Below are 55,191 nucleotides of genomic sequence, written 5' to 3' on the forward strand. Positions count from 1 at the left end.
GCTCAATTGTGATTACATCACGCTCCTTTGAGGTGACATCGCAGGGCTTTGACATAACAGTAATAACTGTTCATGATTCGCAGACCGCTGCGATAACACAAAATCTTGAAAAATTCAACACAATTATAAAATGCAAGTTGTAAAAGATGAAATTTTAATGACTTGTAATGACTTTAGTCACTTTTCTACAAACATTTGATGACTTTTCCGGGAATTTCATGACCACAATGAAATTTAATGTCCGCTACGAACTCTGCAACTTAATGATATTAGTCAGAAGTCACAAGAGTCAGTTTCATAATATTACTGTGAAGCGCATCGAGATGTGCTATGTGATGCGCTATATAAGAAATGTGTTATCATTATTATTATCCGCTTGGGGAGGGACAAGAGATGGCATGCTTTTAAACAGCAGAGTGTCCCACTGGTGTGCACATGAGTTCGTGAATGCTTGACGCGGGATGCGCTTAGAGTGTGACCAACTTATCATGGAATGTAGAGTCTTTACGTGTGTGCCAAGCTCATTTGAAACCTTCCCACCAGCTGGTGTCTTCTTTGCCAGTGAGTAGGGTGCTTCTAGTCACAGCAGGTAGGTTTCTAAAGGAATTCTGTACTATGGCAATCAATAGGAGCAGTCAGGATGCCAAACTGAGCAATACATGCCAACAAAGCACTCAGTCGGCGCTTCCTAAATGCCGAACCAAAAACAAAATTGATGACAAAATACCCTGGGAGTCATTCTTGGGATCCGGTCAGTCACAAATGACTTACACGGTGGATGATTTCCAAACAGGAAAATTGACAGAATGAACATCTGCTTTTAAGATGGAATGCAGCTTTAATTACAACCCGTAGTGCAAAATGCAGAACTTCCCACAAGACGATTTCATTTCCGATACCTCTTTATTCAAAGCATTATGAAATAATCGCTTGTACCAGATTGTCATTCTTTGCATTCTCCGGTCGAATTTTTAAATAAAAGTGAACTGTTAAACAAAAAAGTTCCGAGATGTGCACAGCGCTGTAACAGATTTGGAACGCTCTACGTCAGGAAACATACCCTGGAAAACCTTGGAGAGATCTCTCAGGTTGAAGGTGTAGTGGCTCTTGGCCGGGGTAGGCAGCAGCTGGGGTGGTTGATGGTCCTCGTAAACGTTGATGGTGGTATCCACGATTTTGGCGCAGTGGTCAGGACACTGACGGAGTTTGCGCTGTGAGACAAACCATAAAGTACCATTAGAAATATACTCAAGGGCAGATGGGAAGGGAGGGCAATGGGGGGACCAGGTCCCCCTCCAAACAAGGGTGCAATTTTGTTTGTAGTTGTTAATAAAATAACAACAGGAAAGGTAATTACGGGGGCTACTTCATTTTCTTTCTTTCCAAAATATGTAAAGAATTTCTCATACATTTGGGGCCCTTCGTAATGAAACATTGGTTCTGGATTCACAATTGCTTATATCTCAAATACATTTATAAAAGTGCAAAAGCAATTTGTTGTGAGAAAATTCGATCGGTGGAGTTCTCCAGAGCTGAAATATGTTCAACTCTTCTTTCAATCTGCAACTGACAAATTTGTCGAGATATTTCAAATGCGTAATCAACTTCACTGCCTAGGCAACCATAAACTAGCCCTGCACATTCCTCATCCAACCAACAAAGCTGGACTGCTCCCTATTACAGTTCTCCAAGTCCATTGTAAATCCAATGAAGGGAGAGGGCGGACGAAGGAAGGACAGAGAGCAGACTCTCCCCCCCCCCAGGTAATCTTACCCAGCCAGCTGTCCAGGATAGTGGCAAAGATGCGATGTTTGCTGCTGTGTTCCAGCTCACAGAAGGACAGCACGTTGAAGTGTCTCATGAGCCTGGCTGTGACAGGATTACGACCCCCACCGGGTGGACCCATGGCGCAGACAAAGTTAATGTCCACTAACTCCCGGAATGCACCTGGTGAACACGTCAAATACAACTCACATGTTTATATTATTATTTATTGGACCTCACCGACACAAACACGGGGAAACAAGACAAATGGGGAAGACCAGAAATACAAAATGTCAAAACGTAAAACACTTCACAAATTACAGACACGGCTAATCACGTAAACACTGAAGACAATTTACTCGTTTTGTGTTTAAGTTAGGACAAAGATACCATTTGATTAGTTCCATTACTTTAGTTCATGTTATTACAATCGAACAAGAATTAAAAAGAAAAATTATTTTTCCAATTTGCAACTGTGCATGCATAGATAAAAATCCTACAGAGATGGTTAACAAGAGCTTTATTACTTACTAAAACGGCAACAACGTATAAAAGAACCAAAATGGATAAAAGAACAACTTATAAGATTACAACCAAAACAATACAAACAACTATTCTGAATCCCAGTTTATACAATAATAAAATTGTGAAAAATAGAAAATTATCTGATAACAGTACTACTATAAAGATGAACGGTACCTATTCAATAATGAAAAATGTCTCTTAGTAGTCCTTTGATAATCCTTATACTCACCAATCTGCTTCCTGTCATACCATCCTCTGTGGTCCATCCACTGCCTAATCAGCTCTATCGGGGGTTGGGCTCCATACACCTCCAGGGCTGGCATGTTCAAATCATCGATGAAGAAGATGATGTACTTGCCCAGCGAGGACCAAACACACCTTTACGTCTGTTTGGAAAAAAACCCAGATTTTTATAAAGAGAAAGCTTCTTGCCAGGAATGTGGAAGTATGCCACAATCAAGCATTTTCCATGTGGTTGGGAAAAGAAACTTGGAAACTAGGCATTTGCTAATATTCTCACCATATGGGGCGGCGCGGACCATCCGGGATTCTCGCAAAATGACAGGTGCCTGTGCCAGTGAAAACAATAACCTTGGCGACGTACGCACACACCAACCAGTCCGAGGATCGGGTATATTACAATCTTTTCTTTGGTCTGTACGTATGCGCGCTCGTTGCAGTTGTTATTCACCGGCTGCGGTGTAGTTGCTACCATATTTTTTGTGAAACTCCCGGGATGTCCGCGTTGCCCCATATGGAAAATACGAGTCCACCTTTAAATTGTAGATTAAAAGGTACAAATCACAACACAAAAATTATTCATTATCATTAACAAACTTCAAAGATTTACTTAAAAACACTGCTGATTAAAACTGAGTGTTCAACTATTTAATGACGAGAAAAGAGTGGGTCACAGACGCTACACTAATTATTGACAAATCACTAGAGGTTTAAGAAAATTAAGACTAATTAAAACTGGCTCTACTGCCTGACAATTTGGCGTTTACGGAGCTAACAGGTTTTTTCTTCTTTTTCCACATAATAATTTAGTACGTTCTCACAGACGTTGCATTAAAATAGGTCATTGAAGCACCTTTCAAATTTACTAATATTTTAATTCACAAACGGCTGGTCAAAATTAACAACGTAGGGGTCCGAACCCGTAGGAGTGGGAATTGCCACTGACTTTGTGCCCCAGGAGAAGGGAGGGGGCCGAGTTAGGGACGGTAGAGGAGGTAGGAGGGGAGATCTGATGTAGCAGGAGGAGAGGAAGACGCTACCTCTTGTCCAGTTTACTGTCCAACAGGTCCTGGGTCTGGTTGGCGCTGGTGCGGGCCGAGAAGCTGATGAAGTTGGAGATGTAGTCTTTGGGCATGCTCTTCAGGAGCTTGTCCGAGATGGTCAGGGTCTTGCCCGTGCCTGTGTCCCCAACAGTCAGGACCTGTTAAAGGAGAAACCAGTTTCCAATTTAACCCTAACCGCGCTGAACCCAACAAGGTTAGGCAGGGATTTCGATGGGTCCCTAGCGGGGTTAGGGTTAATTATTTTTTCTCCTGTTTATCACGGTCATTTCTAATTCACAAGATTTTTGGGTTGGAGGGGAAAAAAAATTAAGTTTCTCTTAAAACTTACAGGGGAGTGCATGTGAAGAAGACATGGAGACTGCTCGAACTAAAAGTTAGGAGTACATTTCAGTATGTGAGTTATCTGTTAAAATAAGCTGTGAGGATTAGAATTGATGAATTCCTTGGAAAATGTTGGGTTATAATTTATTCCCTTCCACTGAAATTTGTCATATGGTCAATACTTACATTAACCACTGAACTTTGGACAGTTGGGTAGAAAATCTACAGATGCTTTTGAAATATAATACCGAGGAGCAAATGGTGTGTAAGGTTATACAGTGGCTGAACTGTGCAGTTCTGGCTTTGTGAAAATACTGCATTAGCGCCTTTGAATTTTCAAGCACATTTATGCAAGTTGAAGAGAAGCACACAAGTTTGTAGCTCTGTTAGAACCTCTTCTTGAGGCTTCAAGACCAGGGTTGTCTTGCTAAAGTGGGCCCATATTTTCAAGCTGTAAACACGCTCTTTACCCGTTTCTTGTTAGTCAACAGCATCTCCAACAGGTGTGCCCCACGCACTGTGTCTGCTGTCGGTACGATAATGTCCGAGTAACGCATTTCTGGGTTAATCTTACGCTCCCCCATTCCATGCATCCAGTCCAACCAATGCACCTATAATTGAAGTAAAATTGAAAAAACTACGGTCATGATCATGGTTAATAACCACAATATTCATTGTCTTAAAAATATTTGGGTCATTGTGTGATTCATGTGAACCAGAAGACACGTGAAATATATTTTCAACATCATAAATGTAAATATCAGGAAATTACTGAAGAAAAACAACGTCAAATTAAAACTTCAACCAAAAACTGTGATTAAAGTACATACCTACATAAATTAGTTAAAACTGTTAGACTAAAAAACTGAAATCATGAAAAATTTATATAATGAAATAAAAACAGAAATTGATAAATCAAACACGAATAAGCATGCCATTACTCGTGACCTTCATAACTATTAGATGAAAAATTACACAATCATTAATTTGAAATAAACTGCAACAAACACTAATTTCTTTTGAAAAATTATTCTGTAAAGGAATCTTTCAGTTCAGTTAAAACCTCAATTACCAGAGGGCATTTGCAAATAAATAGAACAAGGGACTGACAACTGTTTTGTATAATGCAGAAACCTGAATTATGAGCAACCAAAGTTGTAATCATAAGCAAATGTAGCTAGTATAAACCAAAACTCAATTGTTAATAGGAATCAAGAATTAAGAATCCTGACAAATTGTAAGAAACAAAACTTCAACAAAATATCTGTCATCTACAGAGACAGACATTCATTTTCTTGCCCACTTTTATTCTACCTCTGTGAAAACCTCAATTGATGCAGCTGTATGTGAGCCAGTACTTAACAGTGCCTGAAATGAAGAGGGAGTTATTACAGCATAGAAAAAAACTGACGAGATACCTGGTGAGAAACTGAACTCAGCACAAGTCTTACATCCTATCACCATAAATATGCCTGTCCAAGTTGCAAGTACGCCCCCATTTACAAGTAAGCTTGTACCCTTTCTCTCACTGATTCCACAGATAGAAATGGAAGATGCTTTACTATGAAGCTCCCCTCAAACTAAATGGAGACCAAAGAGGATGCTGGTTGCCAACCCTACCATCCAAACTGTTTTTCTGAGCACAGGCCTACGTGGAGGACATCTCTTCGACAGAAGCGGGAGAGATCATCCTAATGATCAAACCTATCTAACTGTTCATTATTAGAAGCAGACGCATCCCTTCCCCTTCAGGCATCTCCAAAATAACTGCCAGAGCTACATTCCTGTCTCTCAATTGTGTGGCTAGGTAACAACAATCTGACATTGATTTAGTAGAACTGGTATACGGTACATTCCAATTTTAATGAAATCTTCACCGGCTGATTTTAAACCATTCTTTTTCTTTGCTTAATATGAGGCAGGCTAAGCCAAACAGAAGTGCCGGGTTCAAGCGTACAAAACAGTTTCTTGCTCCAATTCAGTCTCTGAATGAATATGTTTCCATGGGAAAATCCTAAGCTTAGAAATTCGCTAACCAAAAAATAATACTCGCTTTACGGCGAAAAGTGGTTACTGGCAAAAAAACCACGGTCTGTGTACCACTTGTAACTGGTACTCCGCTAATTTTGGCTTATTGTGTAAAATTTGGTAAGCAAGATTTTCAGTTGTAGCGATCACCTCTTTGCGTTTGCCTGCCTCCTCCTCTTCTTCATCATCCTTGGATGGACGCTTGCTGATGCCGCCATCGTCCAGTTTGTAGTCATAAACGGTGTTGTCCGGTGGGAATGGAAGGGCAATCTGTACACAAAATTGAAAGACACAGTGCAATGATACTTTGTCCAAAACATTCTTTCAAAGGCATAGGAAAGGATCCATCTATCATGAAAATAGTTCAAACTTTGGCTCTTTGATGAGTTTGGGCTCACGTTCTCTTTCTGCATCTTTTCGCGTAGGTATGTGCTGAACTTGCGCCGTCCGTCAAAGTCCACCGTGGCTCCGACTGTCCAGACCAGCGAGAAGATAAACCAGGGCTCGATGAGTTCAGCTACTCGCTCAAGCCGCTCTTCTGAGATGGGTGGATCACCCTGCGAGTTTAGAACGATGACTGTTACTCAAAAAAGGGGAAAGGTTTACTCATTGTAATTAATTTAAGTGATCACTTTAATGAATTCGGGAAATTTTCTTGACACTGTGGAAAGAGATTTGAAAAGTTTTGTTATGAAATTCTGAACAATGTCGGAAGAACATCATTTTTGGGTGGCTGTAAGAGATAAATGGTATTTGTGTATGCCTACATGAGCTTCCCTGTCAATCACAGCCTGTTGAGGTTTAATCGTGGCTGTCAAAAAAATTCCCGTGAAAGTAGTGTGGGTTGAGTCACAGCTGAATTTGACAAGTGACTCCACGAATTCTGATGATTTAGATGCAAAACATATGCATTAAGTCCACAACAAGCCAGGAAGAAATTGTTTGCCTGGGGGTCGCTACTGGTGCAAGGTTAGGGTATGGAATAGGATATATAATAAGTTAGTACAGGTGAATTTGCACACAGCAAAGTATTTCAGAATGGATCCTTCAATCTTGAGTCCCTCACTTTCTTTAACATTCCAAACAAGTAGTTTATATATTAGGGGAGGGACATAAATCTAGCACAGCATTCTGGTGACAGAAAAAAGTCATGATTTTTGGGCTACTTTGCCCCTTGACGTCATGGAAACCAAGAAAAGTGCAAATACCTTCACATTTTTCGTGAGGCAGTTCGACAGCAGTAATAATTGTAATGTTTTGTCAGAGTAAGGAACACTTTAGTAAAAGTTTCAAACAATGGAAGGAAAGGTTCTCTGTCGAAACTTTCACTGCAATCACTTCTACCCCAAAGTCCACATCAACCTAAGGGTGCTGGTACTGTCAGCTTTTGAGTTCAGTGATGGGAAAACCGTGAGATGGGTCACATATTAGTCACAGTACTCATTAGGATGCTGAAAATTGGATGCAAGACTTACAGCCTACGCAGTGGCATCAGCAAGATGAAAAAGAAGCGAAGCAAAAAACAGCAAAAATGTTCAGCAGCAGTAAGCATAAATAAAATGAAAATTTAGGAAAGAGAGCAAAAAGATAACAAAATCAAAAGTCTAAGCTCAAAGTAGCTACAATGTATGAAAGTTGTTGACTGTATCAAAAACAAACAAGTTAAATTTTTAGGACAGTACTATTTGTAAGAAAGATTTATTATTTATTATTTGTAGTTTAGACATTCCAAGTTGTACCAAAGAAATATTTCCACATTAAAGCAACAGAAAATACAAAGATTATCTTCAATGATCCAATGCGAGATTCTTAAAATATCTCCCAAAAAAAGCACCCCCTAAAAGCATTTTAATGTGTTAAACAGTTGATAATCAAAGCCGTTAAATAATTGAATTCAAAGCTGGTAAACTACTATTAGATCAAAAAGAGCAAGATAAGAGCAAGCAGCCTTCTTCCAACAGAATCTACCATATAAATACAGAATAAAAAAAGTAATGTAATAAGTGACATTTCTCCAGCTAAACTGAAAAAAATTCAGAAATGTTGAGGAACAGAAGGGAAAGATATAACCTGCATGAAGCCAGGAATTAAAATTCTGATCCAATGCTTCTGCCAAGATATTTCCATGGTCCCTCTATTTAGACATCTATTTGACCCCTTTAAACTCAATGCACTACTCCATCCAAACCCCTTGTGTCAGTGCTAATGCGGACTGTACTATTTACCTCCTGGGGGATGAATGGGGTGAAGAAGCAGTCCATAAGCTTGAGCATGCTGAGGGTGAGGTTACTGTCCATGGTGGCGACAATCTCCTTGCAGTTGGTGCGGACAAACTCTATGGATTCCTGAGAAATGGGGGGAAAAATTGGAAGAAAGACAAGACAATTTCACATAAAAGCCTGTGAATACATCAGTTACATTCACCGGTATACACACCCCAAAACGCATACATAAACTGCAGTTGTTACTGAGGTCTGATGGATGTATTTTTTTTTCTTTCTGAACCAAAGACCTGACAAAATTGTCTTAATCTCATTTCCTTAAAATAACCAAGCAGTTTATTATAAAGTCCATTTACACAAGGTAAAGTTAATGTCACAAATGGTCACTGCTTTTATAAAGTGACAAACATTTTATGCTAATGCTTGATACCTTTTGTTATCACACACACACTCCAACATTTGCAATTTGCAAGATTTTGCAAGATCTAGGTGGCGTATCTTGAAAAGCATCCGAATATTGTGAGATAAAAACATTACATCACGCTTCAACCAACATAGCAAAAATACTGGTCAGTGGTAACTGTCCCCCAAAATATTGATTTATAAGCATTGCCAGGCAACGAAGAACTCCCTTTTGTTCACACATAGAGCCCCAATGGAACGAAATAGTGTGCCACCCAACCACTTTTAAAGTCTTCAAATCATCATCACTACTCAGAAAGGTTTGTCCCTCCCTAAGCTCAAGCTAAGATGTCTCTGAATATCTAGGAGATTTAGGAAGTTATTTAAAAGATTCAGGAAGGTAGCCTGTGGTCACTATAACTTTACCCGGGGCTTAACAGTCCTTGTTATTCAAAGGGAATGTGCCACTGGTTTCCTCCGTGGTCGAGGATCTTTGGAGGATTTGAGGATGCTTCCTAGAAAAACAATGCCTAGGATGTGAGGGCCTATCTTACCACCAGGAAGTGGTCAAAGAGTGACTGCAGCTGATCCTTGTAGGGGTAGATGTTCTCCGGGATGCGTTTGAGCCAGCAGGTGACGAAAGGCTCCAGGCCCAGGATGCTCGGCTCCAGGTAGACCATGCCACACCGGCTGACCGTGGCTGGAGAGGCTACGGCCAGGTCGGCCACCTCAAAGATCATCCTCATGTACTAGAATTGGAAGTAGAAAAATACAAGAGAAATAGATACACTCCACAAATGAGAATCATCAACTATTCAGTTTGAGATTGAGTGATGTTAGAAATCTCCCTTCCTGTTTAAATTCACGACACAGAAGACAAGTAAAGTGAACACAAAATAACCGAGGCCAAATCTGGATAAGATGCTGAGTATTTGGCATTTCAACGAGTGGTGAACTTTATATGAAGTCCAGGGCACACAAGTCATGATTCTACTTTCTGTGTGTAAGAGGACTAAATTTTTGTGTAATCTTTGGTCTGTTGAAATACTTGCAAGTCAGAGCATTTTCCTAACGGTGAACCTTTAACATTTGGCCTTTCAACTAGTTCCTTTACGCCCTGTTGGCATTGGTATCTCCGTACCTCAGTGAGCTTGATGATCTCTCCACTGCTTAGGCATAGCTTCTTGTTGTCATCCAGCACCGTGTTCATGTTCTCGATCCACACGGCATCCACGGGCCCATCAAAGACGTACCAGCGGTTGTCCATTTCCATCGAAGAGGACCCGATACGAATTAAGGAGGAAAGGATGCCATCCGTCCTATCAAACCAAAGCCAAAATGACTCCGCCATCTTAAAAATGCTTTTTTTTTTATCATGTAGAAAGTATGACGCATGAAGTTGGTGAAAATCTGATTGGAAGGAAAGACCCAAAACTTGAAAGGTGTTGTAAATTAAGACCAGTCCTCAAGTGAAGTCCTCATTTCAATTACCATAGCACTGGAGGAACTAAGACACAATGGAGAAAAATCAAGAGCAGTAAGTATACTATTGAAAATATCTAAGAACCAGACAGGTTATTTGTTAATGCTGACAAATTGATGCTGTGAAAGACCACAAATATTCACCATTCGTGGGTCAGTAGGTCAAACTCTCCGTACAGCTGGCCCATCGTGATGGACTTTGGGTTGAGGACGTAGGTGATGATGTTCTCATAGGTGCCTCCACCGACTGCCACCTCTCCCTTCAGTGAAGTCAGCGCCCTCTTCAGGACCTCGTAACACTGGTATGGATCAGACCAAAATTATTGAGTGCAGGCTTTTCTGACAGAGACAGGCTTTCCCTTCTGAATAAGAGGAACCACCTTGAGCCGCATCACTGCAGCGTTAGCAGAGAAGAACGGTTCCGACTACTTTGTAATAAAAACTTCTGGTTTCTTCTTTCTCTTTTCTGATTTGTTCAAAGGTTTGGAATGGCCATCCATATTCTACAACTTTTCATTTTATTTCCTTTCCTTTTTTAACACATAAAATAGCTAGTGTTGTAGCCAAAACCACTTCAGATCTTCAAAGGACCACACAAGACCAGCAAAAAACCTCCAATCTGAATTCAAGTCACAAGCTGTTCAAATGAACTGCAACAAAAGCATTCCTTTGTCTTTGTTCACCCTGTTACTTATGACTGGTATTTTGCATGGTCTTGTGTCTAGTCTTATGATGGTCTCGACTACAACACTGAAAAAAGCTTTCAGTTTGGGGGAGGATTAGTTACGCCAAACAAAAGGTACTTTCACTTCCAAATACCACTTCTTAAGGAGACCGTAACAGATAAGAATTTCACACAATTGAAACGGAAAAAGAAACCACCCTCGTAAGTTCAAACTTTTTCTGAGGTCTTTTCTCCTTACCTTGGTTTTTCCCGAGCCAGCTGGTCCAACGATCATCAGGCCATGCCTGACCACAGTGGTCTCGTACAGCTGGATGCACTTGCCGACAAAACCGTCCACGTCCTTCAGCCCCAGCTTGCCGCTCATGGTGCGAATGGACTGTTCCAAGGTACCGTAGTCAATGGGCTCCTCCCTGGAGTGAGGGGAATCAAGACTGAAGTGAGAAACGTAAACAACAGCAACAACAGACACAATGACCTTCAGCGGAAGAGGAAAGGTTGGGAAGGGAACTGTTTTTAATCATATGCGGATGGGACCGATATTGCAAATGACTGAGAGTTACTGAAGGTTTCCACATGAGGTCAGCATGGCATCTCAATCACTAATTCAAACTCACTAATGCTGCTTAACGTCTCGGACAGGAAACTTGGACAGGGCAAATGTGATGTCAATTTATGCAATCATCAATACAGATAAATTTTTATGCTAGTTAATTTATACTATTTTTTTGATTGAAGCAAAGTTCAATCAATGACCATCAGTCAACCAAGGATTGACTTTGCTTGGTAACCCATGTACAACACACATCCTGGGTACCAGATAAATCGACCGATGGACGACAAACGGCCTTTATTCAAACTTGGCCCAAGTCCAGCCTTAACTCCTTTGGCTTTCTTACAGTAAGGCTTCCCCTATCAGCCACAGCGTCAACTTGGCAGTGAAGTGATGACACATTCTCTGTGGACTGCCCAGTCTCCGCTGCCCCCAAGAACTAAATTCACTCTCTGCAGGGTCAAAAACTTGATAGTCTGCAGTAACATCTGTCTGGACCGTGCAAGGCATTGTCAAAATAGTCTTCTTGAGCTGAAAAACAACAGCTCTTACTTGATCTTAGGGAAGAGATCGGACACAATGCCGTTGAACAGCTTCAGGTCGTCCTGCAAAAACTTGGGCACGTTGACGTCCCGGATGGCCCGGAGTACTATCAGTTCCTGCAAAAAGAAGGGTTCCCCAGAAACTTGTCACGAAGTGATCACATGTTATTGCAGCACCAACTTCTGTATTTGAAGATATTACGTAGATCAATATCCAAGCACCTAAGAGGATGAAGAAACAAACCCCACATTCAAGTTGTGGGCAAAAAAAAATCACCACTTTTTTTCCGGAGGAATTTATTACCTCCATCAGGACAGACGACAACCCCTTGAGTACTTAGACTCCAACAACGAAGGATTTGAAACAGGGTCCTCACAGGACACAAGCAAGAAAAGCAAGAACTCCACAGATACAAACATAACTCCTACATGTCCTCTTCCAAAAATTTCTTTCTTCTTAAATCTTACTCATTTCTGGGTGTTCTATAATAACCCTGTGTTGTGATCAAGGCCATCATAAGTCCTCACGTAAGTTCTTTTCACAAGACCAAAGGTTCCAGGGGAAACAATTGAAGGCTATTCACTGTGATTAGTCTTCGTCTTTATACCCCGATTTTTGAAAGTGGAATTCTATTTATTACATGCCTAACCCTGGGCTGTGTACGATGCACAAGAGGAGATCTAACTTTTGTACATTTGGAATAGCAGTTGTTAATTTATGCATCACTGGTCAGTACAGTGTTTTAGCATGTTAGATTGCTTGTTGAAACATTCCGCTGGTGAAAATCCTTATGAGCACATCCATCTTTAACACCTACAATTATCATTTCTTACTGCACATGAAGTGCATGTATTAGGCCAGTGTGTGGTTACATTAGATTATTACATGCGTGGATAAAACGACCACCCATTAGAAGGCTACACACTTTACGACTGACCGTGTTGGCTGGGACCAGGGCCAAGCACTTGAAGGAAAGCAAGTTTATTAACAAAGAGGTATTTAATCTTCTCTCTATCACCCACTCCCCCTCCCCTGCTCTCTCACTCTCTTTCGCTCTCTCTCTTTTCCTTACCTCGCTCATCTCAGGGTTCTCCCGCTTCAGGTTCCCGGCGGCTGAGATGACCGTCTTGACCGCCCGCATGCCAAAGTCGTAGTGGTCCTGTGAGCTGAGCTGCTCCGAGGACAGCTTGAAGGTAGTGGTGATCTTCTTGGACAGGAGCTTGGCGTCACTGAACCCGAAGGAGTAGAGCGAGATTTCGGCGATCATGGCATAGTCTGGTACCATCATGGCCACCGGGCGGAACAGAGCCTGCCAAATATTTCAGTACAGAATCATCTCATAAATGTATGCACACCTTACACGATCCAAAATATGATGATGAACTGGGATAACCATACAAAAGAGTCAAGTGAAATTTGTATTAGAAGATAGAAGTTGACACTGTGATTGACTTTTAGTGCCTGGAATACTTTTTCATGACAGTTCCCAGACCTATATTTACACAATGATAGCTCTGTACATAAGACATCAGATCACAGAATAATCCAATAGCCATCTCAACTACAAATGTAACTGAAAATATTCTGTTCTTAAAAACTGAAAAATTCATGATGCAAGACTTACTATCAGTAAATTTAAAGATTAAATGAACTGGAAATATACTGCAAGACTTGCATCACGTGTACTCCACAGGGTCATTTAATATACAGATTCACTTTATAAACTCCTTCCAAATATGAACATTTTGAAAAGTGAAAAAGAAAATTTACGTAATAACTGTGCTACCTGGTTTTACTCGGGGAGACAATCATGACGTTTAGGGCTATGATGTATTACCAAACACATTTCTCACGTGTGAGGTGCCAGTTCGCCAGGTCAATACAGTACCGAAGTGAATACGTCACGCGCACAATTAGTGTGTAAAAGGCATTAGTGCGAGAACAAGCGCGTGAACCAACACACGCGCTGTACTCCATTCGTTTGCACTGCACTTTCTGGTTCACAGTGACGTCACACTTTGGTACTCTATTGGTATTGTTTTAAATTGATTGCTTCATTACATACCTTCAGGTTGTCAGGCAGCTCTGTTCTTCCAGCGTAACCAGGGTTCATGGTGATGAAAACAGCACAGGAGATTTTCAGTGCGATCTCCACACCTTCAAACATGAATCTGTCAACCTAAGAGAAGATAACAGACCATTTTGTGACGGATGAATTGTTTTTTTTTTCTTGTTTAGCTCATATGTCAGGCAAACTATCAAACACCCAAGCACAGAGTACACATTTCTCGCGAGCGGTTCTCACTTTCTGCTGCTGGGCTTTCTGGATGGTACTGATCTGTTGAGCCACCACTGACAGCACCTCAATGTCGATGCGGTTGAACTCGTCGAAGCAGGCCCAAGCCCCCGAGCTGGCCAGCCCCTTCAGGAACTTGCCCATGGCCATGAAGTCCAGCTGGTCTGAGCAGTTGAAGACAACCGTCTGGATGGCCAGGGCCTTGCCCAAATCCTTATGGGTAAGAAAGAAGATGACGGTGATAAAATTTAATGGATTTTGATAGGATTTCCAAGACCTTGATGGTATTTAACAGAATTCGATAGATTTGATGGGATTGGATCAGTCATCTTTTACTAAAGGCTTTTGGAATTATCTGTGTTATAGACCCATCCAGAATCCACCTTCTGATTACCAAAATTTTAACTTCCCATTCAAACTGACCAAGAAATTCCACAAAAAAATTTGATGCTTAGCACTAACAAAAATGATCATCCTTAATATGAATTGATAGAAGATTCATGAAATGCAGGGCTCCAATGGCTTATAGTGAATTTATGCGGACTGCAATGGACTAACATGTTTTATTAAGGAAATAAATGCTTGGGCGGTCTTTAACATGCGTTTTAGACCAGCAACCCATGTGCACACAGTCTATTGACCAATCAGAATCAATTAAACTGTCTGGTATCCAGGTGCCAGCATGTGATTTACGCAGCAGGCATTATCACTTCTCAGTAGGAATTATGAAATGTCAATACACAGTCAAGTTGCATGTTGTTGAATAGGGAGACAGTCTGAGGTATTTCTGAATTATGGTTAAGGAAAATGCTAGCCCTGGTCTACCAGACAGTAAACTAAGATTGGTTTAACCAGCAATGTTGTGCCTTCTTTTTACTTCATTTTTCTCTTTGTTTTTTTAACGACGTCATGAAGTACTTGTTAATGTCACTAATTTCATCTGAACTCTGACAAAATTCTGTTGGCGGACTGATGTCCAAAATATTATTTTGCTATTCAAGCATCTCCCTTCATCAGGAATGCACTACAAGAACTTTTCCCTCAGGGACAACTGCTTACTCACCTTTGTCGTTTCAGTTTTTCCTGTACCAGCGGGTCCGGCCGGTGCCCCACCAAACTTGAGATGCAGGGCGCCGGTGAGAGTGAGATAGCATCGATCCGTCAGTGGGGTGATGACGAGTCGGCCGGAGTTACCCAGGTACTCATAGCCATAAGGGAACTCGGCGTTTACAGCACGCACGTACATGTTATCATTCACAAAGTAGTACCTGTGAAAAAAAAATGTATTTTTGTCACTTGCTGGGAAATACTGACACGGAATCTACGCATGGTGATGCTTTTTCAAAATATAGCAACAGATTTGGGAAAGTATCAGACCAGTGATTTCATTTTTATGCAAAGTTATTCCAAAGAATTCTGCAAATAACACACTGGCGGAAAATATTTCAATGCTGGCACAAAATGAAGTGATGAATTGCCAAGTAGACTCAATTTGTGCATGCCAACAAGTGATCTCATCAAGAGAGATGTTCTTTCACCAGAGTAACGTTACAACACACTGTACACTCAGTGTTTTTCTGACGTTTTCATGACAATGCTCTGACAAGGCTTGACCTAATTCTTTACTGGTGCAGAGACACCGAGGGAAACACTGTTCGGGGAAATCCTACGTCCTTACATTTGTCCAATATGAAATTTCCCTCCAAAAGCCTTGCAATATTCTGCGTTTCCCGAGTTACCTGAGCTGACTGATCCACTCAAAGTCGTTGATGTTGGCCACCTTCTCTTCGCACATCTTGGCCACTACATCCTGGGCGTGGACTTCGATTACAATGAGGGCGGACAGAATCATGCGACCGATCTTACTCAGGTCGCCTCGGACCAGGCTGACCAGGTCTGCAATCTGTGGGATCAAAGTACCAACACGCTCAAGCGTCATCAACTGAACCAAGAAAAGACTAGCTTTAGCATCCAAAAGCCTTGCAAGTGAAGACAGGTGACCATCTGTACAGCTTTCTGAGTTCTCACTTCACTGGTTGCTAGGAAGCAATGATTTTTTGGTCAATAAAGCCTGCTTGGCTGGTATCGTGCATAGTCAAGAAAAAAAGAAATTGTTACCTAAGAATGCTATGTATGAGTGTTAAGTACTGGAAGTTGACCATGTCAGTGTGCCTCAAGGAAAGAGCTTTTTATAAAAGGAATGCTACCAGGAAGTTTCAGAGGTTTGAGGAAGAGCCCAGCCACTGTCATCTTACAAAAGTCTTGATACTCCTTAAAAAAACAAGTGTTAAGATATGCCAAGGTTTCTGGCACAAGTTTAGGCAATAATGTCTAGGGGGCATGGGCTGACACACCGGCCATCATCTGACTTTTCTTATCTAAGACAGAGGAAAGGTAAATAGGATTCCATTGACCTGTTGCTTGAGCACCTCCAGGAACTGTACCAGCCTGTCCTCCTGGATTGCCTCTTCTACCATCTTGGTCCAGAATGTCTGGCAGCCAGCAATGACTACCTGACCTGGCCACTGCAGTACCCACTTGGGGCGAGGCGTCTACCAAAACAAAGGGGGAGAAAAGACTCAAGTTACACAATGATGCACCGCAGGATCTGCTTCATGGAATAAATAAGCCTTTTGCGAGCTAAATTTGAATAAAATCTGGTACACTGAATTAATTCACCTGAACATAAAGCTTCGGATTTTCCATACTAAACCCATTGTTGCTATACCTTGTGATTCGGGAAATTCAAATTGTTATGTTTATGTGCAATCAGATAACTCATCGTACCAGATTTTATTCAAATTTAACTCGCAAAAGGCTTATTCAACAGGAATGAGTCAGAACATTTGAGAATTTGAAAGATTTTGCCCCTGAGTAACACGGCACACTGTGATCATACCTCTTCTCTCCATGAGCTAAAACAGCACTGCTGATTAGGTTTATCATTTTATTACTCACTACCTGGAGTTTAGTACTTCAATAAATCTTTGAAAGTGCTTGAGGCACAGGATTTTCTTAACCTAGTGGCCTTAACTCATTTTGTCATCTAATGAAAGTAATTGGTGATAAATGGCCAAGAGCAACCATAAATCAAATGAAATACCTTCGTCTAAACCCCAGAAAGTGTTTTAACAACTGTTGTGTGAAAAATATGTTCTCCCAAACTGGTTATGAATTTTACAAACTTAGAAAATTATCTCCAAAAAATTGTCCTCAAAATTTCCAAAATACCTGTATCCCAAGTCCTACAATTTTTTTCCCACATTACAGAAACTGTGAGAGTCTCTCCTCAGTGACATTTCAGATCTGTGCCATTTCGTGGCCAAACGTTGCAACAGCCACGGCCACAACCCCCCTCAAAAATAATCTTCACCTCTGGATATTTCTGGAGGGATTCCCCCAGGATTCTCCGGATGCTGTCCATCATGACACGCTCCACCTCCAGCAGCCAATCCTCCACGTTACCCTTGGGGTAGAGGGGCTCCGACAGGGGAACCACCTCCCCCTCGGCCGAGAACATCTTGGTGATCAGGAGGTCATCTTCAAATTGGAGCTGCACAGGGGAGAAAAACAGATTAGTATTTTGGACAACGACAGAATGTTGGAACTGCAACACTACATTCATCCTTTGTTGAAAGAGCATCATTGTTCCAGTCGAGTCCATCGCAAATCATCTGTTCTCAAGCTAAGTCACATGCTATTCAAATAAAGTGTGACAAAAACTATTCCTTTGTCATTGTCAATCTTGTTTAATACTTATAGCTGGGTTAGTGAAGAGACTTGTGATCAACTCAACTACACCACTGCACTGTGTGCATTGTCGGGCATGCGAAAATGAATGAAGTGTTATGTGGGCTTGTTTGAAGTGGCAACATTTAGGGAAGCAAAGAGTTGAAACGGTTAGGTGTAATGTCTCAAAATTTATCTCGGTTTCTTCTCATGCATACTTCCATAACTAGTACAATGCTCTGTGTTAGCTTTCGCACAAAAGGTTGACCAACAAAATCTCCATTGTGGTTCTCGACCACTTGGAACGATTTCAGTTTGAAACAAAACCTCAGAATGCACTGGAACCAGAAACTTGCAACAATTAGAGTCTACCACTGTAGCTGACAGAGAAAGTTGCAGTACCCTGGCAATGTTCTCAAAGCATTTCCTGAGGTGAGGCTGGACTGCCGTCGGATCCTTGGTCTGCGACAGGATCTCCAGGAGCTCGTCGTCGGAGAGGAAGTAGAAGCGTGGGAAGGAGGCCCGCTTGGTCTCTAAGTACTCACTAAGACCCTTCTGGACCTGATCCAAGAGCTTGTTGCACTCCTTGAGGTTCTCCAGGAGGCGGGCGTCAGGACACAGTGAGATCACCTGAGAGGAAGACAGAAGAGGATTTGGAGGTCACAAATTAGTTAATGTCTATCAGTGAATCAAAGTCATTTACCAGTCAATCAGCTCCAACTTCCACTATCCAACGGAGAGTGGACTTGATCGATTGGCAAAAATTTCTAATGCCCAATTTTCAATAACAGCAAGGTCTTCACAGATTCATTTCACTTTTCAAACACAATGTGGCTCTTTATCCAAAACTTTAACAAGGAATCAGCACTCCGGAGCACTTTTAATTCTTATTTTAAAGAATTCACTGACAACATGCAATTCATACAGTGCTCTAGTTGTAATTTCCATAAATCAAGTAGAAAAGGAAAGCTCTAAGAACCTGTGGGTTGTCCTTGGCATTCTTCATGATGCGACGCCACATTCTGTCCATAGTCTGGTACCGCTTGCCCTCAACTGGCAGCTGCCTGTTGATATCATCTGAGCTGAAGATGGGTTCCAGATACAGCCACGACCTCTGACACACAAGCCACTCATCGAGTACATCCTGAGGGTTTTCAAGAAGGAACAACATTTATGAGATCCTCAAATAACTATTATTATTATTATTATTATTTATTTGACCATCACAAGAACAGACAAAGCAAAATTGAACCAAAAATATATAAAAACAACAAAAATGCATATACAAGTAAACAGAAGCAGTGGAAGGGACCAGGGACGAAAATCTGAATACATAACAAGATGTGGGTCAGGGACTACAAAAGTAAAATAAACTACTATTACCCGCGGGTATGCAGCCATTAACATAACGTTAATTGGGAATAATAATGGCATCTCTGAAACTAGAAAGGGCATGGTAATGCTGACTGTCAGAAACAATGTAGGAAACGTAATCAAAAAGTATTCAAAGACACAAATCTGTCTAAATTTTACGGCTAACATCACATGAGCTCTACCTGCGTCATGCGTAGCTTGCCTTCCCAGGTACTGATCCGCTCCTCAAACGGCTTCTTGTAGGGGGAGAAGGACATGCTCTGTGTCATGACGATGTGGTCATCTAGCAGCTGGGTGCACTCATCTGAGCCCTTCATGATGAAGGTGCCCGTCTCCTTGTAGGGCATGATCTCAAAGACCACCGGCTTCCACTCCCCTTCCATCTTGTCCAGAGCCTACCAAGAAGTTGTCAATTTCAGTGTTACACTCAATGCTTTTAGGGGGCATCTGGACATCTTTCAGACATCCTGTGGGCCACTTTGGGCACCTTGGTTTGTTACACAAAAACATGTACAAGTATAAAAACAGTAACAACTTGGACGTCATGTTTTTTGCTTCAAGGCTGATATGGACATTGGTTTTCAAATGCTGGCTGGTTACAGTCGAACGACAACCATCTCCTCATTCAAACAAATCGTAAGGTCTATAAACCCTTCCCGTTTAGTACAGAAGGGGAGACTGTGCAAGACCTTCCTCTAGCTGCCCAACTGATTTTGTGGTTGCTTTTACGACTTATGTTCTAACGACGTACACAGATGAGCCAGTGCAAGCTGTCAAGGTGCTAACATCATTTTTAATACTGATACAAATCAAGATCGAACAGCATTCCTGAAATCATCCTGACTTTCTTGGCATTTGGATGGCCCATGACACTAATCTATATTTCATCCCAAGCAGGTCTCAAATTAGGATCAACTGAAATCCGAATGCATGAAATTCTGCTAAGAACCAGCCAAGTTTTTTTGACAGATCTGTACCTGCTCGATGGAGTACTCCTTGCCAGCTATCTCTGCCACCTTGGCGATCTTCTCGATGTGCTCCTGCAGCTTCATCTCCAGGCACTTGCTGAAGGTCAGCGAGGCCTTGGGCACCACGGTGAAGCCCAGCTCCTTGGACAGGATCTCCCAGTGCCGGCTGCGCATACCCGGGTTGCGCAGGCCCTGGATCAGGGGGATGTACGGGCGGAACTCCTCCACCCAGCGCCGTATCTCTTGGGCCACCAGCTGGACTCCTGCAGAGAGGAGGTTGATTAAAGATGATCAAAATCCCACAGCACAAAACTTAAGTATGGTATATCCATTTAGACTTTTCCTTCTGCCTCTGAAGTATCTTCAGCAGATTTTAAGGCTTCAGAGCTCCACAACTTCATGGACACATGTGAGGAATTCTCCATTTTTTCCCAGCAACAGTGACGTACTGATCCACAACAGTGGACAAACATCTCACCTGGAATGTCCTTGAAGATCTTGACACACTTGTGCATGGTCTTGAAAGACTCGCTGACCTGCTTCTCGCACTGCTCCGCGTCGATGGTGGTAAGTGGATCATTCATCCAGCTCTCGTGCCACTTCAGCCAGTCCGAGGTGGTGATCCAGAGATTCTTGAAGGGCTCAAAGTCCCGCACCAGCTTGCTGAGTTTGTCATACTGAAACAAATCCAAGAATACTTTTTCTCAAATTCAAGGGTTAAAAATTACTTTCCACTACCTGCAAAAAGACTTTCAGATAATCTTCATCTTGGGCAAGGTTCTGCAGCACTTGTAAAAAAGTCTCTTGGCACAAATGAAACAAACCATTTCCAGAATGTCAACAGCAGGAATTAACATTACCAAGAGTTGTATGGACTGTTTCAGTTCCCATGTTTAATGCAACAAGACTTCCTGACATGGTGGTAGTGCGGCAGAATCATATTATCGTGGAACCTTACTGCTGAATCAGATGCCTTAACAATACACATTAGATCTGCAAAGGCCCAAAATACCTTCCCTCTTACGTCGGAAGTGTGTAAATATTTGGCTGGCCTTCTGTTCAAATGTTCAATTCTGCCCCAAAATGCACTCTGTGCATCCTTAAGAATAGGACAGAGAGGGCCCTCAACAGTGCCTGCACTGAGCCAATGTGAAGTTGGAATTTTAACGCAGGAAAATTGGCTCACGTTGGTGATGGGCATCTCAAACAGCCGCTCTCTGTTGTTGTACATGGAGGCCAGCTGCTGGCATTCCTTCATCTGCTTGTTGACGCGCCGCACCTCATTGGCCACCTCGTGGGCTTTGTTGATGTCTGTGTGAGCTGCAAAGCCAGCAACCACCATCTGTGAGAATAAATGAAAAAGGATCTCGTCAGTCGACAGGTGTTCTCATGCAGCAACATCAAGCTGACGGGGAACAGCATGCATCGCCAACTAAGAATGGCAACATTCCAAGAACAAAGTGTGCTAACCGGAGTTGTAATCTAGTGCATCGGGAGACCAACCACAAGTGTGATCAAAGCGGCAAATACAGGGGCAACAGGGAAGGGCCGACGACATAGGAATGCCTTTGTGCACCTGCTCAGTTTATGACATGTCTAGAGGCTGAATGGCTTGTGATTGGCCTGTAATGACTTGTGATCAACTTGTGAGTGGCTTGTGATTGTCTTGTAATTGGCTTGTGATTGCCTTATGACTGGCTTGTGATTGGCTCGTGGTCACTTGTCGTTGGTTTGTGACTGGTTTGTGACGACTTGAAATTGGCTTGTGATTAACTTGTGGTGACTTGATTGTGACTCTGATTCCTACTTTTTATGTTGTCTTCTGTTTGTCTTGTTGTTTGCACTTTCAACTTTTCCATCAGATTTCTTTATTTGTAGCCCTATTAAACCATGAAGAGTTCTAGCCAAAGATTGATTTCGTTTCATACAATAATTACTCTGATAAGACACCCAGCAGTTGTTCTGTTCTGTAGGATATCAGGGATAACAACTATCAGGGTTGCAGGTGAGCTGCAAGTGAATCAGCAGTAGTGTAAGCCAGCTAGAGTACCCACCTGCAGGGTGTCCAGCTTGTCTGTGAAGTTGTTCTGGTCTGTGAGCTGGATCTTCTCAAAGCGCTCCTTGTCCTCCTCCAGCTGGGCAAACGTGGTCTCCATCTGGATCTCAATCTTGTGAGGCCAACCAATGGCATTCCACCTGGGTTGGGATTGAAAAGAGGCAACAGCAAAGATATATATACATGAACAGGTTCGAAAACATGGCTGTGGAATAAATACGTGAACCGTAGGCAGAGTAGTGCCACTGCACAATTCCCTTGCAAATTGCCTTTGACCCTGCTGCCACACACACACAAAATTTCCCTTTCTATCTTTCTGGGAGACCCATGACCCTGTTGTGTCCCTCAATGGGTAAAGGACACTTCAGGCAACAGAAACAATAGAGCTGGGGTGACCTAAGTTTTGGGGTTGCTCATTCGGTGTCCATCAATACCGGCTACAGAAGTACACCTTTTCCCTTCTCTTACACTTACTTGAGGTTGAAGTCATCCGTGGACAGGTTGTAGTAGAACTCCTCGATGAGCTCGTAGTCCGTCATGGCCTTGTCAATCAGCTCCTGGTGCTCCTTCAACTTGTCCGGGATGGTGGCCATCCATTCCTTCTGCTCAGCGAGGTCCTCGATGCAGTTGGGCCGCTCGTAGAGCTTGCGGGCTATGAACTTGAACTCCTCGCACGCCTGAGATTGCAGATTAAAAAGAAACAAGGATAATGCTCTTAGCAATGCATTTCATTTAAGCTCAGGCGCAACCAAGAGAGAGAGAATGTTTAGAAGTTGAAAACAGAAGCCATTTTGAAGAGATATTGCTAAGTCTAGAACTTAGGCAAAATTCTCAACTCTTACAAACCTGAGCTACCAGTGAAATGGTATGTGGCCGAGCAGGCACGATGAGGTATGTTATATAAATAAAGCTGTGAACAGTGAACACATAACACAACAAAACAGCAACAGTTCAGAACTAGCAGCCCAGTAGGATCCATCCCACCCCCCCTCACCGCGGATGCTACATCACTGAGAACAAGCATTGTAGTTAAGCCCGTCGCAAACCAGACGAAAGTCCCTTACACAAAATCGGTTATACGCTATGGGGTGAGAAATGGAAAAGGAGCATTTGTCACAATTCATTTGAACAGCCTATGACTTGGCTTAAGACTAGATGACTTGTGATGGGCTCGTGACGGAACTTGCAGGGACTCGTAATAGGCTCAATGACAACACTGTCAAGAACTCACGTCCTCGGCCTGCTTGCGCAGCTTCTGGGCCAGCAGCTCCAGCAGGGCGTTGGCCAGGGCCTTGCGCTTCTTGGCCAGGCCCTGCCGGACACTCTCCGTGCTGATGTAGAAGGGCCCGATGGTGTAATTGCTGGGAATGGTGTTCTCCAAGATCTCCTTCTGGACCAAGTGGCTCTCAATCTCCTTCTTGACCTCAGCAGCGGTGTGCTCCTTGGAGTCATATTCCCTGAATGGAAAAAATGCTAACTGGTTACCAGTCTACACTGACAAAATCTGGCAAATGAACTCTACTTTATTTACTCATGTTCTCTTGAATGAAAGTTCTTATGTAGAACTGATAATTTACTAAGTTGTATATCATAAAGGGCGTTTGACTTGGTAGCTTTCATTTGTGCATCTTTCACCGAGCAAAGTCTACAAACACTGAAACTTACAAAATCAATAATAACTGCAAATTAGCAGCTAGCGGGCCAGGGCTAAGTGATATGGATAGGCATATGCAAACAACACTGTTTAAGGCCAAATTTCTACGCTGCGTTCATACCAGCAGGGTAACAGCAAACACCAGCAGACATCACATGATACTTTGGCTGGTTAGCTGTTCCTGTTAATCTTTTCTGACAAATCTGTTCTAGGCTTAGCACGATCCTGTGTTTGGAAGCTCTATGGAAATTGGCATTGACAAGGAGAAGACAGATGTAATCTGTGCTTACTTGATGTACTCATTGATGTCTAGGTTCATCAGCTCCAGGAACTGCTCGTAGGCCCGGGCATAGGCTTTCATGGGGACCAAGGCCTTGCGGATGGCGTCCCGTATGGTGTCTCTCAGCTCCTCCACTCTGGGCTCGTGCTCCCCGACCGACTCCAGCAGGGGCGTGTCTGCCCAGAAGATGTCCTCCAGGACAAACTGTACATCAGGAGGAAGGAAAGCGGGAGAGGTTACCGGTTAATCAATCTCAAGGTTGAGGGTAGTAGAACATGTTGGCTTCAACCTTGCCGTAAGCTCAGTTCTTAGGTGTAATCTAGTCTTTTAAAGTATATCATTATTAAAACTTCCTTCTCCTCAGCTTTGAGTGTCACAAAAATGGAACACACAACATTGCCATCCCAGTCTGCAAGAAACAGTTGTGGATTTGTGTTTGCTTTTTTGGCATGAGGTGATCAATATTTGAAACTGCCATACAGAGAAATCCTCACATTGAAGTGGAAACTCAAGTTCAGTGTCGCCCTGAATGAGTTATGATAGTTGATTACATATGAAGACAGAAATTTCCAGAGAATGTGACAGAAGAAACAGGTTTTGCTCGGGCAAGGTCCAAACAAACAACATGGAACTGCAAATATACTTTGTAAAGTTGAATACTCTAACATCTGAACGTCAAGGGGTTGGGTTAGACTGCAAAGAGTACCACTGACAGCAGCGTTAAATGAATCATGCAGGCACTAGGAGGCCCAGATAAAAACAACCAAACACACTAGACACTAGCTTGAAAAGAAGATTCTGTGACAGAGAGATACAATGAAGCTTTGCCAGTATAGCCTGGTGAATGTGCAGGGAATAACAATTGCTTGCAAAATCGACAAATGAGGTCTAGCAACCAACCTTCTCGAGTTGTGGAACATTCTGGGTGGAGGCTATTCCCTTGTCAAACAGACCCACTAAGGCTGTCTCAAAGTTGTTCAGGTTGGTGCTGTAATGACATCCCTCCTTGTCCACAATCAGGTCCACCAGAAACAGGCAATTTTTCTTGGGTCTGCGATGTAAAGAATAACCATTTCCTTTTTCCTCTTTAGGTGCATTTTGACTTATTTACTGGGTCAAGGACAGGCCAAGCTTAGCAATATTGAAAATGCCAGAATAACCAACCACCACAATGACAGAAGTTGATGTGGAGATATACGATACATACTTAACAAACATGATGATAGAGTTGCTTCCCACATCATTAATATTGTCCAGGGCACAGTTATTTGATCCCTCAAACCCACACCAAGAGCACAATCAACCAGGTGTAAACCAAAAAGGCCTTGAACTGCAGGGAAAGAGGGGAGGGAATCTGCCTTGGAAAAATCATTTCCGTCAGCTGCCTTGTCTCGTCCTAACTGCAGACTCTCACTGGAGTCAAGCTGTGACCATTACTGGATGACTCCAGGATGTTTTTCTCCTTGGCCAGATATTTAATTTTATTTTGATTTGGAAACTTCATTTTAGAAACATAAGTTTGGGACACAGTGAGAGAACTCAACTTCTCAGGAAGTGAACTGTGGTGTCGAAAAGGGAACGCTTGGCACTCCAAAACACTGACCTGTATTTGACCTTGATGAGGTCCTTATCCCACTCTAAGTCAGCAGGGAGAGTCAGGACAGCGCAGGCCGCGTCCAGGATCATCTGGGTGAAGTTGACCAGAGAGTCTTGCACCAAATACCTCAAGGAATCCTGTGTATTACAGATGACATTGAAACATTAGGAGAACCACACAGTTACTTATACTTGGAAAATAACATATTTCGTGTTCAGAATATCTCACTTCAGGGAGGTAAAAGAGGACTTTCCTACAGATGTCTGAAGTTCAAAAAGTGCTCAACTATTGAAACAATGGGGTGAACTATGGTTATCCAGTGCAATTTTACCTAAATCAACTTTTTTTGGGTATTTAACAAGTTGTAAACAGTGGATAATTTCAAAGCAGTAATCACTGCTGACTGCGTCTGAAATCTCATTCACTTCCCTTTCCTTTTGACTTCAACAAATTCTTCTTTGTCTTTAAAATCACAGGGTACCAGACGGGAACATCCAAGTAAGGACGGTTTGAGGACGAAGATCTTGCTCAATTTGTGCCTCGGTTGCACCCAAACAGTTTTATTAAGTTTCAGTGACTGTGCCACCAAGGCCACTATCCATCCTGCTCACCTGCATGCAAAATTTAACCATCTCCATAAATTTCTTCAGCTTGGAACGCTGGTAGACTTCCCAGTTGGTCTCGTGCAAGTTGAACCAGCCCTTGCCCACGTCCCGCAGGCTGGTCCGGATGGCTGCCCGCAGGGTGCCTATCCAACTGTCCTTCAGGAAGAGTTGGACCTGGGGGCGAGTAGAAAAGCATTCCACGTTAAATAAGTGTAAAATTTACGAAATTTGACTGAGTTGAACTGATTTGAAAAGACTGGATCTGAACACACACTATGAGCCCATTCAGTGTTTGAGATAATGGAATTAAAGAGGACCTACGCAACGGCTGATCTACCGTCATATCTGTTTCATCGTACTACAACCATGCTGGAAATGGTGTCCACCTTCATTGAAATCTTGGAGAGCATTTTGCCTTTCAGAGAGCAAGGCTTAAAGTAAGAACAATGTTAGTATGTTTTCTTAAGGAGACCAGCCTGTACACAGAAATGTACTATTTGGGCAATTACTTTGCAAAAAAAACCCCACAAATTGAGAATTGCAAAATAAACATTAACATAGCATGAGAGGCACGTTACATATAACTGGTTTGAAGGTGATCTGCTCTGCACCTACCTTGATAGGGTACAGGATTGCATTTCAAGCAGACAATGTTGAACGCTAGCCTGCCCCATTGGCCCACTTCCCCTTCCCTATCTCTGAGCTAGCACAGCCAACCAATAATAATTCTGCTAACAGCACCCCTTCCCCTTGTCCACACTTTTCCCCTGACCCCCAACATTTACCACCACCCCTTCTTGTCCACCTCCCCTCTCCAACTCACCTGTGAACTGGCCTGGCCCTGCGTCTGCTCAAATTCCTCCAGCCTCATGTGCTTGCTCATGGGCACGTGGAACAGCGACATGGCCGCCACCTTGTTGCACTCGGTCCGGACTTTGGTCATGGCCACGATGGCTTCCTCCCGCGTCAGCAGGGAGTTGAAAGCAAAGTTGTCGTACTGCTCATCAAAGGGATACTCAGGCACATCTGCATAAAAACCTGCGGAAGAAGTGGCGTAACATTTGATGGACTGTAAGATTTTCTGCCACGCATCAACAAAATCATAGTTTTTTAACGCTTTAAATCATTTGTTTCAGAAATTTTCTATTTGATACTGAAGGTGAACTTACAGCTCTGGATAAGGTAGTACAAACATTTAATGGTCTATGACTAAAGATCACTTACAAGAACTGTTGGTGTTACTGTAAGATGTAAGCTTGAAAAGTTAGTCTTTTTTACACACCTCTTTCTGGCACTGTCTCAACAACAGGGTTTGGAACGGTGACAAAAGCAAACATGTCTGGTTTGGACTGGACAATCCGATCAAAGGTGATCCTATTCATGGCTCGGCTGAAATCGATGTTCACCTCTTTCTCTAACGTGTGGATGTAGTCGTCCAAACTGCACGAGGTCAATATACAGATTTTGTTTTAGACAAAAATGTACCTGCACAAAAACCTGAAACTGAACACTTGTGTTACAAAAGTACAGTACCACCATACATGTTATTGCTTAGTAAACCTATGGGACCAACAAAAACTCATAATTAGTATATCAAAGGCATGAAATCTTAAATCACATTATGGAAAAGTCTTGAACAATCAATTTTTCGCTGAAGAACTTCGGCCGTTTCCCAAAGAAATCTCCAATGAAATTCTGCACAGAAGAGTTGTACTTACTTACGTAAACTTTTGTGCACAGTATGTTGTGAGTGATGCAGGTCTGATGGTAACATATAGTGGACTGCACCCCCCTCCCATTATGACTCCTCCCCCACTGTGGAGCCAATCATATTTCTTTGATAGAGAATGGTCCCAAACAGAAAGATTTTCAAAGACACATTTTCAATGAGCAAAGTCGTACAAAAAGCATGTCCAGGAATTTCATCACTCCTGACCTCTTATCTTTGGCCAGGGCAGGGGCTCCCTTGGCCCACTCCACCATCCTCTTCAGACTCTCCGGGTCCAGCTCCACCAGCCCCTCCATGGGCATGCAGTCCACATATAGGTGGTACCTCAGCAGGGCCTCGGTGTGCCTGCGGGCCCGGTGGGCACTGGCCACCGCCTTGGCAAAGACCTGGGGATCCTCAGCTAGGAACATGAGCTGGATGCGGGGCACCCAATACTGGTTGGCCTGCAGGCTGCGGGTTCCTGGAGAAGGAGAGGTATCAGACTTCGTGCTTTTTGTCCCTGATTCTCCAAACTTTTGCCCATAGAATTAGTACACACACACTGAAACCCCTTAAAAGCAATCATCCATAGAACAGTGTTGTAGTCAAATCTATCACAAGTTCTTTTCACTGGACCAGTCATAAGTAACAGGGTGAACAGTGACAAAAGAATACTGTTGTCACCGTGTGTTTGAATAGCTTGTGACTTAGCATAAGACTGGAGGACTAGTGGTAAACTAGGGATGAACTTGTGATGGACTTATGACAGACTGGTGACAGACTTGCAGGGACTGGTGATGGACTCAAATAAGTACCGCTGGAGAATATGCCATACCTTTCAAAACCCTTGAGTATCTTCACTGTGTGATATGCAGGGTATTAAGCAGTTGGATTCTTTGCCATGTGGCAATGCACATCACATGTGCCATATGGCCCTTCAGAAGACTGTACAGAAACACTTCAACACATGGATAGAGTGGTTCACAAATCATCTCAAGCTAAAGCGTATTCACGGGAGGGAATAATGTACCAGTACAGGAGAACTGAGCTCAATGGATGAGGTTTAATAGGTGCACTGTGAGTCTCTCATTTAAGGGGCAAATTTATGACAAATAGTTGTGAAGTTTGGGACAAGTTGCTCTCAGGTCAACAAATGCATGCCATCTTTAAAACAGGATGCTTTAACTTTGCTCCATTTTTGTGTTAGATTTTAACCCATGCTTCAAACCATAAACTCAGTGTTTCTGTGCCAGACCCTCATAACTTTACAGTTCAAGCACAAAACACATGCATTAGTACAGTATCAAATTTTAGCAGGTTCAGCATTTGGAATCAAAATGGCGAAGAAATTTGGCTGTTATGAAGAAATTTTCAAAGAAAATGAAAGAGGAAGACTTGTTCAAGACAATTCAAAAGGGGTACAAATAATGGGCAGTTGGGCCGACATACGTACCATCGGCATTTTTACCCCCGTTGATGACTACCTGCCCCTTCTCATCCAAGATCCTGTTGTTCAGGTCTGTCTTCTGCACCAGGTAGAGCTGGGTCTCCCTGTCATAGTCCAGCATGCCCACATCAAACCACTCGTACTCCAGGCTTGGGTCCTTGGGATCCACTGCCAGCAAAAGTACAAAGACAAGGTTTCTGGATTAAAACAAGAAAAGGAACTATGAGCATTGATTCTACACTTTGTCAGGTTGATACAAACTCTGACAATCCTTTCACTCAGTAGGCATAAATAGTGTCCCATGTACACTGACTATCCTTTTTTTTTTTGCAGAGTTTCCGACAAATGTCCCTTTGAGCAACGTACTTGTTATCTATAATCCATACCACTGATCTCTGTGGTGGATAACCTCAGACACTCAATTACTTTTGTGGATTCTATTTAAGCAGTATTTTACAGACAATTCCAAGTTTGCCACTGCCGTTATATTGTTTAGCTAATGCTGGGACACCCCTTGTACTGCCTGTCACTACAGGCTGGAATACAGGGTGTAAATGCATTTTGTAAAGTTCTAGACATGTGACTGGACTGTATGGATTAACCCTCTTCGAAAGTTCAGCAGGGGCAGGGTTGTAGTGGACCCGTCTCAAGACCAGACATAAGACCACTTGTAAGGAATGCCCAAGACCATTCTCCTGGCCGGGTACAATGCATGAATAAATGTACAAGGCGTGTGTCGGATGTAGTCCACTGGACTTGCTTGTGACTTGAATTGAGACGTGACGTCTTGGTGGTATGATTGTCTTGTAATGGTCTTGTGGGATCTCTGATACAACATGACCATTCCAGTAAATGGCAAGGCCACCCTGCTTACAGCAATCTTGGATAAGTCTTCAGGTCCATTCTTCTGTAAAAGTCTACAAACTTACATTTCTCAGGAGAATCCCAAGCAGGAAGGAGAGCCCGGCCAGGCACCGGAAGGCGGTGGCTGTTCACCACCCCCATCTCCAACCACTCCCCGGGCGTCCGGCAATCAAACTCTGTGTCGGTGAAAATGTCCAGCGGCAGGAACGTCGGGAAGGGTGCTGGGTCCTCGTCCCCGTCCACCCCGTTCAGCTGAACTGAGAGCTTCTTCTCTGTGATTTGCTTGGGCATGAGGGCCTCGGTCTGCACCCCCTCGGCCGCCAGCAGGTCCTCCAGCATCTGGCTCTGATAGTGGCGCTTGCGCCGCTCGATCTCGATCTTGCGTGGGCACTGGCCAGGGGCCACAAAGAACGGCAGCTGCACCTTGGGAAGGAAAGACTTCTCAGGGAAATCCTGTTGCAAACAAGAAGGACAAAGCTCAGGTAATTCAGACTTCTTAAGTTTTACCATGAAGAACATTTATTAGAACAACCCCAAACTTTTGTAAAGTAGCGGCTTATAAAAGTGAAATAAGTGTCTTTCAATAAGAACAATAAAAAGCCAAGAGTGAGAAGAATAATAAATTTGTTCTCAAAAAAGAGAGAGCAAATTACACAAATCTGTGAAAAAAAATCTTATTTGGCACAAAAGGAGAAGGAATGATTTCAAAGCTTTTCAAAGTACAGGAGCATCTGATGCTTAACACTAAGGTGTAAAACAGAGCATCTTTTGCTAAATTTTCTTAACATACCACCAAAAAGTTGCCAGAACAAAACAAATGAAGCCACATTTAAAGGTACATGTAATCACTTTCGTACCGATTTTGTCAATATCTCGCTTGTGGGTCCGTAGACCTGCTTGCTCAGTTCGGCCTTTGCCTGCTCTGGTCCCTCGGGACCCTTGAAGGAAGTCACCATGGGTGTGTGCTTTTCCTTGGCTATGTTCCATAATGTGTCCTGTTGAGTCTCTGCACCACTCAATACATTCTGGGAACAGGAGAGTGATTAATCATTAAGCTACATGTATGGGGCTTCACTGAACACTCACTTTAAATACTACGCTGTGACTATAAAGTTACTATAAATTTGGGATCTAATGTCTGTTTGGTATTTCTGTCACATCTACCGTGATTTTGTAAGGTAAGAACACCCTCTTAACAGTTGACTTGATCTGATTTTGCGACTAAGAGCATACTCGTACAAAATGAAAGGCTATGGTTATGTGAATTGAATATAGTGGCATCACCGAAGAACACAGCAAGTACCCTGCTGGCAGTGTGGAGGGTGCACATCTATAACATGCTCATGTTCAAACAAACTCCTGAAGGTACATGTACCTATTAAATTTCTGGGCATGCATTCCAATGCTAGGCAAATGGAAACGCCCCTTTGAAATGTTGTCTTAATTTTTAAGAGTGCTTATCAAAAATGTGCATTAATTTACAAACAAATAGAAATAGAAGTCATTTTCAGTGATGTATCCATGTCAAACAGGGACAAAAGAGTGCAACACTTCTGGACCACAAATTTCTAAAACAACCCATATAACTTGTAATTAAAGTTTTCACAAAATTTGTATTACTACAAATATTTAAATACTTTTTAAGAAACCTCAATGGTGCAACTTCAAGACTTTTTTATAGCTGAGGTTTCTCTACATAATTTCATTCTAGATGGGTTAAATGACAAAAAGCAGGGTATTTTGGAATACAGATAAACTCAGCAACACATACCCCAAGCCTGTACTCTGCATCACCACTAAGAATGTCTGAATAGTAACCTCTCTGCTTGATTTCTGGATAGTACGGCCGGCCGTTCCTCCTCGTAGGAGGCAGCTGCGTACGATTAGCCGAAAACGGCCTTCCTCCATCCCGGCTACTCAGGGAATTCCTGGAACTCATCTATCATTCAGAGAAACAACAAAAAGCCTCGCTGAATTTTTAATTCAAATTTAAATCTCTCCTGACACTTATTTTTTAAGAAAGTTATATTTTATCTATTAGTCCTGAAAACTTTGAAATTTGAGTAGATTTCCCAGCTGTAGATTGTTGAGGGACTATTTGACTTTTTTTATATTGTCGCGGGTTCGCCGTCGAAACTGGTTTAATTCCAGGCACACATCCAAATGGACCTGCAATCTAGAGTCGTTATTTATACTAGTTGGGCTTGTTTTTATGAAGACTAAAGAACAAAATATTCTATCACAACATTTACAGATAATTACATAAGAAGTAGTGAAACAGCATACAGTGTAATGAACACAATTTCTCACACTCCATCACAAGAGGGCGCTAGCATGACCAAGCAAGCAAGTGCGTGCTGTTTACATGAGGTACATGAGTTTCCGGTAGTGGCGAAAGCACAGCGTAGACGCGCTGATAGTCGCCGGGCGCATTGTGAGGTAATACTGGAGATAATCAATAATCGCTAACTAATAATTGATAAACAGTACATGTCATGTAATTTCACAACACTATTTTGAAGTTATAAGTTTTTACTTATATATAACAGGTTTTGCCCTTACCCAACGTATATTAATAAGCACTGTATGCTTATATATACGTTGGGTAAGGGCAAAATCTGTCATATATAATTAACATCTCCCCAACACAAAAATACATCTTGAAAAAAAGTTTTTACTTATTTATTTATTGCTGATTTCTTTTTGAACGGTAGTATTGTCAATATACTCTAACGTTCTGGTAGCATTTTCATGTACAGTCTCATGTACAAGCAAGGGGTACAGTCGTTTTCAATTATTTAGTCAGACTGCAGCTACAAAAAAAAATTAAATTCCAGTGACATGTGGTCAGTAGTCCGCCTTGTGTTGGAGATACTACACAATTATTTTCAAAATTTAAGCTCTTAATTTGGACTTACAGCCTTGTTTACAGGAACTACGAAAGTGACAACACTTTTCCTGGTTCTGGATCAGTTTAACCAGTTTTGGATCATGACAAAAAAACTCTTCACAAATAAAAGTAACCATGTGAGAAATCCATTTTTTCATCCAGAACCAGAGTAACAAGCTGATTTTCTAATAAAGAATTTCTTTAATTTGGAGAAAATTGGTTCATAAATAAGAATTCCAATGAATAAAAATGTGTAAGTTGTGTCAATTTGACTCGAACCAGTCTTCCGTGTCAACAGACATGCACCATAGTATACAGCTCCAATGTGCAGCTCATTTGTTGGTGTTGTTTTTGTTTTAATGGCACTTACAGCATCTCAGGCTATTCGCGCCAATAATTATATGTTTATTCATACACTTTATTAATCAGCATCACATTACGGAGTTAGGAAGAAGGTCCAGTTTTAGAGGCAGGAGGAAACCGGAGTACCCTGAGAAAACCTGTGAGAGCGAGTATGGACTGGAAACCAAATGCACTTAACGCCTGGGCTAAGCCGGGACTCGAACCCGGGCCTCATTGGTGCAAAGCAAGGAAAGAACCGCTACACGAACCCGCTCCCCTGTGCAGCTCATTTGTTGAAGAGAGGTAAGGTTGTATAACTTGTAAGTAAAAGGACTGAATTTTACCAAAAATAGCTCAAAGGCTCGATGGTCCAAAAACCATTGTGATTGCCTGTTAATGAGATATTATATGGTTCGAATAGCTTTTGGGGGGACGATTTAATTGAGAGAGTGCAGTTTTAGGCAGAATCAATCGGCACATTCAGAATCCCATAGCATTTCAAAACAACAAAAATTCTAGGACTAGGAAGAGGCCTATGATGTCGTGGCACTGCCATTTGGAACACCGATAAGGCAGTACACCCTGTCGACCTAACTTGCTTGCTGTGAGAAATTCAATTGCTGAGCCAAACTGAACAAGGTCTAGGCCTGAATGCCGTGCCAAATTTTAAAATGTTGAATTGGCTATTTCAGTTTGGCACGGCAGAAGCACAGCATGGAGCCTAGGCCTAACAAAGTGAGTCTCACTCTAGCTTAATTAGGCCTAGCACAATTTCAGTTTCTAACTAGCTGACATCCACGATGTTACTCGTTAGTCAAGCCTTATTGCTGATGATACCGCATGAGTGATTTTGTACAATGGTAGAAAGGTATTTTGGAAAGGAAAAGTGGCCAATGTTCGCTCTTTTTCCTTCCAACAATGCCTTTCTACCATTGTGCAAAATCACTCGTGGTATTAGCAATACAACGCGTGTCACATAATTAGGCCTGGTAGTAGTAGCTTACTATTATGCCTACTGCAATTAGCCTACTACTGAGTTGTGCTATTCGTACCTTTCAAACTTGCATGACTTTTTCACCACTGTGTTGAAACAAGCAACTCGTAAATCAGTCTTTCGGTGTTGCTTTAGAGGATTTTCTACATTACTTCTTGATGTTTTAAAGGAAAAGGTTTTCGCAACCGCTTCAGACCATCACTCAGGTCAGTTTTCCTTGCAATTAATTACATGACGGTATACAGCCGGTACAGTACGTACGGGCAGCATACGCGTTGCTAAGTGAATACAACCTTAGCTCACTGGTACTCGGCTCGTAAAACCCGCGCCACATTGTACTTAAAAAAAACAGGCACCACTTAAGATAAAAACCAAAGATTGTAGCGGCGCCCAGCTCGCTCGACTCATGTCAAGAGCAAAAGAGGGCGCTCGTAATTTTTTTGCTTTCGCTCGTTGCAGCGGATCCGGATATAAGCAAATCGTTGGAAATCGTTGCACCAATAAATAAATTTCCTTTAAAAAATCCACCCCTCTGCCACATAGATGACCGAATAAATCAGGCAAAGTGCACTATGTATGCTTGTCACTTGTTTCTGTGGAAGGCACTGTTCGGGAACAACCAAAAGGACGTTTCATGGATAGTGCGCGCAGTGAGTCGCACTCAGTGCGTAGTGACGATTTCATTTTGGGAGTCTAAGTTAGACTCCCAAAATGAAATAAAAATATCTCTTAGACTCTAAGAGATATTTTTATTTCATTTATTATTTCGCAGGTCAATACAATAAAATGACAAAAAACAAAGAAAAGCACCCGCCGGATTGCTAATACTAGTAATAGGTTAACCTTATTACTATCTGGTAGCAACAGTAGCCACTGTGCACCGTCGGTTGTTCCGTGTGGGCACTACACAGTACAGGTAAATGTACATGACACAAGGTGCACGCGCATGATTTGGTTTTTTCAGCACCACGGTACCTGAGCCCCACAAATAGGGCTGTAGTGGCTGGCTTTTACAATCTGTCTCTTATCTGTCGCCAGTAAGAGACAGGTCGTGAAAGCGAGCCACTACAGCCCTATTTGTGGGGCTACAACACCCTATCAATACGGTGGATTTCGACTCCCTGCTTATGTTTACGCGAAATGATTTGAGCACTGTTTTGTACTGGTCGTCACACCCTACTTGTTTACAGGCAAAGTCCTCTCAGTAGGTCAGTAAAAAAGGCTTCTTTTAAGTTCGAGGTTGGGAGCCCAAGTGTTTGTTTTCTGTTTAATATGAAGATCTACATGTGAGGGGCTTTTTGTAAGTTTAGCCCTACTATTGCGAAATAAGAACATTCTGGGAGAGGGAATTCCCCAACCTTTCATGGTACTATTATGACCTCAGTAGCTCCATCCAATCAAACTTGTACACGTACACTTGTGTACTTTGTTGTAGAGTTCAAAGTTAAAAAAATATCCACCCAAAGGGTAGGCCCCCTATGCCCTGTATAAGATTTGGCCTGCTTTGATTTTCAGAGGAGAGAAGCCGAAACAGGAAATCAGAAGTGAGTTTAAGTCAAATGTGCCAGAGCAAGCAAATTCTGGATAAGAGTGATGGTCATTCAAAGGCCTAGGGCCTACCCCTTTTTTTGGTTAGGATTGGAGTGTGACCTTAAAATTTTAAACTGTCAGTAAAGATTTTTGAACCGACCCATCACATTTTCAGTGGAAATCTCTCCTTGATCGTCAAGTTAGGCCAGGCCCCCTACATGTACTGTTTAATTGAAGTTTTTGTTTACAAACCGCAGTGAAACTGGAGTTGGTGACGTACGTGTTGTTGTGTTTGGCGAGCACTGGCGATTGTCTCGATACACCAATCAAACCAATCAGAGAGCCACTCGGAGACCCACCTGAAAGTGAAGTAGTTTACAGCAGTGAAACCCCTGCAGACCTAGGTAATTTGTTTTTATTTTAACCTCAAATTGACATTGAAAAACAGCTTTAAAATGTGTTTCCATTGTTCATAAATCAGAATGATAACCACATGATACTGTGTCAAAAATATAGTGCGACTTTTCCACCATAATACATGCAGGCCTACTTGTATTTCACTTTGTGCATGGTGTCTTAACCGAATTGAGCAGTGCATGCCAAATTCATAGCTGATTTTATTTATATTCCACCATACATGTATAGATAAAATTTTGTGTATAATGGTCCTGTGAACTACCTAGGCCTATGGTATGGTCTTCTGTAGACAAAAGTTGCATCGTGTCATGCCGTAGCGTCCTTTCTTATTACTGTTATGCTGTGTTTAATGCATTGCATTGTGCCGTCGTGGTGTCACGTCATGCTATTGCATCGTACCGTCGTGTCGTGCCATCGCATCGTACCGTCTCGTTATGCCGTCACATCGTGCAGTCGCATCATGCTCTCACTGTTGCCTCATCACTGGTGGAAATAGGGGCGCCCTTAGAGACGGAGCTACAATGTAACTTCCATACCAATACATACCACCAGCCCAATGCATGCACAGTATTTTTTCCAGGACTTGTGACATATATGCCCTCTACCGGCCTTGATAATCACCAGCCATTTTAGAAACAGTAAGGCACAATGGCATGATACAACGGACGACAATACAACGCAACAGCACGACATGCAGGATGCAACAGCACGACAGCAGGATGTAACAGCCTAAACTATGATGTATAAAAGCCGTACAGTGACAGGCAACGTGATGGCCTGACACAACACTACGACGACAAAACATGACGGCACGATACAACAGCAAGACACACCAGCATGATGTGACGCCATCAAGAAAAAAATGACGCAACAGCATGATACAACATGACAACGGCATCACATTAAACACAGCATAAACGTAAAGAGAAAGGAGGCGACGCCACAACGCAATGGAGGCATTGCAGCTTCCTGTCGTGGCATCTGGGCAACGGCACGACACGGCATGATTTTGTTGGCTATAGAACACCATACTATGGTGTGTACTTTGTAACGTACCAGTTGTTGCTGGTGTGAAGTTAGTTACGTATTCCACATTTGACATTTAATGTTGAACAGAAGAAATAAGTTTAGACCCAGGGCATGGGCTTTATATTTATTATTTCGATTGAACAAAATAGTTTCGAGGAAAACAGGAGATTGTGACCCATCACAACAAAATGAGAGTGAAGTGGCATCCCGCTTTTTCATATTTTGAGGGTTCAAAGTCTAATTGAAGTGGATGTCAATTTTGGGGCTTTGTAATATATGGAAAGAGTAACCCATTTCCTATTTAATTTCAAATATTTTGCATGATCATATAAAAAAAAAAGTAATTTTCTCAGCAATTTTGACAATAGCATTTTTTATGCCTGGTCTGAAATGTTGAAACAATATTGGGAACAAAGACACAAAGCTACCAGAAAAATGTCACATTGTCACCTTATACTTTTACCTGGAGTGTTCCATGTACATACCACTGGGAAGTTCTTTTTCTGCCAAATTCAAAAATATCAATATATCTGAATTTTTGAAAATTCAGACTTATACATAGAATGTATAAAACTGACTGTTTTTCCTTCAAATAATTATATTGCCTCCAAAAAAAATCACATAAATTTCCGGGCTTGCTTATTTGACCCCAAAAAGCCATGCCTCTGTGGGAAAGGGTTGTGTGTGTATACATCATTATGAAATGGCTGTACAATGTGAATGGATATGCATGCTTGGTTTGGCAGTTTGGTGGTTTTTATTTTCCTTTTGCACTCCATCATTTCTAGGGGTGTGTATCCTGAATGTCAATTGTCAAACGGTTACTTATCCATGTCAAACATCGAACTTCACATTGGTTCGATTGTTTTGTCATGTGAATGGACTTTACGCCTACTATGAGGAATTATTACGAAGTTGTGTGAAGTAACATGTAGATACCGTTTTTTGTGTATTTAACAAACCATAGGCCTGTCTGATTTCTCTCTGTACATGAGAGTAATTTGGTAAGGTTTCAGTTTGTTGGTTAGGTTTAAGTTTAGGTTGAGTATATAAAAGTTGAAACTGAAGTTGTGAAGTTAGAATGTCTGTTTACTGAGCTGATCATCTTTGGAAGGAAATTTATCCCAAATATGCCTTTTATTTTGATAAATTTTATTTGATATGTTTTATTTGATATGTGTTACGATTGCTCTGATTTTTTTACTAGAGGTATTTATGGAAGTTTGTTAGCTACATGTACTTGGCAACGTCACAGAGAAGAATATAATGGTGTTTGTCTAATACTTGGTCACTTCACTGCACACGTCAGGCTTCTATGACTCCTGCCTTAGATAATGCGGCTCAGTAACAGGCATACATTAACCCTAACAATCCCCAATCCTCGGACAGGTGGAGGATTGTTAGGGTTAATGAAATAGTAAAATTAATTTCATGGGGTGACAGATTAGATGTTCTGAATGAAATGGAATGTTCTATATGTCACAGAATGCGATAGCCTCAAATGTTGTTAGTCCTCTATTGTTGGTTCTCAAAACCACCCATCTCAGATCGATAACCCCTTTGTTATGTTTATGCTCGGCATGCTCAGCTCTCGGTGATTTTGACTCGCTATGCAGATAACTTGGTGTAAAGGTTTGACTTGTCTGGGACTGTTTTTGCCCAAGTTGGGTGAATAGACTAAAGATAAGATTGACTGAATAGCCTGTAAGTCATTTTTTTAAAAATGTTGACAAATAGGATGGGTGGGAGGTAAACAAAAATCAGATTTTTAAAACTCAAAAATCCATTTCGAAATGCGTTTTGATTACACCGTGAAGTTGGAGCTAGTTAAACCCAGGGAGGCCTGGTAAAAAAGAGTGATGTACCGGCAGCTGTTTTTGATTTTATTCTTCTGAAACGTGTGGAGAAAAAGTTTATGTGAAGGCGTGGCAGCTGGAAGGCAAAGTCATGCCCAAATCAAACAACTAGACGCTCACACCTCTTGACTTTAACCAAAGCCTTTAAATTGTGATCAATATCACAGTATTCTCCTCTTGGTCAGTAGTGTCTCATGCAAGGATTTTTCTGTCGATGAGAAAACAAATCATCCGAAAAACAAACTTCGAGACAGACTTTTCTCAAATTAAAGGACAAATTTCGAAATAATTTACATTGTTAACGGTTACTTTTTTGATTGAGCTTAATTTAAGCCACCCCTCAGCGTTTTACCTTGACATGCGTGTGTCAGAAAGCTTAAAAGCAAACCATCCTCCCCCAAAAAGTGAATTAATAAATTGAAAAATAAAGGAAAGAAACCAATCAAAATCAACACTGTTTTTGATGATTTTCCTTCATCGTCGGGCAGTGGCGTATTTGGGGGGGAGAGTTGCCCCCCTCCCCGACAAATTATTAGTTTTTAATTTATTTTAACAAAGCATACTCCATAAGTAAGAAGGAAAGTAATCAGTATGTCAAATATTATCCCCAAACCCCTTAGAATACCATATCAGCTGAGTAAGTCTTTTGATCCCCCTGAACATCATGTTGAATGAGACTGAAGCTACAGTCGCTTTCGAATTTGGTCCACCCCCCCACGCAGCTAGATACGCCGTTTTTCAGGGGACATGCAATATGTTAGAACTGACACTGATTGGCTGCAAGAATCAAGGAAAAACTGCCCAAAATACAAAACTTTAAGCATACAAATACCAGAAACAAATGAATATATAAGAGGAATAAAGGAATGCATTTGAAAGGAAAGCAGGGAGAACATTCTGTGGTGATTATATTTTTGCTCAAGGCCATTTAGTGGCATATGGGTTGGGCAGAGGGCACATTCCTTCGACCGCCCACCCTTGGAAATGCCAATTTTATTGTGATCTATCTATTAGGACTTGGAAGCGCCTACACAATGGGAATGATATCAGCACCTTCCCTTAAGAGGAGTTAATCTTTCATCAATGAAAAACGGAAATCTTTTCAGACTTATTCTACCCATCCCCGAATAAAATCTGTGTACTCCGCCTCTTTTTACTTAATTGTCAAGTTTGGTAGTTAAAACGTCCACTGTTGAAAATTTTATACCAACTCACTGTTAGGAACATAGGTGAAAGGATCATATTTTCACTGCCTTTGGAATCCTTTATGATCATAGATGCACTGAACCTTAAGTGTCAGGAGTATCACAAATCACCTGACTACATTTGGGAGCCTGTGCAGGAGGTATGCATCTCATGTCGCCTTTGCCAAGACTCAAAGGATGTGCACTGTCAATCATGCAAGAGTGAGTAGTCTCAAAGTAGCAGAAACAACGCTTATAAACCTAGTAAATTATAAAGTTGAATCTGTATATCACGGGACCTGTGATACAGCGCTGAAAACCCATTTTTCCTGCTGTGATGAGATATAATCTGGCAATTTATGGAACTACATATACTTTAAAGCAGTCTCACATGTATATGACCAAACCTTGGAAAAAAGAACCTGTTTACTACACTTTTGACTGAAAATACTTTGTCATTGAGGATGCCTTCTTTCAACCTTTAGGCCCACTCTTTTGGCGCCCCGACGTTGAAGCCTCTCCAAGCAAGATTCTCTCGGTGAAACAAAACCATATTTACAACCTGTTCACAGACTTATCCATCTGTATTTCAGAGGCCACAACCACCCAGGTTGGTGAGGTTACAAAGCCTCTGTCATCCTTGGACCTAATTGCAAGCCCGAACGAGACTCAGAAAAATGTCCCTTCTACTGCCCTTCCTGGACACGATGTGCCAAAGCTAACAGAGAACACCAAACTTGGTATGCATGTAAAACCAGTCACATTTCAAAACAGTAGGCTATGTACGGGAATGAATATTCAACCATGATTTGCAAAGCCATACCCTAACCTCTCTCTGAGGACACTGTACTATCCTCAAAATGTTCTGGTTAATAAAAACTGCAAATGGCAGTGTTGTTTCGAAATTTACAAAATCTAAGTCAAGCTCCATAAACAGAGATGGAGGGTTTTGATTTCAGAGTTTTGTTTGATCTCTTTCAAATTTGCCCTTGACCATGATGTTTAAGGGCAGGACCATAAACTGATTACACTGCTTTAGTAGTTTAAAAACACAATATTTTTTGTTTTCGTTCTGTCTGCGACCAGGGGCTGTTGCCATTGCAGCAATAGTCTTGGGATGTGTTTCTAGTGTGTCCATACTGGTCGCAGTAACCCTCATGGGGATTCGCTTCTTCTGGAAGAGAAACCGGCAAGGTATATTTTTTATTGGAAAACAGCAATACAGACAGACCAAGAATTCGATCTCATTGTCACAACTTGTATAAATTACCATTGGAAACAGATGAGTGGATGAGATGTTATAACAAAATGCCATTTAAACTGAACAACTTAGTTCAAAATATCAATTAAGGGGAAAGTGTTGTCGATGCCTCCTGCAAGACTTGTGACAGGGCCACTATACATGTTTATTGTGGACCAAAATTTTTCTCCAGATCTTAAAGGCAGTGTATAGGATTTGCAAGATCTCAAAAATGCCAGTGTCGAAATATCTTGAAAAACATGTATCATACTGTAAAGTAAGTACATAACAGTGTCAGATAATCTGTAAAATCTTATCGTCGGGAATGCCATCTTTTTTGAGAAAAGAGAAATTTTATGTTTTTTCCAAAGATCGTCCGGACGACAATCTTTGGAAAACACAATTCTTTCAAATACTGCAAGCATTAATAGGCGCAACGAAAATGTGTGTGATACATTGAACTGTTGGAAGTCTATATGAACGGGTAATTTACAAACTGCCAACATGCCTTTGATAAGCCTAAGATTACTATTAAATAAATAAGTAGATACATAACCATAACCAACAGTATAAATGAGAATTTGGACTGGTTTAAAATCATACTTTCTTTATGAAACTTTGGAAGTTTACCCCACGTGAATATATCATCTTGCTATCACCCCCTTAAGATGATAGAATGGTCCAATAGCCGTGCCTTCTGTACCAAAGCCTGGTTTTCTTAAACAAAATCTCCAAATCTCATACGTTCACATACCCCTGCCCAGCCTACATACATGTGTGCAAATTTCCCATGTGCCTATTACAATTGCTAAGAAGACTTGATTATGCATACTGCTCCTTGACCATCCACAATGCATCGCGGTCTCATCACCACGTTCATTCTTCTTTTCTCAGCGCCTATCAATTACCGACATGTCTTTACAGCATTTTCACAGTTTCGAGTTCCGTAACAGCAGCGATGGCACCGACCCGGATCCCCTCCCTGCCGTCCCTCCTCCATCACAAGGGGCATTCTCGGAGGCTGAAGTGGTCCATGTTGTCCAGCCAGACCTGTTCCCCAGTAGGACCTGGCTCCAGATCATGTCCTGGATCGCAGTGACTCTGTCTGTTCGGTACATCGTTCGGCTCTCCCCTCCACGGGCCCTCAACTGCTCTCTTCCGAGTATGACAACATTAACTATATTGCTGGCCTGACTCAACCCGAGGGCTGCCTTCGCACTCTTGAGTGCGACATGATCAACGTTTACGGGCTCCAGTCTGTGGAGCCCCTAAAGGGGCGCATGAGATAATATGCCATGTGCACGAGATAATATGTCATGTGCACGAGAAAATCATGCGTGCGAAAAAAAAACTTTTTGGATTTCCCTTTAGGGGCTCTGTACCCATCGTCAGACCCTACGCCTGCAACGACACACTCCATTCAAGCGTCACCCTTCAAGCCTCAAATCGGCTGAGCCCATCTTCCCAGAGATCCTCCTGGATCACTCCTGCGTGGAGATGATGAACGTTCTTGCGAAGGCTAAGCGCTGGTGCACAACTCCTCCCAAGGCTATGTCTTACTACCGCTTTCCCTGGGAGGACGTCTCTTGCTTCCTGTCAACCCAGATATCCCTGATGCTGCCAGAGACAAGATTTCGTCTGATTCCGGCAAATGCAACTGGGATAGGGACAAGGCCAACTTCAACTCAGTTCTTCGACTCCAGCCACGTCTTGCCAGCCACAGGTTCACACACCGTGCCCCCAGTCCCTTCGGTGGGCGACGCAGGTGACTACTCCCCTTTGCCTTCAGCGGCTATCGGTCCCGAACCCGTCAGCAGCCGTCTGGGCAATTTCATTGGGTTCTTGTGGGAAATCACCACTGACAGCTGGGTCCTCGCCACCATTGCCCATGGCTACACCCTCGAATTCTTGAGCTCCCCGCTGTCCGAGATGGGTTGCCTTTCTACTCCCCCTCCATGTGACAAGTCCAAGCGCCTGGCTCTGGAGGAGGAGATTTCAGCATTGCTATGCAAGCGAGCCTCCACGCTGGTGCACCCAAGTCAGTTATCCACCGGCTTCTTCGCATCATTTTTCCTGACACCCAAGACAGAACCGGGAAAGTGGTGACCGATAATCAACTTGAAATTGCTCAACAGATTCATCAAGCCAAAATGGTTTTGGATGGAGACCCTGAACATAGTCTTGCGCTCCCTACCAGTCCCGTGATGGCCCGCCTCCATAGATCTGCGGGATGCATATCTTCATATCCCGTACACAAGGAGGACCGCAAGTTCCATCACTTCGAACACTGCAGCCAAACCTACCAGTTTCAAGCTCTTCCGTTCGGCCTCTCCACTTCACCAAGGGTCTTCACCCAGGTTGCCAAGACACTCACCGCCCATCTACAACAGCGCAACGTTCTCATCTTTCAATATCTAGACAACTGGTTAATCATCGGCTGTTCCCAAGGCCAGCACTTCTCTCACCCTTGACGTCAGGATGCACGTGGGGTTTCTCATCAACTGCGACAAGTCGGCCCTCAACTCATTACAGAGGCCACCTACCTCGGTGCGATCCTCAACCTCTGCAAAGGCATTGTGGGTCCGACGCCAGAGCGCATCCTCAACTTGTGTTAGTGCGTCCTCCAGTTTCTGTCGTCAGAGGCTCCTCCGGCGTTAGCCTGGCTTTGTCTCCTCGACTTAATGGCCAGCCTGGTCGACCTTGTCCCATGGTGTCAAATGCGGCACCATCCCATGCAAGAGCGACCCGATTACTACCCCGGTCCCTCTTCCATGGGATATTTGCAATCACCTTCGATGGTGGATCGTCACTGAGCACCTGTCGGTCAGCCTTCCTTTTGTACCTCCAGATCAATACGTGACTGTGATGACGCATGCATTGCTATTCGGATGGGGAGCCTCCTTTTCTCCACTCCACGCCTCCGAGGTCTGGGACACCACCTCCCTAGGTAAGCACATCAACATGTTGGAACTCTAAGTGGTGTTCAATGCTCTTTGTTACTTCCGACAGCATTTAGTTGGCCGTTCCGTTTGAATCTAGAGCGACAACTCCACAGCAGTGGTGTACATCAACCACCAGGGCAGCACTTGCTCTCCTCAACTCTGTATCCTTACATGGCAGCTCTTCATGTGGGCAAGCAATCAAGGGATCACCCTCCAGGCTGTCCACATAGCGGGAAACAGCATAGCAGACGCACTCTCTCGGGGCGCTATCCGTCCGACAGAGTGGACTCTTCATCCAAATTTGGTCAGCCAGATTTTTGCGGAGATCGAGCGTCCTCATATCGACCTCTTTGCATCTGCCGACAATACCCATCTTCCGACATTCTGCTCAAGGTTCCCTCAACCTTGGGCATGGGCGACGGACACCCTACAGGTCGACTTGTAGGGCCTTCTGGTGTATGCCTTTCCTCCAACCTCCCTCATCCCGCAGGTCCTGTCCAAGATAGCACACAAGCCATGTTGGATCGATCCTCCTCATCGCTCCATTCTGGCCTAGCCAACTTTGTTTTCCAAGACTGACAAGACTCCTGGTATGACAGCCGCTGGTCCTTACAGTCAGGGATCCGCTGCTCAGCACCAGAGGATCATCACTTGATGTGCTGGCGTTGTCCAATAATCCTTCAGGGTGTTGTGCCTCTCTGCAGATGCTGCATCCGTGGCGGCCCGGCTGTCCACTCGCAAAATTTACAACAGCCAACTACAACATTTACTAGATGGTGCGACAACCAAGATGTTTCTGTAAGCGAAGATCCTGTAAGTTCCGTCGCAGTGCATTGTTGAGGGTCAAGGGGCAGTATGTATAATCAAGTCCTCTCAGCGGATTGAAATAGGCACATGGGAAATTTGCATATGTAGGCTGGCAGGGGTAAGTATCACTAGGAGACCCGACCCACTCCACATGGGGGGAGAATTTCGAGACATTTAGCTTTCTGTATTTTTCAATAACAGTAACTCTCATGCCCAAAATGCAAGAATAGTTACCATATTTGTTTGTTTATAAAGTGTTATTGATTGGTACTGACGGTGTGTGGGTGGTTTTGACTGTCAAAGGTACGTGTGGAGAGCGAACAATGACTGTGGTTGATCGTACACATGTACGTGCATGTGCACATCGGGCAGTGATTGTGGTGACTGCATTGGCTTCACTCAGTGCCAATGAAACGTTGTTTATTCGACAAATTCTCAGCGTTGCATTGTTAAAGAGGTACTACAAACTTCAAGGTAACCTGTAAATTTACCAACCACTAGTACTACGCGAAGGCGTGGAAAAAATGCATTTTGAGGGCCATGATCGGTCTGCAGATCAACCTCGCCTGTGAATTGTACAGGTACTCAGGAGATTCCTGTGGCACACGGATTTTTTGTGAGACAAGTTACACAAGGTGCGCTTTGAGGGTTAAAAATAAACTGCATGTCTCTCGATTTTTGCAAAGCAGTAATCTCAAAAAGTGGAACAAGTTCGTGGAATGATCACAAACCACCAAATCGGTCAATTCTGACATTGTAGTAATTAATAGTAAATGCAAATCCTATACACTACCTATAAGTCCCAAGACGAATTGAGCAGAGACTAAATACACCGCATTAAACAGGACTTAGAGACTGTACAGCCAAGGCCTACTTGTGACATTTTAGTCTCTTGTTCAATTACCTTTTGATATTCAAAAAAAGCAGACAGTTAGGGATTTCACCTGAAATTCATTTTCAGCAAATGATAAGGCACCAACTGACGGTACTCCTCGCACAGACGGAGAAAGGAATGAAGGAGAGGAGAGATGCCCACTGAGAGCACACATCCCTCAGCAGGACCACGAACCGGTCCCGTCACATCATCCGCAAGATCCCAACATCATAACGGTCACTCCTGCCGATGCAGGTGTGGCCATGGATGAGATGGTGTAGGTGTAAGAAGAGCTGCATGGGACCCTGAAGCAATCATACCGTGACGAACAAAAAAGGAATACAGAATAAAAAAGAATCGAAGTAGGTACAGCGAAAGTGCGTCACCGGTCCGTGTGTATACCGTCCATTGATTTTTTGTTCTTGTTTAATTCCACAAACGCAAATTGCAATCGTTTCCCGTTCTTATTAGTTCAAAACAGGAAACCGTCCTCCCTCCATTGGTAAGCATGTTGTTCATTTTTTTCTGCAGAAAAGCGATCAACAATTATGATCCCTTTTTCATTTTTATTTCAAAGATGAAATTGGTAAAACATTCAGTTGTTCGTTTTGTGAAAAATCTTTTGGTAGATACATACACGGACTGCGTGCCATGGTGTGAGGTGCTTCCTGAGCCTTGATTTGTTTATGGGCTCGTACCTCCGGGGCCACAGTCAGTTTGTGGGATCGTACCTCCGGGGCCACAGTCAGTTTGTGGGATCGTACTGCCGGGGCCACAGTCAGTTTGTGGGATGGTACCGCCGGGGCCACAGTCAGTTTGTGGGATCGTACCGCCGGGGCCACAGTCAGTTTGTGGGATCGTACCGCCGGGGCCACAGTCAGTTTGTGGGATCGTACCTCCGGGGCCACTGTCAGTTTGTGGGATCGTACCTCTGGGGCCACAGTCAGTTTGTGGGATCGTACCCCGGGGCCACACTCAGTTAGTGGGATCGTACCGCCGGGGCCACAGTCAGTTTGTGGGATGGTACCGCCGGGGCCACAGTCAGTTTGTGGGATGGTACCGCCGGGGCCACAATCAGTTTGTGGGATCGTACCGCCGGGGTCACAATCAGTTTGTGGGATCGTACCTCTGGGGCCACAGTCAGTTTGTGGGATCGTACCGCCGGGGTCACAGTCAGTTTGTGGGATCGTACCGCCGGGGCCACAGTCAGTTTGTGGGATCGTACCTCTGAGGCCACAGTCAGTTTGTGGGATGGTACGCCGGGGCCACAGTCAGTTTGTGGGATCGTACCTCCGGGGCCACAGTCAGTTTGTGGGATCGTACCTCCGGGGCCACAGTCAGTTTGTGGGATCGTACCGCCGGGGCCACACTCAGTTAGTGGGATCGTACCTCCGGGGCCACACTCAGTTTGTGGGATCGTACCGCCGGGGCCACAGTCAGTTTGTGGGATCGTACCTCCGGGGCCACAGTCAGTTTGTGGGATCGTACCGCCGGGGCCACAGTCAGTTTGTGGGATCGTACCTCCGGGGCCACAGTCAGTTTGTGGGATCGTACCGCCGGGGCCACAGTCAGTTTGTGGGATCGTACCGCCGGGGCCACAGTCAGTTTGTGGGATGGTACGCCGGGGCCGCAGTCAGTTTGTGGGATCCTGCCTCCGGGGCCACAATCAGTTTGTGGGATCGTACCGCCGGGGCCACAGTCAGTTTGTGGGATGGTACCGCCGGGCCACAGTCAGTTTGTGGGATTCTTACCGCCGTGTGAGATCATCCATGCTCGAGCTAGAGCATTGTGCCTGCTTGTGACAAGCTGAGTTTTATAAAGTTGCTCATAAACATTGTATGATGCGTGGCTTTGCTATAACTATTGACGAACAACGTCACGATATTCTAGTGACAACAAATTTACACGTTTATTACATGTCTATTACACGTGTCTCTCAAAATGCTTGTAGCTAGTTGTGTTATATTTAGCCAGAGTTGATTTCATTTGACATAATTATCTAGACCTCCTGATCGATTTATGCTGAACTTAACTGTACATTATCTGCTCTCTTTCTGAAAGACGAGAGAAGGGAAAACTAGCTTGGCTTTTCCAAACGTTGGTACGCATATCAATTATTGTGAGATTTGGTTTGCTTGCAAATGTAAACTAAATAATCAAAATGTTCCTATCAAAATTTAACTCAGGTTCATTGCCTCTGGTGCAGAATGATGAAGATAATCGTTCAAAACATGGAGATATTAAACACAAGGAGTGAGTACGAAGTCCCCACAGACCGTAACCCGATTACCCGCTCTGGCCAGCTCCATAGACAACGCGCGGTTTCTGGCCCCAGTGTTGACGATCCTAGATATTCTTTGTACACAGTGATCGCCACCGCATACTGGAGTAGGTATGAATAAATGGTGGAGAAGATACACGAAGAAGATACGCAGTTCAGTAGTCCTTAGGAGTCAGCAAGAGATCCCCGCAGATGCACTCGAAAATTCTGAATCGGCTGTGGCTATTTGGTAAAAGTTGGACGTGTTTTAAAGTCAGTTATGGCATTTTGCGGTTCTGGCGGTAGAGAATAAATATCCAAAATATTAACTGCGATATTTCTATGATAAGTCGTAATCCTAGTGATTCCTATGGTTGAAAGAAGGTGGAAACGTGCCGCAGGAAAGCATTTGACAACGTGATGAGGTTTCATACCGAGCCAGTTGTTGCCAACGACAACAAAGGGTAACGAGTTTTCCCATTTTTTGGTGTGTGTTTTTTATTTCCTCTGGACCAGCTTTATTCTTTCAGTTTTCTTGTCACGTATTTTTTGGAGAATTTGTGTTTGTCAGTAATTCTGTTTATTGTTGAGAGAGACGTTTTGAGGGTGTAAAGACGTAACCAAGTTTTCTTTATTTTTGGAATATCAGAACAATCACTCAAATTATCGAAATTTAAGTCTCCGATGACGGTGGATTCCGTCTCGATGGCGGCCATGTTGAACGTGTGGAAGTTTACGGGCATGCATGCGCGGTTCCCACAATCATTTGCAAATGCAACTCCAAGTAATCCTTATAGCCCGCAAGCCGTGCGTAATTTGTTTTGTCCTTGCAACACGTGCAGTGCTTGCGGTGGCCATCATTGACCCTTTTGATCTCTGTATTTGCCTTCTCCTTGTGTATAATAGCTCCATGTTCAAATTGATACTGTCTACAACATATGAAAGGTACAACAATGCACTACTCATTAGTATAACTGGCCGGCTTAGTAAAGTTTCAGTAGTTACGTTAGTGGCTGGTATCTAGTTTGCTTGTAAATTGCAATAACAATTAAATGTAGTGCCATTTTTAATGAAGTACAACCAAGAGCAGATTCAGAACCAATTTTTGGGGCGAATGGGGCATAAGGAATTTTGGAAGGCAAAATAACATTAAAATCTTTATTTGACCTTTATCATGGCTTTTCGAAAGGATGAGAATATATACATTTAGGGGCTTTTAAACGATGTTAGAGCCAAGGGAAAGGCCTTTTCTCATTTTTTCAAGATTTCCTTTCCTCCTTTTTTGGGGGGGGGGGGTTCATGGCTCCTTGTTTCCGCCCCTGACCCTGCCCTGGGTATAACAGAAGTGGATTATGCACAACAGCAGTAGCAATTTTCGAAATTCGGGGATGTGTGACATCATCAGATATGGGCATTGAAGGACCTGCCTGGGCGATTCCCCCACTTTTGCCACCAGTGATTATTGACCATTGGACGTTGTGTCAAAAGTAGGTTGGGGAGAGAAGGGGGAACTGACATAGCAATGCTGTGAAATTACCTAATATCACACTGCAGAACTCTGGTGTTATATTGCTACTCTCTGTGTATTATGGAAACTGGGGGTGTGACATTAACTCCACGTTAATGTCAGGTTTTATCCATTTATCATTTATCCATTTTTGTAGTAGATAGATCTGAGACGGTTATTAAAGCATAATTCTGTGCTAGTTTTCTTTAAAATAAGGATTACCTTTGTCTTCAAGTAATATTAATTGAATTCTGATGGATTATGTACCGGTATAGCACATTATGTAGTTCGCGATCTCTTTGAATAGTAGAATTTCATTTTACGTTTCCCTTTTTATCGCATATACAATCATGACGAGCCGCATTAATGCCGTTTGTGTATCCGTATCTACCGTACAGTTGTTTTGAAAGATTCCGAATAGCTGTGTCAAGTTTTAGATCATTGGTAGTGGTTAGTAGCCTTTAGGGCCTACAATGTACCAATAAAATGTGAGCAAAAGCGTAAGCATATCATGATGAGTCAGTTTTCTAGTTCTTTCTCCCCAACAATGGCACTCAAATCATGAGCTAGTCGTTGAGGTCAGTTACGCTCTTGGAGAAGACAATGATCCTGGTAAATTCTGGAAGTATAGTGATCCAGAGGTTGCTGTGTGGACGTGATTCAGGTTGGGACAGCTAGACCACCCCTGCCCCTTTGACCTATTAATGCTTGGACTTATGTACATGTTGGGGATAGTTCTTAAAATAATTTTCTCATCCGAAAACGCTGTGATACGGTGTTCTGTGGAGGACAAAAGTGGGTTGCCTCGTCCTGTTGCCCTGACGCAACGCCACGACAGCTTCGTCGCGTCGTACCGTGGCGTCGCCTCTTTTCTCATCACTTTTATGCTGTGTTTCTCATTACTTTTATGATGTGTTTAATGCACTGCGTTATGCCGTTGCGTCGTGTCGTCCCGTCTTGCCATCGCATCGTACCGTCTCGTTGTGCTGTGGTGTCGCGTCGTGCCATCGACTGTTTCGTCGTGCCGTCGCATCGTGCTGTTGCCATCGCCTTTATATTAGAAATAGGGGGCACCTTAAGAGACGGAGCTATGATGAACACATCATTCACGTCTTATGCACGCACGCACATTATTTTTTCCAGGACTTGTGGCATACACCTTCTGTGGGCCATAATAATCACCAGCCATTTTTAAAAACAGCCGGATACGACGGACGATGACACGACAGAACGACACAACAACGTTAACGATGCGATGAGACGACTATATCAGGACGCGACAGTACGACGGCAGGATGCAACGGCCTTCTCAGTGTACAAAAACCATAATATGACAGGCGACCCAACAGCACGACGCGGCGCTACGACAGCAAGACACGACAGAATGGTACGACAGCAAGACGTGCCTGCACGATGCAACGGCATCAAGAACGACGCGACGGCACGACGCAACGCATTAAACACAGCATAAAGGTAATGAGGAAGTAGGCGACGCCACGACATGATGGCACGACAAGAAGGACGATGGGATGACGCAACGCAATTTTGTGGGCTTTCGAACACCATACTTTTATATTCATTTATGCAAATCACCAATTACTGCATGAAGCCACGGACGTGTATAATAAAATCTGGACTCGCAATGCCCTTAATCAGCTTATGGAGTCATTGAATCCACTCGCAGCCATTTTACCGAGCTGAATACAAAGCTTTCCTGGTAATGCCCGCCTTTGTTCTTCCTGACGTCAATAGTAGGGAGCCAACCCACGCCTTTGTATTCGGCTCGGTAAAATGGCCGCTGGTTGGCTTCTTTTTCATACAAAGGCGTTGCAAGTCCAGGTTTTTTTTTTATATACGTCTGTGCATGAAGCCCTTAGCATTTGTATGCACTGGTCCCACGCTTTCTAATCTGAGATTAATCTCACCTAACATGCCTAAAAATTCTGTACTTTAGCATGTGGTCCGTGTAAAACTCACAGCTCCCCTCTTATGTCTCAGTGGATTGTTGAAAAGTGGACGGGGGCTGGACGCCACATGACACTAGAAATTTCATGATTATACTTTTCCCCTTGATCTCACATCAAAAACGGCATTTTTAAAGCTTCTGCAATTGTCCTTAACACTGAAATCTTTAAGGTGTCCAAGCATAGTGTACAAACAAATCAAGCAGAAACCATGTTGCCTGTCCAGAACTTTCCTCAGCGATTGTGCAATACCGCCCTCTATAACGCAGGATGGAAATATTTGAAGAGGGCGCCATTTTCAGAGAGCTCTTTGAAAGCAAATTAGCTGGGTTTTAATGAACCCGTTAAACTATAGTGGAATTATTATTGGGGTAGGGGACAGAAATTATCAGGGGAGGGGCAGAAATGTAAACGCCCCGAGTTTAATTACAGTAACCGTGCAACATGGCAGTGAGCTTTTTTAATGCACATAGTATCTCCTTGTTAAAGTGTTATTTTCCTCACTTAGTTGTATCCCTTCATGACAAAATGTAATGCAGCTACTTCCCTTGTAATACTCATGATGTATATGTTTGTTTCTTCCCTTCGGCATCTACATTTTTTTCTTTTGTTTCGAGAACGAATTGCCTGTGTGATTTTTTCAGTTGTGCCAATATATTTTCATTGTATTTTCCATGTATTATCGATCGCGTTGAACATTTTCCTCTCATTATTATCTTCATTTCACATTAATGTGAAGAGTCTCAGCTTTCCTAACTATCGTTTGAAAGTGTATCACATGCCATGCGGTCTTTGGGCGAGGGGTTGTAATTTTGTCATTCACCTGAAATAACTCAGAAGTAATATACATGTAAGTTGACGACTTTATGAGCGATTGTAATCAGTTTGGAAGTTCTTTTCAAAATCCATGACTTGTAATGATTTATATACACGCGGTAGTTGATTTGTCAGATCTTTGCTCCCGTATATTAATATTCAGTTGACAGATTTTAAGGGCGCTTATTGGCTACAGCTGGTCGTGGTTACCAAGGACGTGGCAAAAGGAGAGGGGGACAGTAAATGTAATTTGCATATAAACATCAACTCAGTTGTTATCATTTGGGAAAACAGAAATTTCACAGAATATCTTTGCCACCATAAGTGTGTGTTTCCTTTTTAGTTTTAAACGTCATGGGTTGGGATGAAAAATTTCGACACCCGCCTGGTCAAGAATTCAGTAAAAAATAATATCGAAGCTCAAAGGGCGGTGCCAATCCTAAGAGGTCACATGCCAGTGCGTCGAGTGCAAACAGCCGGGGTCGAAATTTGCATAAATGAGTGGAGTCCTGTGATGATGTGCATGCACATGTGTCTGTACGTACGTCGGGTGCCGGTGCTAGGCGATGCCAGGATAGTGCATGCCCTTATGCTCAGCACTGCAAAATTTGCAAGCCAGGAAGGTGGACACACGATAAATATACGGCGGCGGGGTCGCAAAACCCTACCAGATTTACCCCGATTTCGGACCGGACCGGCCAACGACCGCGGCACAGCATCGCAATGGACGACCTCCTCGGTGGAAACAGCCTCTATGATGGCGAAAGAGAGCGATTTCAAGTACATTCTGGACTCCGATGTGTTCCATAATGTGGTAAGAGATCGTGTTGCTCGTTTTATAATTCCCCACCACTGTTTACTAGAACAATGGCATATGGTACATAACGAGCGAAGCAATTAACACTTCCCGCATCGTAAATATGTAAACAATTTGTTTAATCTGTCAATGTTGCAATTTAAATGGTGATATTTAATCTGCCTGTTAGTTCCATGCGCCTAGACGGACCATCAAGTTTTGCTGCACAAGCATTATGTTTGGTTTCATGCTTAAAGTTCTTGGAACTTGTTTCATCTCCCACCTCTTCTGTCATATTTATTTCCAGTTGACACACAGATAACACCAAGATTGCAAGATTTAGATAATTTTTTTAGATCTGTAAATAGGACTTTAGATCTGATTGAGGCATGTGTTTATTCAAGTTCGTCTTGTGCGGGGTTGAAGTTTGTTTCCTGTAGTTAAGCCTTCTTACTATATTCATATATTTTTCAGACTGTTCACTTTTGCATCTTGTTGGCCAATCTGACCACAAGTAGGCCTGTGTGTCTGTAAATACTTCAATTTGGTTTTGAATAACAGTGGATATGTTATCGTAAATACTGTCATTGGTAGCACTTACACATACATCTAATGAAAAACAGTTTTTGCGTGAGATTCAGGCTTGGCCGATCAGGGTTACAGTTGAATGTACCACACCCCTTGGATCTTGCATTGTATTTTTATTTGCTTTGACCACTTGTCCAAGATGTGATGTTAGGAAAGAGCGAATAAACATTGTACAAGAGCTTCACACAAGAGGATACAGCTTAAAGTCATTGACCCTTTGTACCATAGATAATGTATCCATATGGAAGGTGTTGTTGTCATTGGTGAAATAAACAATTCTGTGGCACATGCTTGTTAATGTTATAAGTGTTCTTAGTACCTCGGCCATTGTGTTAGTGGTAAACAATTATATTTTTTTCCAAAACAACTCTGAACAAGTTACTTTAATTCTGAGTTTATTAAGTGTCTACAGTCTAGTAAACATGTATTTCGACAAAGTAACTACACTGACAAATGTCCCTGGAGATGTGTTCTGTCCACTTTCATGGTTTTCTCGTAGGAACTTTGTGAGATTGAGCAAAGTTCTGCAAGCAAACTAGACCCACAGAGCTTCACAGCAAATAAAACTTTTGTTAGTCAGACTGTTGTCTCTTTGGACAGTTTGACTGAAGTCACCATTGCATTCAGCAGATCTAGTTTTGGTTCGCCAATAGAGGAATCTGCTTGGTCAGCAATTCATTGCAGCCATAAGGATAATTCACTGTGTATTTCAAGCAGTTGTGTGTGGCCACCTGCCTCCTGGATCAAAACT

General features: G+C 42.8%; 2 protein-coding genes across 4 annotated transcripts; one reads left to right on the plus strand and one right to left on the minus strand.

Annotated features, from left to right (window-relative positions):
• Positions 1 to 974: 974 nt before the first annotated feature.
• On the minus strand, positions 975 to 34,886 carry LOC147795251 (dynein axonemal heavy chain 1-like). Its single transcript, XM_087132155.1, is given in 44 exon segments — positions 975 to 1,190; positions 1,192 to 1,211; positions 1,774 to 1,947; positions 2,519 to 2,653; positions 2,656 to 2,675; positions 3,570 to 3,730; positions 4,385 to 4,525; positions 5,229 to 5,282; positions 6,093 to 6,212; positions 6,341 to 6,499; positions 8,168 to 8,287; positions 9,121 to 9,315; positions 9,708 to 9,885; positions 10,193 to 10,347; positions 10,972 to 11,143; positions 11,836 to 11,942; positions 12,899 to 13,135; positions 13,892 to 14,005; positions 14,132 to 14,335; positions 15,186 to 15,390; positions 15,862 to 16,025; positions 16,537 to 16,674; positions 17,496 to 17,675; positions 18,254 to 18,481; positions 18,831 to 18,995; positions 19,408 to 19,620; positions 20,203 to 20,456; positions 20,672 to 20,870; positions 21,380 to 21,535; positions 22,248 to 22,389; positions 22,724 to 22,926; positions 23,481 to 23,706; positions 24,194 to 24,387; positions 25,084 to 25,234; positions 25,787 to 25,917; positions 26,392 to 26,559; positions 27,209 to 27,423; positions 27,668 to 27,825; positions 28,322 to 28,574; positions 29,547 to 29,708; positions 30,470 to 30,857; positions 31,262 to 31,429; positions 32,176 to 32,343; positions 34,689 to 34,886. Coding segments are annotated over 43 exon segments (7,296 nt in total). The 5' UTR covers positions 34,689 to 34,886; the 3' UTR covers positions 975 to 989.
• Positions 34,887 to 35,046: 160 nt separating this feature from the next.
• On the plus strand, positions 35,047 to 50,785 carry LOC110973109 (uncharacterized). Of its 3 annotated transcripts, none has more exons than XM_022223631.2 (6): positions 35,047 to 35,294; positions 36,418 to 36,564; positions 40,740 to 40,868; positions 41,240 to 41,386; positions 41,733 to 41,840; positions 46,597 to 50,785. In XM_022223631.2, coding segments are annotated over exons 1-6 (726 nt in total). In that variant the 5' UTR covers positions 35,047 to 35,293; the 3' UTR covers positions 46,791 to 50,785. The 3 variants fall into 3 exon arrangements, with proteins under 3 accessions (XP_022079323.1, XP_022079321.2, XP_022079322.1); XM_022223629.2 differs by having other exon boundaries at positions 35,047 to 35,280; XM_022223630.2 differs by lacking the exon at positions 35,047 to 35,294 and adding an exon at positions 35,958 to 36,174.
• The last annotated feature ends 4,406 nt before the right edge of the window (positions 50,786 to 55,191 follow it).

Source organism: Acanthaster planci, unplaced genomic scaffold (genome assembly GCF_054643075.1).
Source record: "Acanthaster planci isolate LZ-2023a unplaced genomic scaffold, COTS_SCS Contig104, whole genome shotgun sequence".
Lineage (NCBI taxonomy): Eukaryota > Metazoa > Echinodermata > Asteroidea > Valvatida > Acanthasteridae > Acanthaster > Acanthaster planci.

What these genes read in the sequence shown, in the direction of transcription:
- LOC110973109 (XM_022223629.2), top strand. An exon ending in GCACTGTCAATCATGCAAGA is followed by an intron (nt 40,869 to 41,239) that starts GTGAGTAGTCTC and finishes TCTGTATTTCAG; the next exon opens with AGGCCACAACCACCCAGGTT. An exon ending in AACAGAGAACACCAAACTTG is followed by an intron (nt 41,387 to 41,732) that starts GTATGCATGTAA and finishes GTCTGCGACCAG; the next exon opens with GGGCTGTTGCCATTGCAGCA.